The sequence below is a fragment of the Gavia stellata genome, chromosome Z (assembly GCF_030936135.1).
Source record: "Gavia stellata isolate bGavSte3 chromosome Z, bGavSte3.hap2, whole genome shotgun sequence".
Classification (NCBI taxonomy): domain Eukaryota; kingdom Metazoa; phylum Chordata; class Aves; order Gaviiformes; family Gaviidae; genus Gavia; species Gavia stellata.
In genome coordinates, this window is record NC_082637.1 from 53082848 (window position 1) to 53153024 (window position 70177).

A 70177-nucleotide genomic window follows, 5' to 3' on the forward strand; every position below is an offset into this window, starting at 1 on the left:
AGAATGGTAAGGGGTTTGAAACCTTCTCCTTCTTCCCTGTATCTATCTGATTGGCTTAATCACCTCCAATTCCCTAAATTCTAGTGGCTAACTTGGGATATACCGTATTTACTGCCAATTTGCAGTTTCTTTAACAACTTTATTTTTAAAAATGTAGGAAGGTTATCAACAGTTTGCACCATGAAATGCACCTAATGGAGATATTTGAGAGGTGTCTTTTTCAGCTACACACATGGTGTTCATTTAATTAGAACCACAATAGAATTATCATCTAGAAGTATTGTATTTCATTGTAATGTTAGTGAAGTGGAAAGCAATCTACAGTTCCTGCATGCTGTTTTTTAGAAGCTGGCAGTCATAAATACCTTTTAATTTTAAAGCTCTACTTTGACATTTGAATGAATGACATCATTATCTTTTTATGCATCCAGTAAAGATGATAGGGTAGTTTTCCTTGATAAAAAAGTTAAATGTCAGAAGACAATTTTGATGTTCATGTCAGTTTTGCTGTCTATGAATATTCTTAACTTACTGAGAAGTCTTGTCATTCAAATGTAACTGAAATACTTATCTGAGAGGGCTCTTATTTACTAACACAAATGTGTATGTATGTGTAGCATCCTGTTCCTACACACCTTTAGGACAAGAAGATGGTAGAATGAGCTCAGGCATTCCTCTCCAGAGATCTATGTTCAAATTCATGCTTTTACAATACCAGTAAAAATGAATCCTCATACATGAGAGCACAGTTTGGCACAAATTAATCCTTCTTCACAGTTTGCTCATGGGCTAGGACTGGTATAGCACAGGTGTTTCCACCTGAGCTGGAAAGGCTGTGTAGAAAAGCATGTCCACTGAAAAAAAAAAAAAAAGCCGCAGTGTAGATCAAGTCTTTTACTATTAAAGTGCAGTCCACTCAGTGGAGAAAACTATCAGCATATAACACAGGTGTGTTAATACATCGTTAGAAAAGTACTGCAGGGTGCCCAGCAGCAATGACTTTGGAAAAAAAAATTTTTTGGAAATACCTGGGTAGCTAGGCAAATGTTTAATTCTCATAGCTACCTATATTTTATTTAATTATGTTGACAATCAATACTGTTTTTTAAAATTAGTGTGGTTATGTCCTGCGTTTGGAGAAGAATTTAAGTAATTCACCAGATTTTCAAAGGCAGCTACCTGGTAAAGTCTGCGTGTTTGATTTCTGTGCTTTCAGTGAGGCCATGAACCTAACTAGTCCAACTTTTTTTAAAAAAACCTTGAGTACATTCTCACATATCTAGTATAAAAATGTGTCCAGATTACTAAAGTCAGTACTCATTATTGCATCCAACAGAATTCCCATGTAACATGACCAGTTTCAGCATTAGTATGTTCTGTTCCTAACTTGCTATTACCAATTTTTAAAAAAATTAAGAGTGCAAGTATATTTTGTTATTAGCAAGGAGAAAAGAATGAATGAGAAAGGAAGAATAAAAAGAAAATTGAATGGAAATTGTGCTAATCACTACAACAGGTTTTTCTTGAATCACAAGTAACACTCTGGTTAGCATTACTCACAAAGTCATCAGTTAGTTTCTCTGCCACCCATCATCCCATACAGGCATCTTTTGCTCTTTACATTTGTATTTGTTGAGGTTGAGTAACTTTAATGAGAAAATATTATCTTAATGCCCATGAACACTTTCATTTTTAAAACTGTATATATCTGCACCTGTATATAATCATCTGATTAATTATTGTTAACATAAATAGTGTCAATGCCAGAGTTTTCCAATTACAGATACCTTCCACGTAAACTAGATTAAATAAGCTGCTCTGATTTGGAAACCAGTGAGTATATTTTGGCCACGTATAGTTAACAAAGATGCACAAATACCTGGCAAAAACAGAGGAGTAATGAATTTTACCAGACAAATATCTGTATACCAAAATAAGTTGTCTGGTTCTGGATCAAATCTGCTTTTTAGACAGTATTTTAAAACCAAAGATATGTCCTTCCATACAATAAGCACGGTAAAAGACTAACAGTTCTGTTTATCTGTACTCAGCAGGTTGCACTGAATGAGCAGGACTCTTTTCATATTAGAATTCCCATCAAGGCATTCACTTGTTTCTTGCAAAATATGCTTCAAATAGTTGAGTACTCAGTACTCAATTTGTTATAACGTTCTTATTTTGTTTGTTTGTTCATTTTTTTTAAGTGAACTGAGCCATTTATTTGAATTCTAAACCCAGAACCACCAGAAAGAGCAACTTACCAGGCTTGGCCAGTCCTATACTGGTAAGATTGTCCATACATAACTTGCAAGAACTATTAGTTTTGTCAGCAGAGCAGTATCAGTTACTTGAAGAAAAGGAGACGACAACAACAACAACAACAACAACAACAACAACAACAACAACAACAACAAGTGTTTTTTTGCTAGTCCAAGTGCCCTTTTTATAAATAAGAATTATTCCTGTATATGGTACAGCTGCCATAATGCAAATGTCCCCACTTCTAATGCAGGACTATGTAATAAAGGGAACTATGCAAACCTCACGGTGCCAGGAACAGCTCCAGATAGAAATAGGTCAGTGTATCTCCTGCTGTAAGGCAGGAATGAAGACTACTTTGTTATATTGCAAAAGCAATTCCTGACTCCTTGATTTGAACTGTGTCTGGTGCAGTCTGTGGAGAAACTGAATGAAGACTATTTTGGTAAAAGATTCTCAGACTGCGGAGAACTTGTGGATTTGTTACTGATACAGGAATTTCATTTCACTCTGATAATGACCTAGTTTATTTAAAACTAGCATTGCCATCTACATCATGTAATCTATTTGTCTAATTAAGGGTATAATGTGTAAGGTATTATGTCCTGAATACCAGGACACAATCTGATGATCTTCTGATGTTACCCTTATGGCAAAATTCATTATCAGACTACACTGTCAGTTGTAAACAGTACTGCTAATAATATACGTCACTAAATTTATTCCTAAAGTTACAACTATTCATGTGCAACTTTCTTTGGCTGTCTGCTGAATCTTTGCATCTAATTTTACTGTAAATAGCATTTTTCGATGTAGCAAATTTTAAACAGAAGGACATTATTTGCTTGGAATTAATTTTGACTTAATGAGTAAGTTTCATACGTGCTGCTACGTGTCTTATAATTTCTGCTCTGTGTAAGAATGCACATCAGATTACTAGTTGCATTGTTAGCTGGGAACAGGCTACTGAAAATGAATCATCACTTTTTTTTTAAGTAGAGTGTCTTTTTTGTCTTTCCTCCCATAGCCATCCAGTATCTTTTGATTTTAAAAATGCAAACAAAATGTCTCCTCCTTTTACCTCCTTTTTCATCCACAAAAAAAAAAAAAGTAAAACCAACAGTAGAAGATGTTTTCTGTATGTCATCTGCAGGGAATTTGTAGGTCAATTGAAATACATTCTTAATGGTGGCTGTTACAGGTATGGGAATGCTGGTGGGAGTGTGAAGGACAGTTTATGTGCTTCATCTCTTGAAAAGCTGCATCTACCTGGCTTGGGTGAGGAGGCTAAAATTCAGGCCATGATTTGCTGAGAAACTTTGTATTTTTTTATTGTTTCCTGGGGATCCTGAGAAAGATTTATGAAAACTAATCCAGACTATAACTGTAATTAACTGTACCAGATTCAGTAGCACAAGACAGTGGATATGTGTTTACCCTCACAGAATTTTACCTTTCCTAAATGATAATTCCAATCTCATTTCTTTAAAATAAACATTTCTTTCATCATTGATCATCCCCAGTTGCAGAGGAAAACTTCAAGATATATACGCTAAAGCTCAAAAATAATTACCTTTATTTATTTCAATCTCTCTCTCTCTCCTTTTTTTAATATGTGAGGTTAGCAGTGCGTCTCTCCATCCACACCGCAGCAACCCTCAGCTGCTTCTTTATCCCTACTACTTGAAATGAAACTTGCCAGGCAAATGCTGGGGCATGATTTTGCAGCAACACTCAAGCCCTCAGCCCTCTGCCATTGCACATGTTGATCTGCATATAAGGGTAGGAAATGAATAGGTTGGTCCAAATATTTTCTCATTCTGAAAGGAAGGGCCTTCCTGGTGTTTGATATGAACATCATTATTATTCAGCCTAACTTCAGTGCCAGCTCAACAATTTACATATCCATAGGAAATGCGACATTTTGCTGCAACATGCTTCAGTGCATCTGCTAGCACCTAGCCTACTGGGTAAAAGAAAGAAAACTACTGGACTGAAAATAATATACTGTTTTCCCCTTAGGAAATACAGAGCCAATGGCTCTATAGATTTTCCCTTTATTATTTTCTTGATGTCATAAGCATCCTGACTCTTGAGATAGTGCATGAGACAGGATTCTTTAACTCGCCTTTGAAAACAGGCAGGTTGCCCAGGCTGTCTTGGTTACACTAAGGAATCAGGGGATAGCTGGAATTCTGTATTTCTCTAGTGGTCACAGCTGGGAAAAAAAAACTTGTGAGGTGCTCAAGCCAGCTAAGTTAGAAGAGTCCTGCTGCTGTGGAAATATACTGCAGAGCTCAGAAACACCGACTGGCTGCCCTAGTAGTGGACAGAGCATGAAAGTTTGCACACATACAATTTTCTTCCTCTAATGCTGTCTCTGCCCTAACCACTCCACACAGAAACAATCTTCTTTATCTTAAATACTTTACAAAATAAGCTATGAAATGGTGACACTCACAAACAGGTTTTTGTTTCCTTTTTTTTTTTTTTAAATGGAAAGGTATTTACTTGTTTCCTTAACATTTTTTTCATGGTTTTTTTCCCTCTCATTTCTGTTGCATCTAAGTGGTAGAACCTTTTCACTAGTCATAAATAGTATCAAATACTGTAAAGCAAAATAAATCCAAAAAGTGGTAAATCTGATACCAAAGCTAAGCATTTAATTTCATTATATTAATTTATATTCTATTACAAGATTAAACATGCTACTGTGGATCTTAGGGTACAGATTTTTTTAAAATTATTTTTAAAATGTATTATTTGCCATAGGAACTGCATTATTTTTACTGTTGTAATAAAAGAAAAGGGATCCTGATGTATATTCAGCACACACTTATGGTAAGATGGGCATAAGAGATAAAACAGTTTTGATTTCAACAACCAATCTTTTGCTCAAAATTATAACCTAACTTGCAAAGTTGGGTTTAACTTCATGGTAAATACTTGATTCTTAAATTTGCAGTTGTTGACTAGGAAAATGCAACTATCTGCAGAACAGGGCAATGGTACTTCCATCTATCTCAATAAGCGGCAACCCCACCCCCCCAGCTTTCTGTCACAGAGATCCATTTTGGGAACTACATAAAGAAATAGATACAAAAAGTGGGACTAGTCAGGAAGTGCTAGACCACAGTGACCCCTTCCATCCTTACAGAGCAGTCCTCTCCTTTCCCCATTATGTACTTAAAAACTACATTAACATCTACCATAAAGCATGATGGTGTAAGTACTGTGTGGTCTTGCTGCTTTGTATGTTGCAAAACTGCAAACTTGCCTATTTATACAGGCAATCCCATAAAGAATATGGTATTCATAAATATAAGCAAGCTGTGAGTCTTCGTATATTTTTTTACTGCATCTTTGGTTCGGGTTTTTAAGGGAAATCAGTGATAGTGGAAAGTTGACCCAAGTTCTAACATCTTGTTAGATGAAGAAAGTAGAAAGAAACAAGAAAAGATAGCTGTTTTTTTAAGTATGTTACATCCTACTTTTTTATGAGAGCCTGGTTTCATACCACAGTTATGACAGAAGAGAGACTTGTGATCCCCAACACTGAAGAGAGCCACTCTTTCAGTATTCTATGATACTGCTTCTTGCTGATCAAAGATGGCATCACGATCCATTAGAGGAGGACACTGTGCAGGTACTGTATCAAAACAGGCTACAAAACAGCCTTTACATAATCAGACTTCAATCAAACTGAGACAGTATGGAATTTGGTTTAAATAATCTTACACTTTATTTTAAAACTTTTAAAAATCATTGCATTAGAACATATGATTTAGCATTTTAAATTTTCTGCTGTATTTTATACTCATAAAATAATAATCTCTGGCAGTCATTAATAAGAGTAAGGAAGCTATTTGTTAGTCAATATGCATGACATAAAGTGCTATAATAATTCTTTTTATGCTATATAAGACATTTTCCCCATTAAGTGTGCAGATTTTCTCTGCCTATTGTTGATCTGCTGATAAACATTTCACAAAAGTTTGCTCTGTCTTCAGAATTTGAGACTCCAAACAGCCAGTCTAACAAATGAAAGAGCATGAAATATGACAAAAAAATCTCAACAGTGATGTTAGTATAAACCTCTTAGTTTTTGGTTTGTTTGGAGGGCTTTCCTCTGCTTCACTTTCTTTCATCTTACGTTCCATCAGAAAAGCCCTCTGCAGAAGAGCTGTTTTTTCTTCCAACCACTGTCAAGTCTTTATTTCTTAAAATATATAATCAGAAATATATATGAAAAGTAAACTACATTAAAAACAAGATGCTACTGGCATATTTTCTCCCTCTAGGAACAACAACTTGTGTCACAATATCTTTATATGCTGAATCTTTTTTTAATGTTTCATACCACATATCATTCATGTTCATTTAGTACTAAGAAAAACTATCAGACTCAGCATTTATATTCCAAAATTAAGATAAAATAGATTTCAGTCATGTTTTACAGGTCATTTACTTAGAAATTGGTCTCAAGAGGTAAAAAATGATTAGTGAACAATAATGATCAAGTAAGGAAAGATACAAGACATACCTGAATGTAAATATCAAGTATATAAAATATTATTCTGGATAACTATGTATTAATACTGGTAATTAATGTTACTGTTTTCTCATACAGTAGCTTTATAGACTGTCCCTTTATAGCCTAATATTAGGTTAATTAAAGTTTCATTTTCCCCGATAAGATCATCTCATGTACTTCTTTGGTTAACAAGACATATGCTTTCTTAGAATTATCTAAAAAATAAAGGGGATCAGTAATTGTAGATGGATTAAAACCTTCATCCACCAGTCGAAATTTTTGTTGTTTGAATGTTCCAGTCATTTCCATTTTTTCCTATAGAAGAGAGAAGTACGTATTATTCAATAGAAGAGCTTCTTTCGTTTTGCTCACATTCACGTCGGTTTTTGAAAATCTTACTTGGTATAAGGTTAATACTGTTTATTCTTATTACGCTGGAAAACTACAACTTTTGTGCTTCTATGGACCAACACCCGGGGACATGGTGGAAAAACAGTTACAGCACATTGCTTTCTGCATCACTATGCAGTGTCTCATTACAGCGTTTCATTTGGTATAGCCCCAGCCTGCCCGAGACAATCTAGCTTCTTCATTTGTGCGCATTACAAAACTACACATCATAAAGAATCTGAGAGTAAAAGCTGTCATTATCAAGAACTTCTTTAATAAAACTCAGGAAATTCTCTATATCTATAATTATCGTCTCCTTAAATAAAGGGTTCAAAGAATCACATAGTAGATCTCCCATACTCATACTCAGCCAGGTCCAGATAAAGGCGGATCTTTACCATACATTTTATGTTTTCAAGCTTCTTTTCAGTGCCACCGTGTCCCTTGGAAAAAGTAGTGGGAGCCATCTCTAGTGAGACTCTTTTCTCTATCCTCCCTACCTTTTCTCAGCCCCACTTTATGACCTCTCTTCATTATCTTCTCTTCTGTCTTTACATTTTTATATACATACAAAAAATCTCCGACAATGAAAAATTAAGTATTATGTCCAACAACTCAGAGAGCTATTGTATTTACTCCAGATCTACCTCCAGATTGTATCTACCTGCTTTGGTTGGTCTAAGAAACATTCTGACATCTTCGAAAGTATGATTACATGTCAGATCAAGCTCAACAGGTTTTTAATTTTCTCCTTTGAAGTTCCACTCACTACCTTCTTTCTTGGTTAATAACAGCAGTACCCACAGCAATTCATCTGTAATGCAGGCATTTAAATTCTAATCAAAGTTCCAGATACTTGATATCCAGGCTACATCCAAGGTTCAGATTCCTTCTGCTCAGCATAAAGGCTTTTTTGTACATCTGTATCGCAATAAATCTAGACTAGGTTCACATCATTTCGTAAACTGACTACTGCACCATTCTCAAGTGTAATCTTGCTTGCTTGTATCAGAATGCTGCTGCAAAAGGTATCTTCCTGCACTTACGAGACAGATATATATACATATACATATATTTCAATTTCAAGGTCCTTCATAGCCTTTTCCTTTTTCCCCCTTTATTCTGAATCAGTATTCAATCTCTGATTGGCCCAGGGAACCAACTTCCCTAACTTATCTTCTCTTTTCAAACAAGGATTATTTTTTTCATCATCTCCTCAGACTTAGAAGCCTTACTTCATAAACATCTTCAAAAACATTTTTCTGTTTGCCTTTGTCAAGATGTTTTCAAAACACTTACCAGAAATAAAGATGCTTATCAGACTTCACTTACTGTGATGATCAGTATTGTATGTTTTTTATACTCTCCCATGTTTTTCTAGCGATATGTAGTCCATTGCATTACGTTTACATTTTTAACTCTTTGGGGAAGGGACTATTTTTTCCAAACTGGACAGTTACTACAGCAAAGTACTAGTACACAAATAGGGAAGACTTTGGTGATTATGGTGGTGACAAGAATAATACTGTACATTTTTAATTCATCTTTTCAATTTACCTAGTACCTTTTCAAATGCTTTAACTTTTGTCATTATATTACACAGCAAATAACATTTCATTTATTGTGCACAGTGTCTCCTGCTTTAGTTCTACTCATCTCTTCTCTCATTTCCACTGAATAAAATGGACTTTAGATTATTTTCCCCAGATGCAATTGTTCACATTTTACTAATCTGAATCTTTTTATTTTCCCATGTTCATGCTTCTAATCTCCCTAAATCCTTTTGTATGATCTCTATCCTTACTCATTTGTACAATTCCTCCTGTTTTAACATAATCTGCAAATTTTGTTGACTGTATAATTCCTTTCCCAGGACTCCATTAATGAAGACAACAAACAGGACCAGTTCTAAAAGTGACCAAGTGACATATGAACAAGCACTTTCTGTTATTCATTTAGCCATCCCTCTGTGCTAATGATGTAGATATTTGTATGCACTGTGCAATAATGCAGCTTACCTGGACTCTTAAAAAAAGAGGACAAGCATAACTCGGTAGATTGGTCACTACTTGCTTATACATTTGCTCCAAGTTTAATGATGTATCCTGCTTTAAAATAAGAGAGGCCATTCCTGCTTTCCCTTCATGATCTGGGGGAAAGGATTTGAAATGAGAGTTTTGAAACATGAATGAAGTTGACATTTTAGAGATGAACCCTACAAAAAAGAACTGTAGTGCATTAATACACTGTCAGTCATGTATCATCTTGTGAGTTTCAGTAAAGCTGGAAGATTACATTCATATTTTATAGGACATTACCTATATTTGGAGATCACTCAAGTGATCAGTTAAGCAATAATGCTGTAAATGAGTTTGGCAGGTAAGAGCAAATGGAGTCCCATGCTCAATACTAATCAATAAATGTGTATAAACATAAACAACATTCCTCTCTCAAAAACAAGAGTGCTGAGCGTCTTCCCCAGATTAGCCAATTATGACTTCTCTTCAGTTTTAGCCTTTCTCTCTTGCCAGTATCTTCTTCCAAAACTGTGGATCTGAATGTTATTAACAGAGAGAGAGATTAAAAATTTTTACTGGTTTGTCTGGAAAAAGAGAGCACTGCGGGTCTATGGGAAAGACCAAAATGGGTAAAATATAAAAGCAGTGACCTTCGGCAGTCAAAAATAACTGCACACTTTAACCATCAGCTAGTAATAACAGCAGAGACATTCTGCCAACCTTATCTTTTTTCACCTTTACTTTTTTTTCTAATGCTACAAAATTTGTAAAGAACTTGATTTGTTTATGTTTAAGCGCAATTATCAAGACAGTCACATAAACTGGGTAGGAATCTGCAGGTAAATGTTGTATAGGAAATGAGAAGCTCTTATATTTTTGAGCCTGATTTTCAGTCTTCTTTATTATGATCTTTCTTGTTGTGTGGCTTCAAACCAGAGGTAAGTGACACCTTTTTCACATTTTAAGCTCTTTATCATTTTGTGGTGGGTTCACTGTGGCCAAGAACCAAACATCCAGCCAGCTTCTCACTCACTCCCTTCTACCATGGGATGGAAAGGGAATAGATGGAAAGCAAGAAGACTCATGTATCAAGATAATGGCAGTTTAACAGGAAAAGCAAAAGCTGCATGCGCAAGCAAAGCAAAACCAGGACTTCATTCACTGTTTGTTCAGTGATAGCCAAGCGTTGGTAAGTTACAAACACTGTTTTAGTCACCAATGCAAAGCACAGCACCATACGGACTCCTATAAAGAAACTTATCTCTATCCCAGCCACACCTAGTACACATTTTAGAAAAAGATTTAGCATGAATGGGAATCAAACCCAGATGATCTAATGAAAATTAAAAAGAAATTAATGTATTTTCTTTCTTAATAATTAATTTATTTTTCCTCTTCGTTTTCTTTTTCACCTTCTCCTTGGTTTTGTAATATATCTGTTTACAGATGTTTTATGAGGCTAAGTGAAAAGTGAAATAAGACAGAAGAATGTCTTCATACACTTTCCTTTAGAGTTACTTTAATTCTTACCTTGTTGACATTTTATTTTGACACACGGATGTGTGGATTTTCCATGGATGTGAATTTAATAAATCTTTAAACTTTAATTTAGATTATGTAGCTATCACAAATTAATGAAAGATAACTTTTCAAAAATACACATCACTGCATACACATAAAAATGCATGATTCACTGGCTCATTCACAATCTGCTGGTATTTTCATTATTTACATCTACATTTTAGCTAACTATTAAACAGATGGGTCAATCGGAAGTGATTCATAGGTTTAAAACATTAAATAAAAGAGTTATGAGGGTTAACAACTAACCTAGGGGAACAAAAAGATACAGTTAAAGCTTCTTTTACCTGGCACAGATACACCATACACATTTGCTTCTTGTATGAAGTCCAACATTACAATGACATCGGAAACTTCTGTAGTTGCAACATTCTCCCCTTTCCATCTAAAACATGTGAAAAAATAATTTAATCCCATGGAAACATATGGACACCTTCTCTTTAAAAAACATTAACTTTAGTAGGAACTCCATTCATTTCAAACTAACAACACCTCAAATTTGTTCCCACTTGTCACGTTGGTATATTGATCTGATCACCAGAAGACAACGCTTGCAATTCAAATGGTACTGGATATTAACTGTCACTATAAAGTACAATCAAAGCTTATCACAATCTGATATAATGGCTTTCAAAATTTCAACATGCATCTAAATGTATCAAATGTGACCAGTCTTTACTACTGGATACATTTTTCTCCACTTCACTATCCAACTTCCTTGCTCGCAGCAAAACCATCACTAGTTACTATGCTTATTGGAAGGAGTGTTCAAACAGCTGTAATTCCTACAAAACATCCTGGAAATGACCTATCCAGCTCCATGGGAACACTTTTTACAAAGTTAAGCCCCTACCATCCACTTCAAGATCCTTATAAGCTACATCACAATAGTAATAAACTGAACACTTCCGGTTGAAAACAAATAGAACAGTATTATTGTATTCTGCATGTCCATGTTTTTTAACAAAGAAATGTGAAAAGGAACAATGATTATACCTGAAGGTATCTCCAATCCGGTCCCAAAAATAAAGAAAATTTTCATGGTCTTGAACCATTAGATCTCCAGTATTAAAATAAAGATCTCCCTTCTTAAATACCTCACATAGTAATTTCTTTTCTGTGTGTGTCTTATTGCCAGCATAACCAAAGAAGGGGTTCTTTGCATTGACTTTGGAAATGAGAAGACCAGCCTCACCTATACAGAGAAGTTGAAAGAATGTAAACCTAAGGTATCATTGCACATTTCCTGTACTATACATTAATACTGATTTGGTACATGTGATTTTACAAGACCAGGAACCAAGTTTGTTAGGGTTGAGTACATAAGACCCAATAAGAAAAACTTACCTGTTTCTAATGCGCTACAATTCCTGTGGTCACCTCTACGTGCAAAATGACCGTAAAGACACAGTACAATATTGTCCACTCAAATTCCCAGTCTTTTGTATTTCTTCCTGATGACTCGTCAAACAGTTTTCTCCCAGAACCGTCATCTATCAATTGTGAATTCACTAGTAGGTTTACTATCCTCTCAAAGTGCACGCTTCAAGTGAATATTATGTCCCACTCCCCACACCTTACTGAATTTCCAGTGATGAGTTTCAACTCCATCAGCTTCCTATTGAAAAACTAGTGTTAATAAAAAGCAGGTGTTCAACCTAAGAATTAAATCCTTACTTAGTCTGCTTTGAGAAGTTCTGAGAACATTTCTTAAGAATTTTCATTAATAGAATACAGTGTCATTGCTTTCTTTTTGGAGTAAAATATAAAAGTTTCAATATAATTTTTTTCTCAATAAATAGGGAGAGATGGGAATAGGATCATCCTGCTATGCATGTAGAGTATCAGGGTGTTAGTTTGCTGAAAGTGGAATAGTTGTTTGAACTCCTAACCTTTTTGGAAGCACATTGAGGATAATAAAGCTTAAGAGTTACATTACTTTGTATCAGAGACAAGAATTATAAATATGAAAATATGTAAAAATAAAGACGTGTCCAAAGGTATGCACAATTTTTAATTTAAGACTGCCTCCTCATAAAAGAACTGTGCCTTTCTTCCATAAATTGGTAGTGTTTAAGGTGAAAGCATTTAGTTCACTGGTAGTGTCACTGCAGCCATGATGCTCTGAAGATATAGGGCATGGGTAAGACAAAGACTATAGATAGAGATAATACTTTTTATTAGACTGACCGGTATAACTGGAAAAAAATTAGACCACAGGTATCTAATTAGAGCATGTGTTCCCTTCACAGGTCAGTCTGACATCCCTATGGATAATTTCCTATAAAATTTAACGTTTTGGGGACCATATTTTCCTGGAAGTGCCCATCTTTGATTAAGACCTATTACAGAATCTCCTAACTACTTTGAAAAATCTGCTTCAGCTCCCTGTTAAAGCTGTCTGCCTGACCTTTAAGAAGAGTTTTTCTTGCTTCAGCTTCCAGGCATTCATTACAGCTGTTACCTTTCTACAGTACAACAGAGATGCTTTAGTATCTGCTAAACACTTTGAAAATAGGTATAATCAAGAGATACCAGATATTTGATAAGTATTTTGAAGATAGCTTTAATCAAACAGCCTCTTTAAAAAAAAAAAATTATAAGCTTAATCAACTCACTTAGTCAGGAACACTTAATCTCTCACCAAAAAGCATTTGCTCTAGAGCACCAGTCTTTCTTGTAGATCTCTTAGGCAACCATCTCACTGGGTTAACCTCCTTTAAAAAACACAGATGTCATTATCTACATATTCAGAGATAATATCACATCATCACTTTTGAATATTGCTCTTCTGTGAATATATCCAAGGATCTCCTAAGTTCTTCTGGTGTCAGTACTGGTATGTTTAATAATGTTCTGTCTTAGATCAAAAATCATATTGCTTTTGTGACAGCAAAGAGTAATAGTTGATGTTGGTATAGTACAGTAACACAATAGCAAGGCTCCTTAAAAAAATTCTTTGGAGTATTTATATTACAATCAAAAGGCCGTTATATCCTATTAAAATACATACTTACCCTTCTTAACTTTTTCACACCAACCATGCTTATTTCTAATTGGTTCGTCTTTTTGGAAATCATACTTGATTAAATCAAATGGGAAAAAAAGCTGAAAAAGGGAAAAAGGGTCATCAGTTATTCATCTACACAGTGACATCTGGTGGCAGCAAATATAAGCAAGAAAACCTTTACTCCAGTCTTGCTCATCTAAAAGTAGAACGTAGTTTTATTTAAAACTGAAAAGGTATGTAAACTTACACCATTTCCTGGAGGTAAGCAACATCAAAACATTTTTATAATCCTATAACTTCTAAAAATACTTGGTGAAGACACAGAACCATAATTTTGTTAATTTTCTTACAAATAAGTTAATGGGGTCCATGTATCAGTGCAAAGGCCTACATGAGTCAGGATAATAGAAGCATATCTGGAATTTAACCAACATCTAATGGTGGTGGCTGATATGAAAAGTGTCCTTGGGGTCTTCTGGCACCTAAAACAACTTCCCTTACAAAGGGAAACCTGATTCCTGTTGGGCTTTACTCTTGCTTAACTAGCCTCTGTTCTTCCCTCAAGCTTTCTCAGGCTGGTGTAAGGTGGAAAGCCTTATCATGAGCACCAGCAGAAGCATATGTACTCCCATGTCGTTTGACATGGTTATGGAGCTGTGCATGTTCCACAGTTATGTCAGGGTTAGTTCTGCATTTTTCTGAATACTGTGAACCCTTGAGTCCTGCCACTGCTGACCTAACTGACCTCCTAGTTATGTTCTACAACTAACCTTCCTCTTGTATAAGGATCACCAAGAATGTGGCTCTGAGTAAGCTGAAGGAAAGGGCAAGATATTCTTATCAACACTAGAAATTGCAATACTTCTTTTCTCCAATATACAGCGTCTGACTTATTTTGCTTCATTTTTCTACTGTGATATAAATCCAAATTAGACCTTTGAGAGACATTGACAGAAATCATATGCCTGATACTATATGGACCACTGTGTTTGCAGTTATTACCCTAAGGCTTCAGTTTGCCCACGTTGGGATTCCAATTTCCCTTTCATAAAGTATATTGGCAATATATTTAACAGCTACTCAAACCAAGGATATACAATTATCTTCTCACGAAGAAATCTTGGCAAGCAGGGAAAAGAATTTAAAAAATATATGAAAATACACTTGCGCTCTTCACAATAAAGAAATGCAATATAATATAAGATTGGTGTTGTGAAAGTGACTGAAGTAAAGGGTAGGATGCTAAAACATAAACCCCTTTGCTTTTCTGCAACTAATTTGGATGAAGAGTTGCATAATTATTTTATCCTAATTTGAAATGTTGCAGTAGCTGTATCACATCATTTTGTTTTCAAGGAATTCTGAATAAATAGACACTTGAATCAAACATCAGGCACACAATTTCAGCCTCATAGGGACAAACTTGTTTCACTGAGTCTTTTCAATGGTCACCACTGTGTTTTCCTTCTACCCCAAGTCTGAAACAAAAAGATATTTTTAACAGTTGATCAAAGGAACAAGGTCGTAGCGTGCAAAATCAAGTCATGATCCAAGAATTGGAGACTTTTTGAATAAAGTGAGGTGTATTTTTTTTAATAACTAGAGACTATAGCATTTACCAAAGTCAAGAATTTGAGAGCCAAAACGTTCACCTTAATTAGAAAATAGTTGTATTATTCTTGAACAGAATGGGAGGTATTCATAATAAACACAAGTAATTTTTTCTTAGAGTCTTTTCTTTTGGCTCTCTCCATTTAATTGCTGTTCTTTCTCACTTTCTTTTTTTACCCTGATATTTAGTACTTTAATAGGTTTCATATGACAGACCAAATGCAATGAATAATATAAATAATAAGACTGAAATGGTATAAAATGAAATGTTATTCTGATATTTTTGTGTTTGATTAGAACTGCAGTGTGCCCGGTTCAGTTTGATTTTTATCTGTTCATGCCTCCAGAGCTCAATAGCTGTATCCTGTCAACGTATTAGTCCGTATGATGCATTATTTTAAGTAGTTATAAATAATCAGAAACTTTAATTTAGTATCTGAGATAATCTAAAAACTGTTGAGACTTTTACTATTTATGTTGCTGCATACATCTTTTAGTGCCTGCAAATTTAGAGTATTAACTATGTCTATTCCAGTCACCTTTTTGAAATAATAGTCATGCAAATACGTAATTAAAAGGAGAAAACACCACATATTGCATAAGACATGCGTCATGAAACTATGCCAATACACATTCTGTGCAAACAGCTTTCTTTTTGTATTAAATACTAGAAAATGAAAGCTCCAGAGCAAAGCATTTAGTCTGGGTACAGGCTTACATTTGTTTTACCTCATTATTTAAAATTTATTGGAAAAGAAGGCCTGAGCTATTGAAACATTACCATATTATTACCATACTCAGAACAAAGAGTGCTGCATGCAGTATTCATCATTTTAATCTACATTTTACTCCCTAAAGCACCACATAAATGTACCAAACAAAAAGCATAATTTATCTAGATGAAACTTAGAATGAGTTAAACTGCAACATTATTGTCTGTTACTATGCTGCCTGGATGTTACTTAATAACAGCATCCCACCCCACCCCCCTTTTTTTTTTTGATTGACTGGAAATATATGAGTTTAAATATTGTTTTGAAAATAGTTTTGAAATTCCTGAAGTTTCAACTTACAGTGAATGCTCACAGAACCTTCATCAGAGAACAAAGATCACAAGCTATTGCTTTTTGTTAATTATTTGTTTTAGAGATGAGATATTGTTGAATTCTTTAGGAGGATATCTGTTTATAAAACAAAGCATTACATTTACTAGATTTAGTTCCAAGCATCTTAAAAAAGTGAAATGTAAGAAAAAAATTCTGGAGCATAGTATCATCATATCTTATAAATGTTTAAAAAATACACTTGTAATGCCTTATTTATGCTGTAAAAAGCAGATGTATAGGTCCTCTGCATAGTTTTGTTAGCCAAAGAAAACAAAACCAAGAAAGAAAACCTTTTAAAGCTATGCTTGATATTAACTGAATCACCACATACTATAATAAAATACCTTGGAATACACTCGAAGTACCTTAGATTATTTTACCTCAAAACTAGTCAAAAGAGCAGAAACAGCACTAATTTTCATTGGCCAATGAATTTAAGAGCTTCCATTGCTTGGATTAACACATGCCAATGTTCTTCCTATTAATCCAGTTTTCCAGGGTCTTAAGATTCGCTTAAACCTAACTTTGTTTACTTTTAAACTAAGAAGTATCTCTTCTGACACGTAAGTTCTATGAGTGTATGAAAGAAGTGTATGAAAGAAGTGTATGAAACAATACTAATTCTGCATTGCTGTGTGAAAGACAAAGTATTTTATATGTTGAAATGATTTATGATTTGTGGTAAGATTTAAATGTTTCTCAGCTCAAAGCTCATTTTGATCCATACAGTTTTGAGTAAGGGAGTTTTAGATTCCTGTAAGAGTTGGAATACTTATTCTTAAAATAATGAAAAAATACATTTATAAATAAAGTTTGGAATATTTTTTTACATGCTGCTTTTTCAGGTGTACTTGCCATGAGCTATTTTTAGCCCTTCTTACAAGCTTTCTTGGATCTCATTAGTCCCACTCTCCCATTGCATGTTCTCTGCCATCACTCAGAACTAATTTCAGTGTAAGAAAGAGATTTATATATATATTTGATAGATATGACTGAGAGTCTTACAGATTTTTCCGATGTCACATTTATATAAACACACACATAATGTATTAATATATAATAAAATTAATCATTAATATTAACTACGTAGATATGTATGCCAGATATAAATATTAAACAGTAATTTATTGTATTACTATGTTAATCTATACACTATCTTCTTCGTAAAACATTTTAAGTCTTACCATCTAAAAAGCTATTCAGAGGCTTCTACTTTTCCATGCATTGACTCTGTATGAACATACTTATTGAAGCATTAATTCATATACCACAGTGATGCTTTCAAGCACATGAATAAATCCCTCTTATATAAAGAGTATAGTGTGAAAATAAACAAGTGCAAACAAGAGCACTGCTTTGAGTAGCAGCTGCGGGAACTGGGGCTGTTCAGTCTGGAGAAGAGGAGGCTGAGGGGAGACCTTATTGCTCTCTACAATTACCTCAAAGGGGGTTGCAGAGAGGTGGCTGTTGGTCTCTTCTCCCAAGTGACTAGTGACAGGACAAGAGGAAATGGCCTCAAGTTGCACCAGGGGAGGTTTAGACTCCATATTAGGAAAAATTTCTTTACTGAGAGAGTGGTGAGACACTGGAATAAACTGCCCAGGGAAGTGGTGGAGTCACCATCACTGGAGGTGTTCAAGGAATGTGTGGACATGGCATTGCGGGACATGGTTTGGTGGGCATGGGGGTGTTGGGTTGATGGTTGGACTTGATGATCTTACAGGTCTTTTCCAATCTTAGTGATTCTGTGATTCTGCGATCTCACACACAGTGGCTTCTGGGATGTCTGGCAACTGCTATAGCATTCATCTATTTCTTCCTATCAATTTGTGTCTTACAAATTATTTATGAAAATAGATGTGTTATGTAGAACCTTAATATTTACACAAGTGTTTGCCCCCAACCCTTGGCAGTTACTGTCAGAAAAGTTACTTTGCTCATTCTGAGAGCTCAATTTGTCTGTTAAAGCTGTAACTTTTGTCTGCATTTCACCTTTAGAAACCTTGCCTACGACAGAAATGCCTTCCTATTTATTTTCATTTTCCCCCGCTACTTTGAACCCACCTGCTATTATTCCCAATATCTATATATGGGTTTTTATACTGCATTTACTTCATTCTGACTGTGCAATTATGCCAGTAGAAAGAGAGTAAGTTTCTTGCTTCTCCTTTACTGTACCACACATATGAACACACAAGCCTCTTTTCCCCTTTCTCAGTTCTCTTTCTTTCTATTCCCAGCTTAAGAAATAGGTGTTTAGGAAATCCCTAGAGAGTATGTCTAAAGTTATCTGCTCATATCATCCCATGTGTGAAGAGAATAATGTTTCAAAAGTTGATGTAGCATTTCTTTGAAGAAACAAAAAAAAAAAATAGGAATTGGATGGCTGGGCCTTGTCTGTGCTATTCTCTGCTTTCCAGCAGGAGACTGTCTCCAACTTCAGATGATTCATGGGTCAGCAAATCAGAAATAAAGCAGCTCTCCTTTACATATTGCTAGACGTCCAGCTAATCAGTCATTCAGACTGAAGCAAAACAAACATAACAGCTACACTTCAAAATGCCTTGTTTAATAATCTATAACCTGTAAAATGTATTTAAAAAACCCTATAACAAATGCCTGAAATAAGTAAAAATGAACTTATCTATGGCATTAAAATACATAGTTTGTGTCACAATACTCACAGATTGCGGAGTAATAAAAAACATGTATAAAGAGTCCCCAAACTTAAGTATCTGTTTAAATATGTACTTAAAAAAAAAAAATCACTAAAACGTACACCACATGATATTTTCAACATTCTTTCTCTCTCTTAACCTTTTCTAGACTTTTCTGAAACTGCACTATATCTAAGCCTTTGTTCATGTCAACACTACTCTGCTTCAGCATACAAGGGGGCTAGCTGCTCCTGCAAACAAGCATCATGAAGCAGACTGAAGGAACTGCCAGCCAGAGGAACTGCACCGATGACAGAAGCAGAGCCCCAGTAGTTAACAGATTGCAGAACTGTTAATTTGAGACATGTAATTATTGTAATACTATTAATATGCCACGTTGTTCCACTGACACAAATTCTTTCAGAGAGATCAAAACAAAGCTCCTCATGGAGCTTTTGAGTCGTTTCTGAAACCTCCTTGATTTGGAAGAGATTTGGGGCAGTTCTATTTCCACATAAAATGGGTCATATAATCCATCCACTGACCTGGCTAGACATACCATGCTCATGTAACCAAGGCGAGGTGGTTTGTCTGCACTGAATCTGGTTTTCAGTGACAACCTTCATTCTTCCCTCAAACTCTACAGTCAGAGAATGCCAAATGTGTATATGCTGGGGGAAGGGCTGGGAGTCAGTACACCTCAGGCCCCCTGGAGAATGGTAGTAGCTAAATATTGAGCCTGCTCACAAATAATGTGCTTCTGCTACTTTCCTTATGCCAGAAACTACAGAAATAACTGAAGACTTACTGTAGATTATTTCTAGGGAAAAGGGAGTACTGAAAAAGAGAGAATAAAATTGATTTCAAGCCAAACCAAATGGAATGAATGGCTTTTTCCGGTTCATGGAATACCTTATGGTCTTTCCATATTCATACTGAGTAAGCAAGGGGACAATCCATAACTATCTTAGCAGACTATACTGATGTTTCCACAGACTATAACAGTTCCAACTTGGAATAGTATATAAATTATAGAAAAGATGCCTAGTGAGATCGAGTATTCAGTTGCAACAGCATTTATCTTTTAATTGGAGTTTGCGTGAGCTATTTTTGCTTCTAATCTGCAGTGACTAACTCAAATCGTAAGTCCAATCATTAAAGAGGAAAAAGTAGCATGTTTCATGTGCAAAAACCCCCAAAATACTAATCTTCCTTTTGGAAACAGAAACAGTATATGTTACTGACATATGAAGTGCCACTATTAACACATGCAAAACCCCCATACTACTTAATTAAAAATACAGATAATTAAATCAATAAATAGGTAATTTCAAGTCTAATCCTTTATCCGCTGTAGCCTTTACATGGTATTTCCAAAAGGTTAATGACACGACAAAACTCTGTCAAAAGTTCTGAAATACTGAAAACAAGTTTACTTGGGTTTGGAACAAATGTAAAATTTCATAACATTTAAAAAAAAAGTTTTAAAATAATTAAAGCATGTGGCTTAGAAAAGTCTGAAAGAAAAATTAACATCAGCTCTAAGGTTCCTGGTTCACCTCCTACCCCTTAAATTCCAGATTCCTGATTTCCTGTAGTGGATCCATACCCTTCTAGAGACATCCATCAGCACCAGATGTCCACCATGCATACTACAGAGCATCAGTCATGTAGAACAGAGAGTCAGCAGAGTAGGCCTGCTTAAATTCCTGAGCTCTCAACAGTTTCTGAAAAACACACTAGTTCTTGTGGTGTTTTTGAGTTGTTTCCAGGTTCCTCCCTGCAGTCTGGGTTCCTATCCCAAAAGTGAAGAATTTCTCTGGCTCCGAGTTGTAAAGTAGTCTGCAGTGATCGTAATGTGGTGATGCTGTATTGAGGTTGTGGACCCTGGAACATATGCTGCCTAGAAACCTATTTGCATGTCATCAGAAGATACCTCTGATGTACTTCCAAACAATATTTTTACGTCATTCTCTGAAAAAAAGTTTTGTCATGACATTTTACTCTCAGTTCTCCTCAGGAGAACAAATGACACTTAAGTCAGCAGGAGTTGTATATATAGATAGGTATGCTCAGTACAGATAGGTATCTGAGTTAATTTGCAAATTCTAGGCAATATGTGTAGTCCTATTTCTTTCAAGAAGAGTAAAAATTGGTGTAAATAACAACATAATGTTAAATATCTAGTCTCCTTGCTAGAAAGCCTCTTTCATGTTATTAGCTAAAGCTTGGGACACATGTTACTTACTGACTTCTCAAACAATTTAAGAGATGGTATTAACAGGTCCCAAAGGGAAAAATCTATCTGCGAATTTCAAGCTGAAATAAATTCTTCATTTACTCAGAAGGATGAAGGAAAAGCCACCACGTGTGATATAAGTAAAATATATTCCTCTTCCCCAAGACACGTAACTTCCATTGTCAAAGCTGATGAAACACAAAACAGACTATCAAATAAGCAGTGAAAAAAAGGTATGTTTCTTCTAGTTTAGTAACCTAGAACAAACCAAATAAAGATAGCAGTCTTGGCACATAAAGGGGCATAGAATTTTTAAATTAATACCCTTGGCAATTGGTCTGTCACAATTACTCAACAGTGATTATATTTGTATTGTGTTATCTTTAAAATTTCTGATATGATACATACTAGATGTAGAGTAGTTTAATTGAGTTACTTATGTTTAATTGCGTCTACGTATAAAATATGTCTTGAAGTTATAGCTGCCTACATATTAGTTTATTTTCATTTTTATTAATTCCCATTTATGCCAAATGTTTACATAGTAATATGCAATACATATACACTCTTTGAAAACAGCTCTAAGTATAATCCGTAGAACACTAAGTCAAAACAGGACACTTCTACGTTTATTTCACAGACGGTGAGTTCTTAGATATTAAAACAAATCCAACTTCCTCTTTTATCTTTTAATATAGCAGAGATTTGAAACTCGGAACCCACTCAAAACTGTCAGAAGAGAGGCAAGGCCTTTTTGACTCTTGTGAACTTTAAGAAAAATCTAAGTGTTACTGCTGAAAGTGTAACTGGGTTGCGTGCTAAGCACTATCTGCAATACTATGGCAGCCAAGATTTTACAGAAGGTCAATTAAACTTGCAGTAACCAAGTCAGAAAATTTACCTTGGACTTATGACTGCAGCCGCATGTCCTGTGGTCAAACTGAGAAACGCATTTACCTTCAGCACTCCCTTTTACAAAGTACAATGTAAATAAATAGTCACCTTATAAAAGAAATTGGTGCGTCCAACAGATCCAACTTTGCCTGTGTGATTCATGAAACAAATGTTTCCTTCAGTAGCACCATAAAACTCACAGATCTTAACAGCACCAAATCTGTCTAAAAATTCTCTCCATACATCATTTCTCACTCCATTTCCAACTGCTAATCGGACTTTGTGATTTTTTTCTCCTTCCTTCTGTTAAAAAAAGAAAAAAGTGATTTAAAATACAATATACTGATAACTGCATTTGATTGTTGCATATATTGTGGGGAAATTGTACCTTCTTTAAATGCATCAAGTATAACAACAACAACAACAAAAAGAAAAACAACAATTAAGTTAAAGAAAGCTGGCATAGCTCGCCTACAGCTACAATGTAGCAAACTGCAATCAAAAACCTACTATCTTGTTGAACAAGCAAATTATTTCCTGAATAACGGCTGCATTAATTTATAAAAATGCTTCCATATTTTAAAAGTTGTATCATCTCAGTCTGTTTCCACTCAGAGGAATTAGAAAACTGGGAAGAACAGAGAAAGACAGGAGTTATTTCTGTCAAGGGATTTAAGTCAACAGAGAGTAATAGTTACTTTCTTGTGTCTTCAGACTGATTATAAGAAACAATCAGATTTCACACACTTGTAATATCTGTTCCTTCCCACACATTGCGTATGAGTCATCTTCTGTATTTCTTTCAATATTAAGACTTGCAAGGTTTTGTTCAATGTTACTTGGAATACATTACTACTTGGTGATCTTGAGTCATTACTGTTGTCAACTCCCATGTTTTGTTACAAGAAACACAATAGTATGTGTTCATCCAGTTCAGTGAGACTCTCTAATTTTATGAATACATTCCCAAACCTTGTGATTGCATGGAGCACCTTTAAAATACAATCAGATTTAAGTTGAAGTATCAGAAGGCAAAAGATCTAAAATATTGGTTTGGTTTTTTTTAAATTTAATCTATTTAAAAATAAGACTCCCTTTTTCATCATTGCAGGTGGCAATATAGAATGCCCTAGAAGTAAGACAGCACAAAATAACAGTAACAGTTTGTTACCACATACCTTTAGAACTGCATAGCACTCTGGTACTGCAACACTGTCTGTATATACCTCTATATATACACTTATACAAATGTATACAAACACCTCTCTCTATATATGCACATATATGCACATATTCACACTCTTTATATATATATGTGTGTGTGTGTGTATGTACACATTCACATACATATACTAAACAAAGCTGATAGTCCCTATTTTCTGTTCTTCTATTCCCAACTGTAATCCAGTATAAATTAGGTATGTCTTTATAGTGAAAATCCATTCTAGCACCTTTAATCTAGCATAAAAGCACAACAAATAATTGTTCTGAAGAAATCTGGTCAGCTGACTGAAACAGGAATCTTTAAATATTTTGGATGTTAAAAACAGCGAAGCTTCTACTGAGTACATAGAGAGGAATGTTCCTCAAAGGCTTATGTCTTGGCCAAATTCAATTTTTCTTGAGGATTGTGAATTCCCACTTCTGTAATAAAAACTGCAAGCACAGTGAAATTTTAAGTTACTCCTCTGAATCACAAAGACCAACCAGGTTTTTTCTTCCCTCTTCAAAACTAGTAACTCATAGAAAAATAAAAAATTCCTCTACTGAGCTTCAGAGCCTTTCTTCTGGAAATTAAGTCCTTTTGCTGAAGGATTCAGCAAGGAACTCACCTATTTCACTAGATGCAGATAGCTCATGGCAGATTACAATCTGAGGCATTATTCTACTATTTTACTTCAAACCTACATCACTCATCAGCCTCCCTCATCACTAACCATTCTGTTTTTACAACAACTCAATTCTTCCATTTTCCCTTCTCCTCTCCTATCTTACTTTACATGCAAAAGTCATTTCTAAACACAGAAGCACATACTTCACTGACTTCATGCTAAATCATAATTAACAAATGCTGCATTACATAGTACAGTGAAACTGACCATGGACATAGCCTGGAACAAGGTGTCTAAAAATTGCCTATAGATGTAATTTTTGGAGTGGCTTGTTTTTTCAACTTCAGATGCAATATCCCAATGCCAAAGTGTAGATTTTCATATATATGAAATAATGTCTGTTATATTACACATTAAAAATCATTTACTGTCAATGAACAACAAAAGTATTCCTTTTTTTTAAGAGAAAGTGCTTCAGTGCTACTTTGAACTTTATCAGGAAAGCTCTTATTCTTTTTATCCCCAAGAAAATTGTCCACCATCTTTAGAATATTCCAGTCAGCTCAACTTAAAACTTTTCAAAGTGGCTTATTTTCCTTACAGTTTCATTGCTAAACTGAAATTTAACGTGGCAGTAACTGAACTGCAGTTACCCTTTGCTGATGCCACTGAATTATTCAAATGTACTGCCTCTGCTAAGATACGAAAAATAGCTCAAGAGATTCTTTCACAGAAATCCTTTGTTCCACAATGAACAGAAGAAACAAATATGTGCGTATATATAAACACACTAATTAAGTGGGTCATTCATCAGGCTAGGAACATTCAAAATCTCTACAGACCAAGTTAATAAGCAGGTGAGTTTGCTTCTATTATTTATACTTCAAGAAAAATAAAAGCATTGATGACTGTTTGCTGAAAAGACACAAACTAGGATGAACTAGAAAACAATGGCCTACATGCATTATATTTTTTTTCCAAAATGACAAATACAGCATCATTTATAAGTGCAGTTACTTCAATACCTTCAATTCCTTATGTTATTTTGGCTGGTTTATATTACTACAACACAAATTGTGTCTCTAGTGGAAAAGATGCAGAGTAAACCTGACAAGTCAGCATTCTACTGTGCTGTTAATGCCTATCAACAATACAACATATGACTATCTCACTTTAGGAAGCATTGTCTTAAGGTGTTCAGCCCTTTTGCAAAAACACAAAGAAGGTGTATGATGTCAACAAAATCTGATAGCAGAAAGCAGATTTTCTTAAAAGAATTTTCTTCACAACTAAGGTAAATTTTCTATTAGACTGCATTGCTGCAGCTGCCATATTTGTGATTTAGTCAGCTCCATTGCAGTTTTACCCGTCTGTTGATACAAGACTCCCTGAAGAGTACTGCAGGGCTTTCTGGGGAAAAGGCATTAAAACTGTCATGCATTTAGTGGACTTTCAACTGTAAGAATGGAAACTATATGTAATTTAATCTCCCTGCAGAATATAATGAGGGAAACTTTAAACTTTAAACTTTAATTTAATCTCCCCGCAGATTTAATAAGTATGAAGAGAATGAATATAATGAGGGAAACTTTAAACAGTGGTAATTCACATTAGTTTTACACGAGAGTAAATTCATACAGCTATTTTTTACATATTTTTACCTAAAGTTTTGTATAACTAATATATGACATTAATTCTTTCAGTGGAAAGTGAACCACAGTAAATAAAATGGAGTTAGCCATTTTAACATCTTTTTCATGACTCCATCTATATATTCATCATCTGTATTATTGTTCACATCTCTAGGGCAGGCACGTTGGTATCCATGGGCACTGTGGCCAAAAACTTATGCAGTAAATAAAATGCAATGAATAAGAGAAGGGAAAGTAAAGGGATGATAATTCCAACAAATTCTAGAAACATGGTTGAGTGATGCACACCTAGGATGTCCTACTGCATGAAAATCGAAATAAATGAAACATGCAGAAACTTAGGCTTTAAACAGACTAGGGCACCAAACAGTCATACTTTGAATTTCTGCCATATTCAGATGGCATTTCATCAACAAGCTTCCCTTCAGTACAGTAGATAGAATTATAGGAGTAGGAGGGATTCCAAGGAGTCGCCTAGTACACATCTCTTCCAGGAGATAAGCTCTGCTATCCCTGTGCCATTACTGACACCTGAACAAGCTGTGGCACATCAGCCAGTTACCGTGCCACAGTTGGTATGCAGCAATTGTCTGCATGCATATTCTTAGCCTGCTGCCACAGCGTAGTACCTAGTTAACACTTCCTTCACCAAAAGCTGTATTTCCTCACAGTATCTCATTTACAAAGGACTCCGTGTCTTGCCCTGGTCAACTATCACAAATAAGTACAAATAATGTATGTTCTGTGATAATTTGCTCATGCTTTGTGTTTCTGAATGTGATTAATAGTTCTCCACAGATAATTAGGAAAACAGATTTTAGAATAACAGAATGTTGGAACATCTTTCCAAGGTTTTTAAAAATGTCTATTTACTTATTTTCCTGTACTGTGATTTTCTTTTCTTACACAGTGATTCTGAAATAAAATGGGGATTCAGTCTATATCCACTTATTTCTAACAGTAAAGGTGAAACATTTTTTTCAATGCCTTTTTGAAGCATTAATAAGCAAGAACTGTTCTTACCTTACACCTGGACTTTTCTTCAGTTCATTCTGCCAAGATCTTTGAACTGTAAACCAAATACCTGCATATATCATAAATCAGTTTCTGACACACTATTTCTCCATTTTGAGTGCTTGTTTCATTTGTATAGTAATTAACTGACAAGTCAAGATCTGCCTTATTACACTAAATACCACATACCTGGAATTTTTCATCTGCCAGTCTTTCCTCCTTAAGTGTTCTTTGTAAACTATGTGGACTATCTACATGATTAAGTTGTTGATAAAAGAAATGCCTTTTAAAGTGCCATCAACAGTATATTAATTGGTGCAGGAAGGCTTCATGAGTACAGCCATATAAAAATGTTCTTAGCAGTCACTTTAAAATAATACAAGAAAACAGGTTCATTGTCCTACTTTTACAATTTCTGCAGCAGGAAAAGCCAAACGGAGAGAAGCAAAGGAAACTTCAAGCAAAGGAGGCATGAAATGTTGCCTATATTATGTCCTTGATGAAACTAAAAGCAATCTCAGGGCCCAAGAAATGCAAACAACCAATATAAAATACAATGGACAGACCACACAGGATTTACATTCATGTTATTTACAAGGAATGCATGTAACAACACATTCACCAGTTGTCTATTGACACATTAGCCCTGAAAAAAGGGGCATCAGGTAGTTAGTAGAGAGACTATAAGATGGGAGATATCCTACTGCTATTATGATGACAGATGTAATAAATTCTTTAGGATGCATGCCTACATTCACTTTTCAGTAATGCCTAATTATAAATTGCAACTAGATTTTTTTAAGCAAAATACATATCCAAATTTAAAAATACAAGTAAAAGAGAACAGGAAGGGTACTGAAGAGATGCACCACAAGAAAGGAACAGGAATTCTAGGAAGAGGACACATGCTTCCAGTTCAGGAACTGGTTGTTTGCTATTTAGTGTAGCACACAGTCTCCACACTTTCATTAATCAATCTCCTGATTATCTAATAGGACTGGATTCTAACAGGAGTTTTCTTCCTTTAGCTCTTCTAATAGGAAATGTTTTCTTTAGCTGTACTTCTATTTCATCAGAAAATATCTACGAACAAAAAAAAGTCACTTTTGTCTGTGTTCCACCCAATAATATGAAGTAGATCATTGTATTACTGGTGATTGCCCCAGGAGCCCACAAGTCAAAACAAATTACACAAAACTTTCCAAAGGTCAACTCAGAGAATTAAAGCATGCACAGATTATTTCTTGCACTTCATACTGCACACAGTATTCTGTGAGGAATATTAAGCTTCCCGTTGTAAAAGTATGATTGTGATTTCCAGGCTTCACTATCAGGACATTTTCTGCATGACTCCACTAGCTTAACCCAAGAGATGAGTATCTAGGAAAAGAAGCTGGAAGGAAGGAAATTGGTCGAGTTATATGACCTCTTAAAGACTCAGAAAAGTTTTGAGCCATCTTGCTAGAACCAGTGGCTGGTTCGCAGCTATCTTTCAGTGATGTTTTGGGTATGGAAAACCAATGCTTCCTAAGGCCAAAGGAACTCTATGAACATTACAGAAGACACTTTCAGAAAGAAAACCTGAAAACCTTTACCATTACTAGTGGGAAGTATGAGAAAACAGACACAGAATCATCGTGTGGACGGAGTCGAAGAGAGGTATGCCAGTACATTTAAATATCAGAAAGCAGTAGCCAAAATGGATGGGATTATAATCTGCTTTTACACCCATTTTTCAAAAATAATACTGTTGCTGTAGTCATGGCAGTTTAAAGCACAGACAAAGTTTGTTGTGATATACAGTACATTTTTTATTAGATCAACTGATACAGTCTGGAGGGAAAAAATACAAGCTTCCAAATCTCAGGTCCATTTCTAAGCTTCATTTCAGATGTGCTGAATACGTTCTTAGTCTAAAAATACTATTTTCTCTAACTGCATGTACAAACTGTTCAAGTCTCCTTTTAGGCATTGTTAATACTGTAGTGAATCAGTAACAACTTGGATTAAGAATGATGTCTGCTGACGACATATGCAAATCATCACAGATTTTTTTTAAAAGAATACAGGTTACTAGAAGAATAAATAAATTGCAAAATCCCCCCCCAGTAAATAAAATTGTGATGACATATAGAGATTATTCAGAGACTTCAGATGGAAAGTACAGACATGGTTGTCTGTAACTGTGACACATTACTAGTTTGGGGTATTTAATAAAATGTTTATGCTGCAAATGTGCAAGGGGCTTGACAAATTTCCACTCCACATTTTAATGATAAGAGAATGAACAATTTCCAGTACTGAACATAAATTGAGCTAAATTTTAACGGGGACTAAAATGTGATGTCAAGTAAAACCTGCATTGTAGACAAGTGCCTGCTGATGATTTTTCCTTCCTTACCTGACTACCAAATTCCCTTCCTTCAAAGAAACCTGTTTCTAGGTGGGAGACAGTGCTATCCAACATTTATAAACCCCATTCTTACACCCCTTCCCACAACACTTGAGTCAACAGCAGGGAAGTAAATATTCATTCTGTTTGTTTACCCCAGCAGCATTGACTTCCTTGCTTTCTCCTAAATTACTATTGTTCTAACACAGAAGAGTTTTAATAAAATAGAAAAGATGCTTAAGCATTTAAAGTCACTTCAGAGAGCTTAATCCCATCCAAACAAACCTTGGCCAAACTGGATCTAGTAGAGCGATTGGCTTGCTTTGGCTTAACAAAATAAAGACTGAAAGCTGATATACATGGTCTTATACACCTGCGGTAACCCCAAGCAAATAGGAAAAGTTACTGATGTCAAAGGATAACATTGGCTCAGTACCAAATGGACATAAAGCAGGACAGATACTGAAAGAAAATTTCTAAGCAATGATATAATTAATTGTGAAACACTTCAAATACAAGTAGACGTGAACTCTGGTTTTAATAGAGAGCTTACCAAGTTCATGTAAGGTATCATAAATCATACAATTAAAGTCATAATGTATGACACCTGTGCTGGTTTTGGCTGGGATAGAGTTAATTTTCTTCATAGTAGCTAGTATGGGGCCATGTTTTGGATTTGTGCTGAAAACAGTGTTGATCCTCAGGGATGTTTTAGTTACTGCTGAGCAGTGCTCACACAGCACCAAGGCCTTTTCTGCTTCTCACACCACCCCACCGGCGAGCAGGCTGGGGGTGCACAAGAAGTTGGGAGGGGACACAGCCGGGACAGCTGACCCCGACTGACCACAGGGATATTCCCTACCATGTCATGCTCAGCATATAAACTCGGGGGAAAGCTGGCCGGGGGACTGCTGCTTGGGCTGGGCATCGCTCGGAGGGTGGGGAGCAATTGTTTTCATTTGCATCACTTGCCTTTGTTGTTGTTGTTATTTTCCTTTTCATTACAATTTTTATTATTATTATCATTATTATTTTATTTCATTTCACTTATTAAACTGCTCTTATCTCAACCCACGAGCTTTCTCGCTTTTACTTTTCCTGTTCTCTCCCGGATCCCGCTGGGGCAGGGGAGGAGTGAGCGAGCAGCTGTGTGGTGCTTAGTTGCCCGCTGGGCTTAAACCACAACAACAGCTTATGAGTAGAAGACAGGACATAATGATCAAGAAAACTGATTTCTAGCTTCTGTTTGTAATCCACTTCAGGATTCAGGTCTCCTTTACAGAAAACCATTCATATCTTTCCAAAAGCTTCAGGATGCAATGTATTATTTAAATACCTCATTACTTCAAATTTGAAATAAATCTGCAAGTACATTAGGAAGATTTTGTATACACTTTAAATGTTATATTTTAAATGTGTTGCAACCCTCTAAGGAAAATATATCCACAGATTAGTAGAGAAGTATTTCCAAGGCCTTTCCTTATAGAGGAAATAGGGAGCTATGCTATGCCATACTTCTGAAATTTCATAGATCGCTGTTAATAGAGGCTTTGAGCAATGTCAGCCAGGAAGACCAAGTTACTAATCTGCTGAATATTCTCTTTCACTGGAGTAGTCATGCTAATATCTTAGAGCAGGATTCATTTTGTAGCTACTGATGGCTACTAGCCATCAACGCTGGCTCTTGTACTTTCACTACGATCAAAAGACTGCAGAAAAAGAGCTTGGAAGAGGGCAGGCATGAGGATTACTCACCTATTCAGGGGCCCAGCAAAATCTACGAATGTCACATAATGCAAGGTCTTTGTACTCGTACTTACGGAAAAAAGACAACTTTTCTAAAAAATGTTCTTTCCAGACAACAGGTTGCTAAACCAAACTGGATGCAGAACAAATTTCAGAAAAATTCTGCTGCAAAAGAGCCTTCCAGAGCTGTTGCAGATGCGAGTGGGAGGCAGAAAGATCAAACAAGACAAAACTAATAAGGAAAGCTAAGCCAAGAGTTTATATGCTACCACAGAGACTTGCCAAAAATTCTGTTCAAAATCTATGAAGTAAGAGGACAAACTGTGGCCTCCAACTATTAGAAATATACCATTTATTTCAAGTGTAGTGTTAAAGAAACAAATGAAGCACTTAAGATAATTGCTATGGTTTCAATCTACGTTCATTAGAAGGGCTTTCTAGTACTCTAACTTTGAGAACACTGCCCACATAATATCTTCACAGAGCTTTAAACTTGTATTAGCCATGTCTTTCTCATGCTGCCAGTATATACAGAACTTCTAAGTTAATGAAACTCAGAGAGAGATAACAACTTGGCAAATTATTTCACCTACTTGAAAAATAATAATGGATTGCATAACATATTTAAAATCCTTCCATTTATTTGTGTGAACATGTTTCTCTTCCAGTTTCAGCATGACAAGTACTTACTATTTTTCTTCAAGTACTAGCTGTCAAACTGTTTCATTTTATAATTTTAATTTTTCTTGATAAGGTACATTAGGTTTCTCTTTAGCCAGCTAGCAAAAAAAGACAAAATAAAAAAACCCCATAGCTTCACAGACAACAGAATTTAGACATGCCAGCTCCTAGAAAGCATGCACATAAATTAATAAATAGAATAGTTATATAGTTAATGAATAGTTAATGATGGTATAAATATAGTATATAAATAGTTAATGATGGTATAAATAACTTTATTTGCAAAATTTAAAACTCCTTTAACTTTACGATGGCTTGGTAAGGATTTAAAAATGAAAGAGTTTGGTTTAGAAAATGAAGTACATCATTAATCTATCATTTTTGCTTTAAGATACTGAACAGGATTAAATGGGTAAAACAAAATACCATGCTCTAACTGTACAGTTAAAGGACAGGAAAAGGGGGAAGAATTAATATCTGAGGTGGCAAACACAGCAAAAGTTGGGAAGTGTTGGAGAGAAGGGAGATGACTTTGGGGAAATCATGTTAGCCTACAATGAAGAAAAATCACAATTCGTAAAAGCTAGGCCCTTCACATGTTTTGATTTTCCTTATGGTCTTTAACTTGATTTTTGGGTATCCTGTAACTTTTTCTTTATTTTATTATAAAGTTCAAAACCAAACAAATAAAATCTTAAAAAAACACCAAAAAAAAGAAAGAGAGGGAGAAAGGTGTCACCATTCTGGTTTCACATCACAGCCAGTGGTGGTCCCTGGGACATCAGCCATGCCCTCTTTTATTCAAGAACATTCTCTTTGCTGAGGCATGCATGGATAGTGCTGCAGGATCTATGACCCACTGCTACGTTAGTTAAAAAGACTTCTGAAAATTTTCAAGAGAAAAAAACCCCCAATGTCTTATGAACATCGACTTTTTCCATTTTTTGGTCAGCAACTTGAGATATTAATGCAAATTGTTGTTCTGCTGGAAAACAAGACTGATTTGCATTCTCTTTGAATTATTAGACTACTGCTTAAGGAGGAGGTTATTCTGGAAAATCGTAAAATGAAGACTTGGATTAGGAAAGAATTTTCAAACTAATTAATTTGAATTATTCATACCATTTCCTAAGAGATTAATCATTTCAATACAATTCACTGTAAAGGAAATAAACCACTGATTATTTTTTTGAAATCACAAAATGAAATTATGATAGAGGCAAAGGGAGAATGTTCAAAGAGATAACAGTTGCATTGCATTCAACTTCTGTACATTTTCGCAAATTTCTTTGTGTTCTCCTAAAGACATCATTAAATTAAAAGAGTGTACAGTTCTTTTTGCTTAATGTTATACAGGTACTTGGAAGCTGTTATTTATTTTTATTTAGTATTCAAAATAAAAGCTGTTTGTGATGATAAGTAACTGTGTAAAGTCATTTATTAAAATGCTTAACCAGGTAAGATAATGCATGATGTAACACTCAGGAATTATTATTGAAACACAATAGGACAAACTGCAGCTCATAAATGGATGGAAGTTGCCAGCATTAGTAAGATGAATTTTAGTTTATATTGGACTATGAATGTTTGTTTAATATTCATTTTGACACATTTAGCACAAGCATTTGAGGATAGAAAGTCAGTTTGGTTTGCTCTGCAACGTGCTATATCCGTTCCGTCTATATTATTCTATATATCTTGAATTAATTTCAACGGATTTTAGGCATTTAGCTTAGGTTAAACATCTTGGGCTCTCTCCATCATCAATGGGTAGATACAGAAACATACCAGAAAATAGCCAGATCAAGAGTTAATTCAGTTAACCTGAGTCAGCTATCTTGGTAATTACAACAGGTTCAGCATACTTCTTGATACCACGTAGATAGACCATCACACCACTGACTGCCAAGGGAAAAGTATTTTCAAGTTAGGGCTAACACAGTTTCACAGAGGAACGTCACTTTAAGAAAACTAGCTTTGCTGTCTAGAATAGCTTTCTATTTGGAACAAAAGGCATTCTTCCTTTGAGCTGCTAACCTAGACCAAATCCCTTCCAAACTTTAAAATACAGTTTAGATGGTCTCAACACAAGCACATTCCACAAGACAAAACAGTGCTAAAACATGACCTACAAAATATGAGACCTCTGATACAGTTATGTGCCAAGAAACAAAGTTTTGAAAATTCTGAGAAGTCATTGAACAGTAATCCTGGTTTTCTAAACTTACATTGTGAAACTGTGTGAAATAATATTTTTTCACCAAATTATACTGAATCAGTTTTTAAGTCTCAAAATATTTTCTTTTAATACATTAACATCTTCCTGATTCAAGCATTTGTTTTTTTTTATAGTCTACAGATGACCAGATATTTGAAGAACCTCACATAAAAAGAAGGGCAGAGGGACAGATTCAGCACAGTTTTATTTCCCTTCTAACAAAACCATATTAAGAACTATAAATGCACATATCACTTACAGATGAATAGCCATCATTTTGATTCCACTTACCACTGGCTGGCTGCAAAGGTAACGGCAAAGTTCTCCAATGTACTGGATGACAGTCACATTGTACCTTTTGCAGTCACTCCAAAACTGACTAGCTGAGAACTTCTTTTTTAACACACAGGTTGCACCTTTATGGAAACAGCAGAAAAGAAAATGAAGCATTTTCTCTGTATGGCAGCTTAGCCAGCTATGTTCACTATTTCTACAAAATAGAACATAAGAGGGACTAAAAGCAGCCTCGTTCAGAGAACTATATGGTATTTAAGCTGTTTATTAGATGATGTGTGTTCAACCCTAGTAGACAAAGAAGGGAGATGAAACCAATCTCCTCCTTGGTGATCAGTAAACCGATAGACAAGAGGTTAAAAGCAAGAAGGCAGCTTCTCTTTGTTGGTGTTGCAACATTACTCAAAAGAGTTTAACTGAAAATATCCAGAAAAGTCAGCCTGAATTAGCAAATCATTTGGGTGTCACTGAAACCTCATTTTTCAACAAAGAAAGTATTCATCAATGCAAATTCAGACAGAATTAATCCATAATCCAATGATCTTTCCCATGCTCTGACTTGTCCTTGATGCTTCAGGAAACAGGAAATGTTTGCCATCAAGTTCCAAATAAATCTTTTATAAGACAGCCATTTAGGACACCTACATTGTCTCAGTAAAATATGTATTTTATTGTCTGTGCCAAAATAGTACACAAATTAAATGGAAAAAAAGTTATATATCATCTAATGATATATGACAAAGCTGAATGTTCACTATAAATGTGTCAGTCTTTTTAAGTTCACCAAAATACATTTTAGTTCTATTCCACCATACAATGCTTAGTCTGTACATATACTAATGCACTATACACACTGCCAAAATATAACATATGTTCTTAAATTCCTTTTTACCTAAATATAAAAGAAAGTAAAAACATTTGTGACACAAATGTCTGTAACTAATTCTTCTCCAATACCACAAAGAAAGCTTGTAAGAGATCCTTCGCTATTACAACACCCCCCCATCCCCAAAATACAGAAAAATAAAGCTATTCCAAAAAGGCTATTCATCTAATTTCAGCAAAGCATTAGTTTCCGTAATGGCAGTGAACATAAGTGTGTTTTATACATTTTTGTAATAATTAATTCTCTATTAACTACACAGTTAAATGAAACAAGCCCTACCCAATTCAATGCATCCACCGATGCCAAGAAGAGATGCTGCACTGTGATAAAGAGGCAGAGTAATATAAATTATGTCTTCTGCAGTAGCACCAAAAGCCCACAGTCCAGCAGCTCCTTTAAGAACCTGCATGTGACTGATGACTGCAGCCTTTGGAAGACCTGTAATGAAAACACAAAACCATTCATAAAGCTTCTCTTAAAGAGAACTCAATTTTTTTTTTCCTGTGTAAGGTCTTTAGAATCATAAAAGAATCAATTCTTTTTCCATAACCAAATTTGCAAACATCTGTTTAGATGGCCGTTAGTAGACAACTGGCTGTTTAATACAGTATTGCATGTTTATTCTGTAGACACACAGATACTTAAGTCGGTTTGTAACTTTGTCTGTTAGTTATTTAATCTGATGCCAAGTCAATTCAAATAGGTGGAAACATGAAGAAACTCCAAGGTTAGCATGCTACCAAATTATATAGAGCCAACAAAGGGCCAAAAGCATTTACTGTACATATGGACTTCCTTTAACATAAAGGGACATCACGCTAGATCTCTTTCAGGCAAGAGTCATAGTGACTGTAACGTAATTAAGAAAGGTATGGGATCTACACAAAGTAGATCATACAGTGGATGCTTATCTAAGATGTGTACATCGAAGTCTACCTATTTGTTTTAGAATGCTATGAAGACTATGTAGAATTTGAAAAAAAAAATCCAGCAGAAAAGTCCACTCCAGTTAGGTTCTTCTTAATGAGTTTCTTCAGGTTCAGCAGAGAATGTCTGTTCAGCAACACACAGGCTCACATGCAAGAGCTTCTTGGGCTACTACTCTGGTATGCGTTATTTTGAGTAGCGGATGTATTCTTGCTTCATATATGTTTTCACATATGCACACAAATTTCAGGCTGAGTCCTGATGATGAACAGTGAGAACTGTTAAAAATTTCAAAAAATTTATGGTTCAGAAAGTTTTCTCACCTATTCTAGCAAAGCTACTGTTCATTTGAAGACTTAACAAGAGCTGTTAAATGGAAGTGTAATCTACGGAAATTCTAGCTACATTTCAAAGCTATTCCAAAAGCCATCACACTAAAGAGAAAAGGCAATAAGCCTATGTTGCCAATGAACCACGTATAGCAAGAAGTGCTCTACAGAGTCTTGAGTTTTTTCCTTCTGCCTTTACAGACAGCTGACTACAAACTGTGCAAGATACTTCTTTGTTTTAACTAAGTTTACCAGACATTGATTTTAGGACAAACACTATGCTCTTGCTTTATCAAAAAGTGTGAAAATGCTCAGTTTCTTTAGATTAGAATTAGTTATTCCATACTCGTCAGACTAAACAAACCTTATTCTTTTAGTTACATGGTACATAAAAGAAATCCAATATAAATTAATGTAATGCATACAAGCATTCAAAAATATTTTAAATTCTACATTGCTAAAATTTGAGACTTCACACAGATATTCTGAATACAGTTATAAGAACAATATCCTCCTACCTGGAGAATTCTAGAATATTTTTAAGCTAAAACTCCTTACTTTTAATCAGCAAGCTCAACCGTATTTATATTAGTAGTATTACAAACATACCTGAACTCTTGACAATATTTACACCTTCCCAATTTTTTTATTCGAGATTGGTATTTTTGTTTCCTTATTTTTCCCCAGAACCCAAAGCAAAGAAATTAAATAATTATTTGTATGAGGGAACAAAGCCATAAAATACATCTTCATTTTAAATCTTCTTGTGACTAAAACTGTTGTGTTCCACTGAACGAGAATGCCAATCTGCTTATCTTAACAACATCATGCTGGTTTTCATGCCAGTGATCAGTTTTTCTGAAGTCTTAGCTTCTTAGCTGCTGAAGCACTGGTAGTAAATTCAGCCATCTGTTTCTAAACTAAAAGGCTAGTAACTTAATCCTATTTTCTGGCTCTACAGTGACCTGCATAGAACACGACTAATGAACAAAAACCAAATGTCTATTTGCTTGTTTGCAGATTGTTTTTTAAAGTTCTAGATACAATGTTAGCTATATGAGCTAGGCAGTAGTATGTGATCACAAAATAGTATTTATCATCACTGTAAACCCACCAAAAAAGCAAGATGTTTTATAAACACCTTAGCTGTGAAGTAATAAGAAGTAAAGCTTCTCATAGTATTTGCACAATGTGGCAGGAAAAAAAAAGAGAAGCCCATAAACCACTGAATATAAACAGTCACTGACAAGAAACACGCTTATTTGCTACCATAATGCTTCTAGGTAAGAAATATGGTAAGATGAACCAAAAGATTAGAGTTTCGGAAAATCAAGTTTCTAGATGAAAGCTGAAGGAAAATACAGACTCTTTAGCAGACCTGTACCTGTGGTTCCTGAAGTAAATATATATAAAACAGATGACTTGAGGTTGTTGGCAGAGCGTCGATTAACTGGAACAGGGTCTTCAGATGCAGCCTCTATTTTGTCTAAAAGGGTATGCACACTTGGAAAACTGGAGTCTTTGGTCATTATCCAAACACTAACATCTTTTTGGAGGTTAGGAAGAATTTCTTCTAGTGTCCCAAGCAAATCTTAAAAATTAACATAAAATAATGTTACTTACATTATGTCTTCACAAAACTAGCAAATGAAGTATTTTTCCTCTGAAAGTTTTACTTTTTATGATAGAAAGAGGAATGAACATTGCCTCCATGGATGTAAATAAATTCAATGAAGTAATGAAGTAGAATGAAAATTCACTGAAAACAGGATATAATGTGGTAAAAATACTGCTGACCCCACAGGGTCTAATTGCCAACTAGCCCTCAAGGCAAAATGGTGAGCCCTGATTACTAGGCCTGCTTCCCACCTCATTTTGGATAACCCTTGGTCCTTGCTAAGACCAGAATGAAGCACAGTTAGGCTTCAACTTCAAATAAATCATGAAGACATATGTTGAAGATGTAAGGCAAATATATACATAGCTGGTAATCACGGCGCAGGTTTTCCTGGATGACCTTAACAGCAATCTCTCATCGAGCAGTATTTTTTCCTAAGCACAGAATGACTAATTTAAAACAAACGCAAACAAAAAATTGTATCGTGTATGTAGTACCTGAATTTCACAGAATAGAAATATGATACAGGCCTGTGGCTTATTCAGGCACTGCCAAAGAACCATGTGGCTATTTATGTAGTGCTTTGAGTGTTTTAGATACCTTAACAAATCTGATTTTAGGTACATCAGGTGATTTTATTTTCTTATAGTCACATGTTCGTTCACTGAAAGTCATTCCTTCTATTGGGCTTTTACCTGAATATAAATACAAACTCACCGTTATAAAATAAAAACAGCAGCATAACTAAGATCTATTTTGTTGGCTTATCAGGAAAGAAACCATAAGAGAGAGAGTCCCAGATTAGACAAAAAGAAAAAACATAAATAGAGGCCAACCTGTAAGTAATACATTTGGTATTTATGTTTATATTTCTAAGCTTTTTTATAATCTGTCACTTTCTCAGAACACTGCACAGGCATTACAGTACTAATCCAGGAAAATTCTCAAGAATAGGAATAATATTGCTTTCAATAGAACTATTCATATACTTAAAGACTTATTTACACTTAAGTGCTTTGCTGGATCTCAGTTTATGTAATTAATCTTGCAAATATCCCTGTGGGTATAAATTTATGTTATTATCTCAGTTTTTATAGATGAATAAACAAACAAAGTTGACATGACTCACCCAGAACTTCATAATGAGGCATTGCCAAAGCCAGCATTTGAAATCCTGATGTCAACTCTAAGTTCATTTTGCAAATATTAAATATGGATACCATTAATAGAACCCCTTTGCATAAATTTTACACCAAAATAACTGAAGATTTTTAATCTTTCAGAAAACTACTTTTCTAATGACAGACTGATGTATATATTTTAATGAATAACATACTAATCTCTATTACTATAACAGAGATATAGCCTACTGTCACCAACTAAACATATGTCTTACAAACCTAAAGCTTACAGAGTACAAGTTCTATATATTTTATGAATGTTTAGCAAATAGATCTGATGGACTGTGACATTAAAATTTTTGTGTTCTAACTTCCTTGCACTGCAGAATGAGTTCAGGAATGAATCACCCAAATAATTATGAAAATCTAAAAGATAGATAGCCTCCTGTTTGAATCACTGGAGTACAGTCCCTTTCCATTATATGTAGCAATAGAATGAAAAAGTCTGAATAAAAAATGTTAAGGACAATAGTGTTAACTGCAGTAAACCCGATGCACTGGAAGTCAAGGTTCATTGGCATATTAATTCTGTTTTGCTGTCGTATTATAAAATTAGGGTATATTTCACGTAACAAATACCAACATACAACAGTATTATTTCTAATGAAAAACAGCTATTAATAAACCAAGTGAGACAGAATAACTATATACTTATTACCTTCTAATACTGATTTTTATCTTCCTATTATGCATATTATACATATATGACCCCTAAATAGACTAATGATGGTTTGTGTACATACAAGTTAGGCTGAGAACCTAGCAAAAGAAACACAGGTGTTAGAAGTGGCTGGAGCCCCATTTCTGTTCTCAAAAACAGTAAAAGCATATAGTATTCTCTGTCATTCTTTATTGGTGCATTGGCTCCAACCACAGTGCCAGTAAAGATGTTAAGGACTGTCAATTGTTAAGGATTGTTAAGAAATTCTTGGCTACTCCAGCTTCCAGTAATCATTTAAACCAGACTCAGCTGTCCATCCTGTGTAGCGTCCTTACCAGATAACAAGCGTGATGTACAAATATTAAGAAAAACTGCCCAATAAAAGTCATCATGTAAAATTATCCTGTGTAACTGAAGTGTAATTGTAAATGAAATTTCACCTATTGTTTAATTGAAAACTATCCTCTTGTGGAAGGCCTGGCAAAGAAAATCTCAGTGAGTTTGACCTTTTTTAAGTACTGCAGATACCAAAGGCATCATTGTGGCATTTCTTTATTTTCCATAGATAAATTCCTTCCTTCTTGCATTTCCTTAAATTGTTTTGCTTTTTACATTTTTGAAAGTGATGAAGATGAAGCTGTATTACCTACCAAGTCTTAACTTCTCTCCAGAAAACATCTTTGTTTAGGACTGCACAACATGAAGAAATTCACAATTATTTCTAATTTTTTAGTATTCAGAAGTTCTAGATAAGATATGCACCAAGTTCTTTGTGTATTTGAGTAACATGAAGTGCAAGTCTGTCAAAAAGAAGAGGTCTTAGCTCTTTTTCTTTTTCCCTCTTTCCTTCCTTCAAAGGAAGAAAGATGGCAACTACTAATTTCAACTCCACATACACAGTCATTTAAGATTCAAGAATGACAGAAGGGCATAGCTCCCTTTTAGTAGACTGAAACATATTTACTCTAAATAATTAAGATCAATCTTCAAATTAAACATACACACTGTTTATTATTTCTGTAAACACTCATAAAACTTGTGGGTTTTGTTGTTGCACAGAGGCTTGCTTGGTTTTTTAACTACTATTGAACTATGAATCAATTATACAACAGAATTTTTGTTCTGTGCTCAAGAATCTAGTATTTGGAACACTATGTGAACAGCTTGTAATTACACACTATCTTGAAAGAAATTTCTAGTTAGGTAGCAGAGAACAGCAGAAACAATAAGTGATTTCCTGAATAAGAAAGGGTAATTTAAAACAGCTGTATTCAGAGTGCCAGCAACTGAAAATCACTTCTGGAACACACAGGAGCATGGAGTGTTTGAAGATAACTCTCAGTTGTACTAACATATTTCCAAAGAATAATTCTGATGATAGACAACTAATGTTTTGTTCCATGAACAAAGAACTTCTGTGGCAGACGTTGTGTAGGGCTCCTTGGTCTTTACATACCATCCCTGTGTCAGGAAAAACCAGCCCTCTTGGAGGAACTATAGTTTGATTATTTCTAGAGGTACCATACAGGAACCAATTATAGTAAAGCAATTTAGGTATTTAAGCTTGTGGTTTCTCTCAAGAACTTGTTTGCTTTTTACACTATTAAAGTATATTCAGGTTTTAATTTATTTGTTTTGGAAGAAATGACTGCTTAACTAAAGTTTGGCAATGTAGTCAGCTGTTCTGTGTGTATTGTTTACATAGTTTGTATATGAATACTCACCATTTGCTAACTATTTGGATTCTACTGGGAAAAAAAGATCTGTAATTGGTCAAGAAGAATATGCTTCTCCACTTTTTCTGCTTTTTTTCCCCTCTTGCTTTTAAAGCATTTTACTATTCAACAAAAATTCTGTGAAACTCTTATATTAAATTCACATGAATACATAACTCAGTTACATCTTTTGAGAAAGCAAGGAAAATATGTTTTGGTTTTAAACTACTGTCCCAGGTTTCAAGTTGCACAAAAGGCTTTTTATGTTATTTTCTAGCAAGGAAACAATGCAGCCTGTTGGCAAGGACACAGTCCTACACTGATGAAAGGAATACATCAGATTATGAGATCAACTTGTACTGAACAGAAAGTCACTCAGAAGGAAAACTGTATGAAATGGTTCTTACATAACTTTGATGTGTACCCTGGCTGATACGCTCAGTAAGCTATAGCAACTCCAAACTCTTCCCCACACTGTCTGGCCTCAGAAAATAATTGTTACTTATACTTGATCCCCCAAGTGACTCCTTACAGTGAGCACTTATTCTCACTAAGTAATAATAAGAGAAATTACAAGTCAGTGGTGGCTCAGGATCAGTGTTGCTATCTTGAAATGCCACTGAAGGCAGTAAAGGTAGTAAAACAGAAACTGGCTTGGGAATCACAGCTGGCACCATTTTCCACTCAAAGGCTACCTGGGACAGAGACACAGACTAAGTAAAAGCAAGTGATCAAAGAGGTATGGTGCCTAACAGAACAGGTAAGAGTGTCTTCTGCAGGTCTTCTATGGTTTCCTTGTCCCAAATGTTTAGGTCTAAATAGCTTTTTATTTCAAATTGTTAAGAAAAGATGGCTTTGATAAAATCCATTATTTTTTTCACTCAGTGACTAAAATAAGAGAGATGATACTGCTACTTGTGTACAATACCATATGACCTTAATTCACAAATACTAAAAAAGACTTTGTTCACTTTCTTTCTCCAGGATGTAGACACACTTCTGTCTGAACTTTATTCCTTCCAGCATAAATCCTGGTTCTGAGCTCAGCTGGCAAGAAGTTCAGAATATACTCAGCAGCAGCAAAAAGCACTGCTGGTGCCTCAAGAGTAAAGACTCCCAACCAGGAGTCTTGAACACAGGGAGATGTAATTCTGTACAGAACTGCAGAATCACAGAATGGCTGTGGCTGGAAGGGACCCCTGGAGGTCATCCTGGTCCAACGCCCCTGCTCAAGCAGGCCCACGTAGAACAGGCTGCCCACAGGTGTCCATGTGGCACGTACACTCCCTGAATAGCCTTTGCTATCAGGACCGATACAAACCAGTCTTACGGAGTTTAGTAATGCGATCCTTTCACAGTTGAATCCTTGCATTAGAAGTCATGATGGCAATCTGGGATGTCCTACTAAAAGCTGAACTCTTCCGAGTAGCAACACACTATAAATGCACTGGCAAATTCCATTTGTACCTTTCTGGTGGGTCATTAGATTTTAAGTGTGGTTTAATAGTATTGCTGTTACACAGGTACTGTCCAAAAGAGAAAATTTAATCCCTTGTTCAAGCAAGACTCCAATGAATAGAAATATTCCCTAGAAAGGACACAGTGCCTTGAAAGGTGCCTTCATTTTAAGCAGTACCTCACTTCTCTGTTTAACCAGTAGTTTTCAAACAAATAAGGGTGGCATAATCTGGTAACAAATGCAGTAAGGACAAATACCTTTTAAACAGGTCAGATTGCTGTTAGAGTAAGCTAATGCTGTCAGTCTCAGACAGAGAACGGCATACAGCTTCTTTTTTTCTCCTTTACAAGTTCCTCATTTACTTACAGGTTAGTTAGCTGCTGTTTTATTAAAAATGCAGTTTTAAACTCCAACTTCTGAATCTCTGTCAACAAACATTCCCCAGAATGGGAGTGGTGGTAGACAGTGTTTCTGGGAATGGAAGTGTGAGAATGTTACATAACAAATTAAAGCAAGAGCTAAATGCTCTGGGAACACAGCAGACAAATGAAAGCCAAAGCGAAAACTCTTTCGCTGCCACAAAGGCAATTGGAAATACTGGAAAGGAACACAAAGTCTAAATATTGGCAGATCAGAGAATCTATATTTACCTTACAGCCTGCAGTTGGATGAGAAGGAAAAAAACAAGTTACTAGATTGTGCTAAATGAATTAAAAGAACATTGCTGTCATAGAAAAAGATAAACCTTTTAGAGATACCCATTTCATGTAAGAAACTGACAAGAGGGAGAAATTTTGAAGCTTTTATAATATCTGAGGCTTAAGAATAAAATATTCAATTGCAGAGAGTTCATAGAATATGTAAGTCAAAACCAACCCCCCAAAACTTAAGTACTATTGGAAGACTCCCATCTAAAGTTAGAAAAAGCAATCAAAATATCAGAGAATTGTCAGACCAGAAGAAAGTCGGACTGCAAGTGCTGAAGGAAAGACGATACTAATTGGACCGGGTTACCAAACCACAACCTCTCAGAAGTATGCAGACACAAAACAGGACTGAAGAGTACAAATCCCACAAATGAGAGTGATCTCACAAGAGGCAGCATGAAAGACTGAACAAGGCATGGAAGAAAATGCAACCATAAATACTATCCAGTCTACCTTGTAAAAAGTAAAAAGCATTTTGGAAAAATGACAAGATGTACCAAAGGAAGCTGCAAGATGCAATCATTTCATGCAGAGGAAGGCTACATCACCATTCTGAGCAGGGAAGATTTAGCAATAAACAATTACGTGTGGGAACTGTTCCAGATACCAGCAGAAGGTGGAAGGTTCCCTTCAGCACAAATGAAACCTTAATATTAAATGGATTTGAATACAGGTTCCTGATTTAATGTACCATTACAGACAAGAATTTCAACAGCAAATTTAGTCTTGCTAAGCACAAGCAGATAATGGTCAAATTGTTAAGGGGATGATTTCTGCTGTGCTGCAGTTTATGAACAAGATTGAAGGTCATCCAAAATATTGAGAAGATAGTTTTGTAACTGTTACAGAAAATCAAGCCTATATTTGTTTGTGGAGGGCGAAAAACCTATGTATTTTTTAAAATTACAATTTCCACTATCCAGAAATAATATCATTACATCCTAATCGCTGATTAAAAACACAATCCTAGTTGCCAAACATGATGCCTGTCTATGACAATGATACATATTGGACCACAGGTTGATTGTTTTCAGTGTAAATATTTTGAAAAAAAATATACTATGTTCAAGCTATGCACAATCCTGTGGAAAATGGTGCCATAAGAGCAAAACACAGAAGAAAGTTCAAGTCATGCCTACTGATATGGAAGAATCCCTTGAAACACACACTAACACCGCACAAAAAGATGTTTATCAGACCTCTGAGAATTATCTAATTGACTGCGTAACCTCGGTGTTAAATACTGCTCTGCAATTTTTATAAATATTAGGGGGAAATTATTATGTACCATAATTATGAATGGTATGTTTTTGTTTCAAGAGTGGTATGAGTTAGTCCTCACAGTCATTGAATGGTATATGAACCTTCAGTTGCGAAACCTGGACTCCTTTGGAGAGGCTCCTTTTCCACATGACGTGGCCAGTAAACAAGGACATAACAGAACTTCAACTTCTTTCACAGGTACACATACAAAAGGGCCTCTAAGTCCCAAAGAATACTGTGAAGCCTTGCAGGCTCAAGGGACTGACAAAATTAATGCAGAGACTAAAACCCATAAATAAAGTAAGAAGATCAACACATAAAAGACCAGCTCAGAGACTAATTTGTTGGTCTCTGTTGTATTATGTCTGCACATAGCTCTTAATTTGTGTGCAAAGGCAGACTCCTAGAACAAGTTAGTTCAACATAGTCGCTCTTACTATCAGCTGCTGGTAACAACTTAAGAGTGGAGAAACACAGACCCCATTCCTGCTTTGCAAAACCCTTTTTCATTAACTAGTCAACCTCTCATTTTAATAAAGACTACTCTTATATAAAAGTTTTGATCCAAAGTTCTCCTTCACCACAGTCAATGAGCAAGAATTTCCTGAACATTAATTCCATTCCTCAATCCATACACTCAAAAGCACATATTCATGAGAGGGTGTTAAATGAGATTTTTTTTTTTTATTAAGTAAGTAAGAAAGCAAAATTTAGAACTGTCAGTTCAGAAGCATTGTTGTCATGTGTTTTGGGATTATGTTTAAATTGGCTTTTGTTTTAATAGCTTGTTTTAACTACCAAGCATTCTTAAACCTGCATACCATACAGAATCAGAATGAAAAAGTTTATAATTAAAAAATATGCAAGGCAAAAATCTTAAATACATTTTTGAAAGTACAAATTTGCAGCAGCAGAGAAGAGGTGGAAGGAAATTCTACCATTTAGGTGTCATGGATGCAAAAGCCCACAACCTGTGTAATAGGAATAAGGCAAGAGGTTTTGAAATAGAAATAAGGCAGAGTAGACTTGAAATAATAATTTTAGAGAGGCAGGACAACATTAATATTTAATATTTTGAAATATCGTCCTCCAACCAAATGTCAAGGTTCTGTGCGATCTTTTAGCATTGCAGGTTCCCTTGCACTTGATCATAAATGCTGAGGCAAGTTTAGGTTTTGGATCTGTCTTCAGTTTATACATCTCTATAATTGAAGCCCAATTTGAATATACAATGTACAGTATGGCTACATCAAGATTTAAAATTCTTTTGGAGCACTTAATAAAAAAGTCATACTTCGGAAACTTACACAACACAATTATCTCCTATTCAAACACAGCAATTTCTTCCACAATTCAACACCAATACTAAGTTGGTTATTACAAATCAACCTCCTATGTGCTACACCGTTAAAAACACCTCTTAGTTTTAGTCCCTGGAAAACTATCGTACCTCTGCAAACAGTTGTACAGCAGAGGTTGTCTAAGCTTAGACCTTCTAGTTTGCAAGGGTTTTGATCACTAGAAAGATGGGGAGATAGTACAGGAGAAGAAAGTACATGACGTAAATAAGATTAAAATTGACTATTTAAAAAGGAATGGGAAATTATTCTTAATAGATCATTTTAATCTGTTCTGAGACACGTTAAGCAACCACTGAAGCGATCAAATGCTTGGAACAGGCTGTACTTGGATGTTGCAAACTTTCCTGCAATGCACATCTTTCAAGAAAAGGTTAAATGGCTGTTCCAAAGCATGGATATACTTGATTCTGCCTGACAGGCTTAAGCTTTATGATCTCTTGAAGCCCCTTCTAGCCCTAGGTTTCTTTCATTCTGTGAACATCTGAAAATGAGATTTTCAATAAAGGTGCTGGAGAGACATACACCAGGGAGATGTGACATTAAAAGCTTTGGATATACAAATCAGGCGTATACTCTACCTGCTCCCACAACCAGTATCTTGGGCTCACAGCTACTGACACAGTGCAGGAGAGATCTGGAGCGGACATTGAAGTTGAGGAAAGCCACCACACAGCCCAGCTTGGCCAGTCCAAACCACACGTGGATGAAGTCTGGCTCATTGCCCATCAGCAAGGCCACTGTGTCACCCTTCTTCAGAGCCCCGTGGTGTAGGAAGACCTGCGCTATCCTGTTACTCCTCCTGTCCACATCCCGGTAGGTGTGCACCTTCCCTTCGTAGATGAGGAACGGCTTGTGGGGCTGCTTCTCAGCCAGCTTCACAAACTTGTCCAGGACAGTGACAATCCTCCCTTGCAGCCGGTACATCTCCACTCTCAGCCCATACACCAATACTTTCAGCAGGTATCTCAGGTCAGCCCAGAAGTAGGGGAAGAGGAGCTTCTGGATGAGGTGCAAGGAGACAATCCCGGTGGCAGCACCCGGTACCCAGGAGGGCAGCATTAGGAGTGGATAAAGGTCGTCCCAGCCACTCATTTCCCCACAGCCAGGCGGCTTGACACACGGAGTCGGGAGGCAGGGAGCAGCCAGGCAGGCTGTGGAGTCTGAGGAGAAAGCCGGTAAGGGCTGAGGCTTTTTTCGTCCTCTCTTCCTCCAGAGAGGTGTGCCGCCTCCCTGTGAAGCCCGCACCGAGTCCCGCTCAGGCAGCAGCAGGGCAGGGGGAGCCGAGCTGCCGACGGCGACCGCCGGCTGCACACCTCGGCCCCGCCGCCGACCTCAGCCCCGGCACGGCCGCCGCCCGGAGCCGCCCGCCCACCTAAGCCTTCCCCGGCCGGCGGGCCCCGCACCTGCGGGACAGCACGCCCCGGCGGGAGAGGCGAGGGCACGCAGGGCGGGAGCTCCTGCCCGCACCGTGCACGGCTGAGGCGAGAACCACTACCCCCGCCGCCGGGACTCACGGACGGCACCGAGCTGCTGGCGGGCCGGCGGCGGCTGCTCCCTAAGCCGCTTGCGTAAGGCGCGATCTGCTGCTTCACCCTACCTCCGGCGGCGGGAGCGCGAGAAGTTGGCTACTGGGTAAGGCGGCGGCCGAGCGCCGGAAGCCTCGCCCCGGGATGGCCCTTGCCGCGGCGGGCGGCGGCAGAGCGAGGGCCGGGGCCCCGGTCCCTGGGAGGGCGGTGGGACGCGCCGGGGCGGGCAGGTGCCCCCAGCCGGGCTGTTCCCTCGTTACGTGTAGTGTTTCCGCCCTGGGAAGTCAGGTATTACTGCTGGTCCCTGGGGCTCGGCTCCGTGCTGAGGCACAGAGCAGGGCTCGGCAGCCAGGCCCTGTCACCACAGGGGCCCAAGCCAGCCCCCTGCCCGCACTCACGCACCACCTGGGCCTCAGGAGCAGTTTTAGACCGAGGAGCCCAGCATTGCAACTAGCTCACGCCTGGGAAATACCTTCAGGAGAGGTTCAGTCCACCTGGAAACTGGGGGCTGGGCCAAGGCCGTGGGTCAGTGTACCATGCGAATGTCTTCTTCGTGTTGGAGGTACGCCGCTGGCAAGAAGCTGTCACACCTGGGCACAGTGCTGATCCCACTGCTGCTGAGGTCTGTCACCCCAAGCACTTCAATGCACTGATGGCTCCCTGCCATGCAAAGGCATCCAGTGCCGTTGCCCTTGGTGAGGTGTGTAACGTGGTGTTCATGTGTTTCAGTGCAGCCAAGTGTGGAGTTACATGGGCTATGAAAAGTTGATGTCATTTTATGAGTGACACATTTTCTGCCCTTGTGTTGGCCACAAAGAATTTGAATTCATGACTCTAGTGCATCGTGACAAAAAATCAGAAAGTATTTAATTATTTTAAAACTATAGCCTGTGGTAAGTGCATTTTTTTTACAGGATATGAATGTGCTTTTGAATAATTCTCCATTTTCTAAAGTTGTAAGACTGTAAGTACTGGTAGTTTACAGTACAAACTGCTCTGTCTGCCTGTTGCCAGTATCACACCAGAATAATCTAGTCTCTTGTCATGTTCCACACCCCATTTTATTGTTTGCCTCATGTAAAGGGCTAGTGCTCCAGAGTATTTTCTTGACTAGTGCTCCAGAGTGTTATCGCAATATCTGTAAGAATATACTTCTGATCCATCCAATTGGCACTTGATATTCAAATCTTTTTCCTCCTCAAAATGGTATATCTTAATTGTGAGATCTGAAAGCTGTCAGCGTAGCCCTTGTTTCCATTGTCTTCTTCAGATACCAAGCCAGCCTGCTGTGTCAGTTGTGCAATTTGGAGTCAGTGAGGGATGTCTTCGTCCTCTGGACAAAGAAGAAATTTATATACCAGAGGATACTTCTTCCAGACTCATCTTGAATTTTATGAATAGCGTGAAGAGAATCCCATATCTGAAACGATATGCTAACTTTCTTCTTGAGAAGGTCTAGCACAAGTGTTAGTAGAAACCCTGAATGGAGTAGTAAAGCCTGAACAGTAAAAGCAACTCGTCACTCAGTTCTTTCAAGAATCCTCCCTTACTACATCCAGACAACATATCACAATTTCTGCTCTGCAGGTCTTCCGGCCACTGCTCATGCTTCAACGCTCAGGGCATAACAGGCCTGACAGACCTTTGCTTCTCTAAAACACTTGTCTGATATCCTATTCATCCAGCCTACATCTAGCCCATTGACCCTGTCTCCTGTTCTGCTAAACCCTCAGCTGTTCTCCAGCTTCTTCTCTTTTTTTTTTTTTAATTGCTTTTTTCCCCTTCTTTTCTCTCCCTCTCTGAATATCAGTCACTCTTTCAGCCTGTAAACGATCCTATACAATACAGCTTTTCTTTCTAGGGCAGAGGCAGTTTGCATATGGCAATTTAAAATGTTTACTGGAAACACATGTGACAGTTATGGTTTAAACATTTCATACATTAAGCATATGGCCTAAATTTGTCCAGAGTCCTCCTTACAAAACTTGTAACTTATTTTGAACCATGGCATTTTTCCTGCAAAGCTTGCTTTGTCTAACTCTGGTAGGTTTCTTAGCTAACCCAGGACACCTCAGCAAAGAAACTCCTGTCAGCTTCTTTCCCTCTTTTGCCTAAGTCTTCCTCTTTATGTCTAAGGATCTCTAGCTTCTTTTAGAGCCTTGTGACAAAAGCAAGAAAATTAGTATCAATAAAATGTGAATGGAAATGTTTATGGGTGAGGAAGCAACAGCTGCAAAAGAGCTGAAAGGATGATCTGTACTGATAATGAAGAACACAGTTTCCAGGCAATGAAATTGAGGAATGTATTGTTTCTGGCAATCCCAGGAGGCCCGCACTGATTAAACCACAGCACAAATGACTCATTAAAGGACAAACCTGCCCTCTCACCAGAGAAGGATGACAACAAGGTTGCAGCATATCACATATGCCATTGCTCTCCTGTTACCCAATAGGTAGTAGGAAAATAAGGAACTAGTAACTCAAGAGATGTAATTCAAATACTGCAAATAGATTCCTCAAATGATCACGTTATTACAAGAACACTTTGCCCTCCGCAGTAAATGTGATCCAGATTTCTGTTCTACAAACTCAAAAACTTACAAATCACTCAATCACAGTTCACACTGCCTTCTTCAATGTTTTAAAAAATTACTACAGAAGGATAATAACGGAAACAACAGATCATCGATTTCTCAGGCTCTTTGGCATATGTTTCACATCATGCAGTTGGAGAATTGGTACTTTATTGCCCAGAGAAAAGACTTGATTCAGCCAGAGCTTTTGAAGGTAGATTTTGTACCAATCCCCCACTAATCTTAACAGGAAAAGTTCAGTTTGTTCTGTTTTTTTCTGTCCTTAAAACTGAGGAACACAAGAAATTTAATTCTGGACATTTGACTCAAGCCAAAGCTCAGCTTCATGCTCATTTCTTCATGTCATTTGAAGAAAACTTTTTAGCTCTTGCCTTAAAACCCTGGGAATCATATGAACTGCCTTTCCTGTGGTCCCGTATGCACTGAGAATTGAATGAGAGTATCAGGGAAAAAGGTGGGCTGAGGCAGCAACAAACATGTTGGGAAGTGGCAGGCAACAGCTTCTTACATCGCTTTTCAATACTAAGAATGCTCCTTACCACTGGAACATCTCTCCTTTAGGTTGTTCCGTAGTCAAACTATGTTAAACCGTGGGTGGTCTTTGTCAGGTCCAACAGCAGAGAATCAGTTTCGCTTGAAACTCTATGGTTTTGACCAATTTTTATCATAAAGTTTTTAATCTAGTCTAGCTCATTTGGCTTTGCCCCAAAGGAATGGAGAACAGACACTTGAAGAGATGAGTTGTGTTCTCAGCTGGCTCTAGTACTGTTATTGTCTGTTTTACCACTAAGACCAAGGCCTGATTAGATTAAGACTATGCAGTCACAGCTTTGTTATATGAGTCCTGTCTGGACATCCATTGAAAACAAATTCAAGCAAATAAAATAGTGCAAAACTAGATTACAAATAGATTTCATAGCTCTTTAAAGGTGATATTGTCAGTAGGCTGATAGTTTTTTATTGATATGGTAGTGTTCTTTACTTGTAAGGTGCAGTGAAGGTATCTGTATATGTTGTATCCTGTATAGGTGTACATTTACAGGAAGACAGCAGTATTTAGTTTTTCAGCTGGTGAGCATCACTTCTTCCAGAAAGACATTTTGTGAGGAGATAGAACTTTAGCTTGCTTTTCTTAGGTGAAGGTAACTTAATGGGCCAGGGTTTTGATTTTCTAAAAAATGAATAATAAGCAAATTAAATGCTACAGTAACCTGTGCTTAAAGTAATGTAAAAAAACCACTGTACACTTATTTTGTTGGCTAGAGTTTGGCATTGTTCACTACTACGTAAACGTGTATAAATAATGAATAAAGTGAAAGACTGTGAGCTTTAAGGAAAATGTATACTTACATGTTGATTTGAAAGAAGATAGAGGGAGGTTGAAAGATACTCTTGTTTGCAAGGATTACTTTGAAGAAGGCAGAAAGAAAGGAGAACGGGAGGCATTCTGCTGTGTAGTGCAGATGTGACAAGAAACGAGAACAAAAACACTCCAAGAGTCAGATCTATGAAAAGCTCTGGATATACTGATGAGAGCGAAAGGAAAAGCAATAGGTTATAGGTAATTGGGAGAGCACAAAAGGAAGATAAATACAGAATGGCCTGTGGATGAGAGAGATGTGTTTTAAATGTACTGTGTTGTGAGCTGAAAAACAGACAGGCGGGTGAGCAGGAGATTGCATTTACTAAGGTGACTAATGACTAACACATCACCAAAGACATTAGTCATGAGAACACAGAGGAAGAATTTTGTGCTTTGGATGTTGTCAGTGTTGCTAATCCCAAAGAACAAAAATGATGAGCAAGATCCTAACATAAGACTCTGATACTCTGAAATACTTAGTTTCAGAGGAAAATTGTGGGTTTGTGATGTCTGAATTGTCCCTGTTCCTCTCAACTGTGCACAGAAATTCTATCAATCCTCTGGACTCATTATCCAAGTTTCTTTTATAAAGTTAACACTAATTTACTTCTTGTTGTCCTCCCCAAAGGAGGAAGGAAATTTCTATAGTGTATGAGTTGTTTTTCAGTAATTTTCTCATTTGTTATAAAAATGAGTAAGCTGAGGCAAGAAATTTCTGTAGACAATGAAAGAGTCACAGAATTCAGGTGAAGCAATACTGGAATTGGATTTGATCCATGCCTGTGCCGGAGTTCCTGTGTGATACTGGATTAGTCGCTTATGCCCTTCCCAAATTGGGTGATTTAGCCAAGCTATATGCCTAACCTTAGACTTTTAGACCCTCTTAGACTCTTGATTTGGTGGTTACTGAAACAACTATAGATTAAGACATGGGGACTTCCTGACAAAGTCTCAACTTAACCGTAACAGCTGTGTAAGAATGCAGCTTATACACCAGCATTGTCTATACCTTGGGCTTGAATCAGTTGCCCACGATTAAGAATCCAGTGCTATTCTAGACTCCTTGGCAATAAATGCCTGACCTTTAGGTGCCTGTGCAGAAGGTGCTGAGGTTTTGAGTCAGAGTTGCCAGTCTCATGCATGCCTCGGTTTAGGTAGCTGGTCTAGCCCCTGAAGTTAGGAGAGCTAAATTCACCTTCAGTATTTTTGCTCTCTACAGTTTCAATTTTTTATCCAATGGAGATGTGTGCACATTTATTAACATTTTTAAAGTAAATAGCATAGGAATTGAAAAGCTCACAAAGAAATTAGTAATTTTATTTCATGTTAACTAGTTAGTATCAACAGTGAAGATAACATTTTCTGCATGCATGGGTCAATGAGTGTAACACAAACTACTGAACTTTTAAGTAAATATGAGCTGCCGTGTGCATTGAATAAAGCCATAGTTGTCTGGGAAAAAATGTATGTTATTATGAGATTAAAATTACTAACATAACACATACTTCCAAGTGGTAATTTCATATTGTGAAGAAACCTTAATTAAGATTATTCCGAAGGTTAACTCTAAAAAAATTCTAAAAACTCATATTTAATATGTATTGATATTTATTTTTAAGTAAACAAACCCCGGAAACTATAGCAAGAAATTTACCTGTTAATCGGCTTCTTGTTACATGTCATGAGCTGGAATCTGTTTTACTCTTGATGTTATGTAGAACTCATAAACTCATACCACAGACAAGCCACTGAGCCCTGAATTAGTTAGTACACTGTAATTATTTTGCTCAATTTCCCTTCAACAGAAAACATTTTGATGCCTGAGAGTATGGTATGACCAGATAATGAAATATAAAGGAGTTTAATCTTCTTCTGGTGGAACTCAGATAAAAGAAAAATTTCTTTTTGAAAACTGGGATTAGATAAAACTAAAACATTTCCCTGTGACGTCTCAATGTAGCAAGAAAATATACACAAATTACTAAAATGCTTCTGTAGTGTAAATAACATGCAGTTTCAATATTATCATTTTGACACATTATGCCTTTTAATATCCAGATAACACAATGTAGTGCTGCATGTGTATTTGCATTAACTCTGAACCTGGCTAATATGCCTAAGGGAATTAGCATGTGCTATTTTGGTAGCATAGGTGTCAAAAAAGTGAAATAATTCAATTTTGGGGGAAAAAAAAGTTTTTTTTAAATAAGGTATTTTATATGTATGAAGTTTTTTTCCCAGGGAAATTAATAGCATAAATTTTGAAGTGTCAGCTATTTATTTCAATTTTTTATTAAAGTAATTTTAAAGTAGTGACTCTTCTTCTGGAATAGAAGTTTTGAATTTTACAGCAGAAAAAGGTGAAATAGAAATTCCTGGAAGAAAAGAGTGTCTATGACTTAAAAATAGACAGCTAGCTTTACAGATTGTCAGAGAATTCTGTAATATGGAAAAGGAAGAAAACAGCTTCACAGTTTGAAGATTATCTTGCAGATTGTCCTCCACTATTGAATTCTTCCTTACTATCTGTTGAATCCTTTTCTATACTTCAAAAAATAGAAACATAGCATCTAGAAAATTTATATAAAAATAAACATACCTTGAAAATGCAATTCCCAGCTCTTCACATCTCACTATTCAGCTACATCCCCATTAAAGTAAAATAATTACAATTGTGTCTATTAATTTCCACAGTTTATCTGTGAAACTTATGTCTGTCAAAGTCTAAAATGTTAAATCTAAACACTAGAGTTATTGCAGGTTCCTGAGGACGTAAAGACTAAAGTTGTTGTGGTGGCAGGGGCAGGATATTATGGAAGTTTTTGATCACTGAAAAGCATTTAGGACTCAAATCCATAGGAAATGAAAAATATATTTTATAATATTTTAGAATGCTTCTTTATTCTGTAGTTCTGTGACAACATTCATTTAAAATACTTAGATTACATGAAGTGACTTGTCTCAAGTCATTCATTATAGCATGTCAACACTACAGACTTGTGTCAGCCTTTCAAGGATGTAGAGAAATATCATCTCTGGTAGATGTAATTTTATTAGCAGAAAGCTTTACTATTAGTGTAGTAGACCACTAAAAAACCCCCAAACAACACTTTATTGTTGTCTGTTAATTTGCTTTGAATAGCTTTATGGGTAAATCTCTAGTTTTGCCTGAATTCATGAAGCTGTTCATACTAGGAGCCATTTGCCTATGTATCATGCCAATGTACTAGTACTCCAGTAAAATTTAGCTGTAACCTCCCAGAGAAGCAAATTGAAATATTCAGATTTTCTCACTCCTTGAACAACTTTGTTGACTGCTGATAGAATAAGCTCACAACAGTGAGTTTTTTGGATCCTGCAAAGATAGAGTTGGGGTTCAGTCTCACTGTCATCCAGAAGTGATCTGAATTAAGAAACAATAGCAATCTGCAAATATAACCCCCCCTTTTTTATTTTTTCTTTTTTTTTTTAATTTATTTAGTTGCCGGTTTATACATCTGAGATGAAATATGATAATGATATGGAAGAGTTTCACATTTTACTCTGGTAGACTCAAGCCAATGTTTTTGATTTTACTCCTTACACAGCTCCTGCCTTGCTAATCAAGTATAGGAAATGGCACTGACCTGTCAAAGGAATGCTTACTTTACTTGACTCTTGAGGATAGATAGTCATTTGTAGAGAAAGATCCAAAGCACCTCTTGAATAAGAGTCAGATGAAGATTTGAATCTGAATATAAATCCTTTAGAAAGGATATTCTGGTGCAGTCTCAGGTGTAAGGTATGCAAGAAGACTAAGTCTTTAAAGCATGGGGGAAATCCAGACAGGACGTGAACTGAATGGAGAAGGAAACAGACTTCTTAGTATGAAATGCCATCGTCTTCAAATCTTTTAAATAGGTATTTTATTGACTGCTAGTTTCATTTGACTTAAGTTATGGGTGATTTGAAAGTACCTAACATACAGGGATTCCATGCCTTAATTTTTGGTTATTCTTATAATTGTTTTTCTAGACTACTAATGCAGAGCATAGTATCCCAATTCATTTTTTAAGAGACGTCAAATAATAAAAACATACTTCTATGTAATCTTACCTTGTCTTGGAATAGGATAACATAGCAGCCTAGCAGAAAGTCTTCCAGTGATTGCCAGGGAAATTTTCTGGCACGTTGTCCTGTGTCAAAACAGCACAGAGCACATCTGAGGCATGAAGATACTGAGTAAAACTGCAATAATGAGTAAATATGGCAAAGTGGTTCTAAGAAATCATCTCTGCGCTAAATGCCCGCTATTTCCTTTCTCTTTGCTTCTGCTTTGTGGGTATGTGCTAGGGAGGCCAAAGTTAATTTAAAAGAAAATTTAATAAAACATCTTTGTAATCGGGTGTTTTGAAGAGCTACCAGTTGGAAGTGTTCAGTCTTTTTATTATCCTGTTGAATTTCTAGGTGAAAGGGCTGCCAGAATCATCCTTCAAAGGATTAGAACAGGGTGTTTGCCTTCTGTGCCTTCAGGCATGCCTAAGATAGTTTTCAACTTGCCTCTGTTTTCTGAGCTTTCATGTTCCCATCACATGGTTAAACAGTATGCCAGAGAACATCTGTCCCTTGTTTGTGCTTTCATTATTTTGTACTTTGATTGCATTAAAAATTTTACCTGATGACTCTGAAAATAGTATTATCAATGTTAGCTGATACAACAGTTCATTACTGTGGCCTCTTCTTGCTATCAGTACTTCCCTGTACTTGTACTGCCATTTCTGAATATGTCCCTGTGTTTTAAAAAATTGTGTCTTCTATATGGAACACCACTTTCAGAAATAATTCATCATCTGGTATAACTGGGGTATATTTTAAAATACTGATTTCTTTAAATTCAGTAGAAAAAACTTTTGCTCATTTTATTAGTTTTCTCCTCACATGCTCCTTTTCTGTTGTATGGGAATGAAGAGGGGAAACAACTTTCTGGGAAACCCAAGAACCAACTTACAACGGGCAAGGGAGAAAAGAATTTTAGGTGCTTAGGAGTTACAGGTACTTGTACTTCTCCACACATGTTTGGGCCATTTCTTCTGAATCCTGAAACCACAGCCACTTTGTGGTTCAAGAGACTCATTCCTCAAGTACCTTCTACCTAGATCCTGGTAAATGCGATTGTAAAGCAAATTGTTCTTGTATTAAGTCTCCTGTATTGAGTTGGTGTGGTTTTTTACAGCTAATAGCAGTTTCTGGCACACATGAATTTCAGGCTTGCTTGAAGCAATGTTTGATGTGCTCTTTGTGCTCCCCTTTTTTCTGGTATCCTCCTTTCCCTCTTCACAAGACAGCTTACTCTGAGAGATGACTGAAGAGAAAACTCCCACTCCATATTACTGTGGCTCTATTTCACATAGTCAGTGTCACCAAGCAGCAACAGCAGGGCTACTCAACAAGCTGGGGGACAAAACAGGTGCTGAGGGTGCCCACAACGCAGGCAGTAGTACCCTCCCTGACCAGAGGGCAGTCCTGCTTCATCTGAACACGCCAGGGTCTGGGGTACTTCAACACAGGTGCTGTCAGCAGTTCCAGACAAGGCACGGGGATGAATCAGGTCCAGGGTCCATCTAGTGAGTCCAGACAGGAGATGAGGCCAGAAGTAGGACTAGAGACAAGGATACAGCAAGGTCTATCCACAGGATAGGACAACATAGTTCAGGTAGGAGCAGCTGCCCAGGCCTGAGCTTAATTAGAGCTCTTGGGGCCTTTGGGTGGAGGGGAGGAGATCCCAGGTGACTGTTGGTCAGGGCCATTAAGGCCAATTAGTGACACTTGCCCATTGTGGCACTGCTTGGGACTTGATTCTCACAGGTTCTAAGAAGCTGCAATGCCCTCTGACTGCAGCTGGAGCCTCATGTCTTTAGCGGCTTTCTGAAAAGTGTTTCTGAAAAAAAAAACCCCTTTATGTTCATTGGGTAACTTGTCATATGAAATGTGGATGACATCTGTCATATTCAACCACCTTGACTGATAAACCTCATGAAGTTAATGCAGAACAAATAAGATGACTCAATCGGATATTTTAATGTCATTAACTTCGCATTTATTTGATACAGTCAGTACTACATACACAGAAAATATTTTTTGTATGTGTCATTTTATGGTGTTTCTAAGCTGTAAGCCATGAACATTTCAGACAAATTGGCCATTTTCTTAGTTGCTAACTGCCTGGGGTGTGTCCATGTTATTAAGTGGTTATCTTAAAAATGAGGAGGTAAATATGTAGGTATCTTCAAATGCTAGCCTGGTAGTAAAAGAAAAAGTGGTAACAACAAGGCAAGTATAGACACTTACAAAAAGTCAGCATTATGTGAGCAAATAACTATGCTTTTGCTTCTGAAAGGGATTTTCTTGCCAAAAACTTCATCTGGATGCAGTTTAATAACTTTTTGTATCTGTATGAATGATCTTGTTGCAAAATGTAACTTTCATGCCAGGGTGTTGAAAAAGTATTTTTCAAGGATATGTCTGTGTGCAGTGGCCAATTTTTTTTTTTAAAGGACTTACTGTAATGAACATTAGTAACCTATATTGTACACTAGTCCATTAACCACTTAATAAGTGGCCTATTGGCTAATCGCAGCTTCATAGTCCTGTCTCAACAGTGTTAACAATCCCCTTACAGCATGAGTGTTTAGTGGTCAGTGAAGTACTAATATATACTGCGGTAATCCCATTTTGTATTGTCTCGGCTAGCACACTGTCTACTCAGATGCCACTGTGTCGACAGCACTGAGAATTGCCTTAACATGAGATAGTCAGCTCCGCTTACGACTGAAAGCAAAAGGAATTCTGGAAGCTTTCAGGTGGTCAGCTGACCAAGCAAAGATGTACAAAGATGGCCAGCCAACATGGTCTGGCTGGAGTAATTTGTGGTTAGTATGTCTTCCTACATTTCCATCTGTCTGTAAACCATGATAGCTGAAAAATAACAGCTTGGGGAAATGAGCTTAAGAGTTGCTTTTGCAATTGCTACAGAATGCCAAGGCAGGAAAGTTTGTGACTGATTAGCTTGTGGAATAAGCAAAGCAGAGAACTGCCTAGCTAGAGAAATTAAAAACACAGACTGTAGAAGAGTTTAACATTGTGACAGCAGTGACGGCAGCAGTCTGCCTAGACAGCACAGGCTCAGGCATGGCAATATCACTTTTCTCATGCACTCTCTTTTTTAGGTAGAAGATCTCTCACCCAGTAAAACAGCACGGGTTGGGGGTTTTTTGCCTTAGACGACTTCTGACAATGGGGGCAAGAAAGGATGAAGACGGACATGGGGGAAGGGGCAGTAGGAAGGACAGAGAGGCCAGTGACATGCTGCAGTCCTTATCTTGACCCCTTCCTGTCCCCTGACCCTCAGCACTACATTGCCTTCCAAAGGTTGGATGTATGCTCTTTGCATTGTCAGAGGTCAAGGAAATGCAGTGGTGGTAAGGAGGGAAGCAACATGCCATAATTATGTGTCATGAGACCTGATAGTTATTCTGACTTGCAGTACAGATTATTTATTTTTCTGAAGTTAAAGTTCAGAAAACTTTGCTATGCCTGTATATTTCAGAAATACAATCTTTGTTCATATCAGTTTTTCTGAAGGATTTTAGAGCCTTATTACTCATTTGGGGCTCTTACCTTCGAAAGTGATAAAGGTTCCATCTGAAAGTTGCTAAAAAACCTTTTCTGAATGAGATTAGGTACTCCGTATTATTTGTGTTTATTTAATAACAAAATTATTTAATCTGCATGCTTTGCAAATGTCATATTCAGAAATTACTTGTTATTGAAGTATTTTGAGAAAGGCTGCCATAGTTGCTTTTTAGTAAAAATTCAAGAATCATCTCCTTGAAGTTTCAAAAACAGATCAGAAAAAGTATATGAGAGGTATTGCTGAATATAATGTAGATAAAAAACCAACCATTTAATAGACTTCTCTATTAAGGGTTCCACAGTTAGGAGTTATGTTACTTTTAAACTGTTTTCCAACATAGAACATAGCAATTTTTGAAAGTATTGTCAGTCAAAATTGCTAAATACTGCGGTATGTGTAGAAAAGACGTTTGACAGGGCTGGCAGAAAATAATTAATATGAAGGCCTGTTGCTACACAATACCTTTTTCCATTCCTCCTTTCAACAGGCAGACGCCAAATGTTCATTTACTGTCTCTAACATTCAGAAGCATACTATCCCACTTACCATCATCCCTTTCAGCTCCCTCACAAACCCCACTATAAGGCTGCGTAAGTATCTCTTGTCTCCGAAAGTCCCTAATACCTTTGCCACATTGTTGTTGCTCGTCTTTCTGCAAAAAAGGCCTAGGCCTCAAGGCATGCTACAGAATGTTTAGGGTTTCTTACAAGAGAAGTGGGACTTGTGTTAAGATTATCTAACTGTTCATTTTTGCTGTGTCCTTGTCAATACCATATATTTCTAATTTTTGGGGAAGGTGGCTGAGACTCCTCATTTATTGATACTGACATTTTTCCTCCTTATTATTTTCTTATTTTCCTGATTTTCTTATTGAGGTAAGTAGATCAATCCTATGGCTTTAACTTTTTTTTTCTTTATGCCCTGAAGTAAAAGTGCAGAGAATTTTGGATAAGGATTCTCTACATTGTAATTCACATAAAATGTATATGTATTGTTAGTATTTATGTGGCAGTGTAGATGTCCACTTAACAGAAAGAAAAATAGGCATACGTACAGAGTGAGAATAGGTGAAAGTTTTATATCATCTACTTTGTGCAAGTAAGTAGCAGTGGTTTTTTTTAATGTAGGGAGTTTTGGACTGCTAATTCTTGCAATTCCATTTATTATTTAAAGTTCAGTTGTGGACTGAAGCATATTATGTGTCTTGGAACAAGAAGCAGCCTACACTGGAGATTATTTTAGAACATAATCTAGATTTCTTCAGTGCCTTTACTTCAGGAGCTACAACTGTCACCATATGCAGGAATGCATGAGCTCTAAGATGCAGGCAATATAAAAGACAGTATGAGTGTCTGTTATTAAATGGGCCCATACCTTCATACGGCAATTGTTATTATGATAATGGTCAAGAGAAAAACTGAAATTTATTTAGTTATTTTGGAAGAATTTCTTAACTTGGCACCAGTGTTGCTTTCAGAAAGTCACTGTTCTGGGGAAATTCTGTAATTCCTATGTGAAGGATAAATGCATATATCAATACACCTGTGTAGTAAAAAGTAATAGGACCTATGTTGTTATCAGATTTCCGTTATTAAAAAGGCTATGAATTACTTTATAAACACTTTGCTTCACTCATTGCTCCAAATTCCAGGGTGATCTAGTTTAAAGACTACTGTTTATGTGGTTATTTACAGTACAGCATGCCAACATTGTTTAATTTAGATACATTCCTTCAAAGCTTTAGAAAGAAATCTTTGATAGGTTATATTGAATTTGATAAAACTCAAGCAAATATGTGCATGTTAAAACAAACACTAAAACAAGCATTATCCAATAGTAAGCACATATTTAAAATATGATGTGATATTTAAAATACTGTCAAGTTTTGTTTTTTTTTTGAGAGATATGTTATTTAAGTCCAGATTCCAAGAAACATGGAACAGTTTAAAACTCACACTTAGTCTTTTTTGTAAGCACCTTCCTTTCTCCTCAACTTGAGGCTTCTATGAATTTTGGTCTGTCTGTAGGATCTCTGAAGATAGTATAAATACGATTATTGAATAGAAGTCATAGTAAAATAAAGCAATATCAAACACTTTACTTGGAAAGATTTTTCTTTATGTCCATTTGGGATTAGCCTATCTTTCCTGCAATAAAGGAAAGATGGTCCCTCATCTTAGAACTTTTATTTCTCTCTTTTGTCCAATTTCATTATGTTTAAGTACCAAACTCTGGTCTTTATATTGCTTTATTGCATGAAGACTCATCAACAGCTCAGAATACTGGGACTGAAATTTGCTCACCCCTGTTCCTCTCTGCTGTATGTGAAGGATATTAGCATATTTTCAGCAGCTGTGGCTTTCCTGTGGTGTTGGCTGTCAAAGTTTAGTCATGATGTGTGTGGTAAAATGTGCCTTATTTGTGTATTTCAAAACAGCAGTTACAAATTTTTTTGAACAAGACACAAAGGAACCTCTTAGGTTTTTTTTCTCAATACAAATATATTTTTCTGCTAAAATTTATTTAAATAAGATGCAAAGGAAGTTTTTTAGATTTTCTTCTCAATACAAATACATTTTTCTGCTAATGAGATTTATGTTTTCTTTTAAGCATGTAAAATGATCTGTATTTGTGTTGCTGTTTACTTAAAACAGGGTATTTTGTGTAATGCGCCAACAGCTACACAATTCTCTCATTTGATTTCTGTGTTCTTTTAATTAAAACCCCTATTTGTAGAAAATCTTGGAAGATGTCAAACTTGTTTGACATGTGTAAAAATTTTATAGTTAATCTAGTCCTATAAAAGAAAACAGACAAACAAATGGGTTTAAGCCTAAAAGAACACCAGCAATGCCAGATAAAATTAGCAATGCCATGTAATACCATTGGGATATTTTAAAATCAGCATGTAGAACATAAATTAGAATGCCATGCAACACTTCAGTTGCCCCTGAACTTTTAATAACATTAGCCTAATTTCTGGCAGTTTGTTTACCTTCCTGCCTGAGGCGTGGAGCTCCTGCATTGCCTAATATCTGCACAGGGTAAAAACTTCCCGGGTTTCTGGACCAATGAGTTTTCCAGGTTCCTGTGCTTCTTAGATGTCCAGACTCCAAAGCTTTGTGGCTGGATATTAAGAAACTTCTACTTTTATTTCTCCCAAAAGAGGCAGTGGGAGGGTTGGTTTTTCTTTTTAATGCCTTCCCCCCCTTGTGTATTCTGTCCTTGAGCTGGTCTCCCAGGGAATATTTTGAATATTTCACTTGCTTTTCAACTCAAAAAACCAGATTTATTCATAGGTAGGAATGGTTCTTGTGCAAGTTATATCATGTACAGGAACAGCAGAATGATGAATTTGTGGTGATGCACATCAGGCCAGATAGAAACTTTCTCTGGAGGCTGCAGGATTCTTATGTACATGACCTTGACATGGGCAGGAGACTTGATGGTAGGAAATGTATTCAGCTGCTGTGTGGAACAGACTGCAGAATCAGATCAGCACTCAAGTGTTATATTGTAAAAAATAATCAGGGACAATAACAATCTCTAAATCTCAGAAGTATAAATCTCAAAACTTTCTTGACAAAAATGACAAGAGGCATGTCTTTACCAAATAGTTTACTTACATATAAATCATAGATCTCTCTTTCTGTCCTTTTTACTGATACATAAGCTTAACACAAGGTAGCGTTAAGCCTATACAAACTTAATCACTTCTCGTATGTATGTACACTTCTGTGTAAATACAGCTGTAGCACATATATTCATATAGAAACACATTTTCTTCTGAACTTCTTTCCAGAGGCGATTTCTTTCTGCATGGCAAAAGCGTGTAAGTATCGCCTACTTTCTTCAGATCTTAAGAAAAGGCAGCATTATCAACAAATAAAACTCCTGCTATCCTTGCAGCTAAAAGGATTCCAGGTTTTGAGTAAAGAAATTAGAGCCTTCTGTATTTATTGTTAAAATTGTTAATGTGTTAAGGATTTGTTTGTCTTTTATAGCACTTTTTTCTTATTGCCAGAAACATTTTACTCTGCATATGAAATATTCAGTCCCTCAATTTCTTTAAGGGTCTTCTTATTCTATAGGTCACTGTTGTTTCACGCTCATCTGTGACATAATTTAATAAATTATATATTTTAAAGCTTTTCTGTACTAAAAATTCTTATAATATTTTTTATTAATTTTTGTAATGGTGGTTTGACTCTGGTTTAAACACTAAGTTTCAGCTCTTGTAATTTGTTTCAGGTTCTTGTACGGTCCCTGGTGGAATTCTTTTACGAAAGTAAGTTCCTTAGGTAATACCATTTTCAAAATTGAATGCTTGTCTTCCTCCAAAACAAAAGCAAAGTCATCCATACAGGAATTTGAAATAACAAATGAAGAGGTGTTACTGATACTGTTTTGAACTGTTTGCTGATACGAGCAAGAAACAGTGCAACAAAATGGAGAAGATGCTGAAGTCTGATATGATCATAGAAAGTACCTAAGGAGAAACAACAAACATGAAAGAAGGGTTAACACTGGAAGAGATGACTAAAGGCTTTGAACTGTGAAGCAGATGAAAGTGTATGGACAAACACCTGACTCTGCCATCTCTTTCTCTTCTTATCACAATAACCTTACAGATCTTGAATTTTGGCAGGTCACCTAGACCTTATTGATGCATACAGAGGAGATTACTTTTAGTTCTGAGGTAAAACTCCTCCTGCTTTTGAATAAAAATTACAAAGCATAAGGTGGGGGGGGGGGGGGGGCAAGGAGTCATCTAGTACGTGTTCACTTTAAAAGAAATTCAGCTGTAAATAAAGTATTCCTGATCTTTATCTCATCAACAGATATGGCTTATGAGAACAACATACACGATCAATTGTTGTGTCCATATGAAGATATGTGATCTCCGGTGATTGCCCGTCATGACTGGATGGCTGCTTTTTTGAGTCACAGTATGGTGTTCTCAAGTAAGCCTGTAACAAGCTATTGGAAATACCCTGGCCAGAAGCTTAAGGCACATCTGAGCTAAATTTTTTTAAAAGCTTCCAACAAAATATATTTCATAACCTCCTCAGCAGTCTACCACTTTCTATTAGTATGTGAAAGTGTTTCATAACACCCAGCTGCCTTGTTGTCTTCTCTCACCTTGAAAGTAGTGTTTGGTTCAGTGTTCAAGCATTGAGAGCTCTTCACCCAGAGATGCCTTCTATGCTGCTGCTCTGCTGCTCCTGAAAGTATGTGCTCATACCCTGGCTTTGCAGGGCCAGGGGAGAATGAAGGGAGACCTATGTAAAAATGAAGTCTTTAAAGAGGACTTCTACTTAACTGTTCTATGGACATCTAATTTAGGTGCAACTCAAAGCACCCAGGTTTGAAAGCTTTATTGTTAGTAGTAAGAAATAAGCACTTTCAGAGGCAGCTTGCATGCTTAATTAGGGGGGTGATATGTGATATTACTGCTGGAGGTCATTAAGATTACCTTTTAGCATTTTTGCTTGTTTCTTCATGAATGAATGCAAACATAGGTGAATTCCTTCCTCTGTGCTCCGAGCTGTTCTGGAAGCAGTGTAACCATGTTAGCCTTGCAGAAAGAACAAGCTTTCAAGCAGGTCAAATTGTCTTGGCCACTGTGCTTTGTACCCAGGGTAACCTCAATGGTTTTGTGGTTGGAGATTGCTTTACATGGCCTGCTGGAAAATGAACAGCCTTGGTCTGCTTGTACCTACTTTGGAAGACATGTCCTTTGATTTGATCCCTCTAACCAATAAAACCTCCTCGTCAAAAAGTTGCTGATTAGTTATTTTCCTTTTTGTGTAGGTACAGTTCATTCCTTCTTGCATTTAGTTCTTTACATGTTCTGCATCTTATTGCTTCCCCAGTTTATCAAGACTATTTTGCAGTCCACTTGTACTGGTAGCTAAAAAAATTACTGGTAGCTCCCCCATTGATGGACAGAAATTTATTAGCCTATCTTTTGTTCCTTAAACCAGAAATTAAATTACAATTTTGAACTGGACTGGAAAGAAAAGAGATGCCATTTCTTTTCTAGGGCTTTTAGAAAACATTAAGGATAAACAATGTTAGAAGGAGTGAGGTGGGACATAATTTGCTACCTGTAAATGCGTACAAGTGAATAAGCTACTGACTTTTAAATGTGCAGCCAGGGATAGAATTGTTATCTTGTGCTCTTCATTATTTTAACTTTTTCTGAGGAATGAATGTTGGGAAGGAATTGAATGTAGAGAGGAAAAGGGTGAGGAAGAAATGAGGAAATAACAGGCAGACAGTGTTCTGTAATATATCTCCATAGTAAGAATAAAGCCAGATAGGTGACCAGACTTTGCTCTGAGCTTCTGGGAGCTCTCTTCTATTACACTTATTATTAGAAAATAATTATGTTAAAGCAGTTTTAAAAATTAACAGTGTCCTGGGCTGCATTAGGAGGAGTGTTGCCAGCAGGTCACGGGAGGTGCTTCTTCCCCTCTCCTCAGCACTGCAGTACTGTGTCCAGTTCTGGGCTCCCCAGTACAAGGAGACATGGAAATATGGGACAGAGTTCAGTACAACACAAAGATTATTATGGGACTGGAGCACCTCTCATACGAGGACAGGCTGAGTGAGATGGGACTGTTTAGCCTGGAGAAGAAAAGGCTCAAGGGGGATCTCATCACTGTGTACAATTACTTGAAGGCTTGGTGTAAAGAAGGTGGAGCCAGGCCATTTCCAGTGCTTACCAATGACAGGGCAAGAGGCAACAGGCACAAACTGAAACACAGGAGGTTCCTCCTGAACATCAGGAAAACGTTTTAACATCGGGAAGCAGTTTTTTACTGTGCGGGTGACCAAGCAGTGGTGCAGGTTGCCCAGAGAGGTGTGGAGTCTCCCTCCTTGGAGATATTAAAAAGCCATCTGGGAAGCTGGCTCTAGGTGGCCCTGCTTGAATGGTGGGGTTGGACCAGAAGACCTCCAGAGGTCCCTTCCAACCTCAACCATTCAGCCTGGAGAAGAGGAGGCTGAGGGGAGACCTCATCGCTCTCTACAATTACCTGAAAGGAGATTGCAGAGAGGTGGATGTTGGCCTCTTCTCCCAAGTGACGAGTGACAGGACAAGAGGAAGTGGCCCCAAGTTGCACCAGGGGAGGTTTAGACTCGATATTAGGAAAAATTTCTTTACCGAGAGAGTGCTGAGACACTGGAATAAACTGCCCAGGGAAGTGGTGGAGTCACCATCCCTGGAGGTGTTCAAGGAACGTGTGGACGAGGCATTGTGGGACATGGTTTAATGGGCATGGTGGTGTTTGTTGGTTGATGGTTGGACTTGATGATCTTACAGGTCTTTTCCAACCTTAGTGATTCTGTGATTCTGTGATTAAAAATCAGACTGCTGCTGTTTTGTAAAATTCTGTGCGTTGAAACACTAGAGAAGAAAGCAAGTACTAGTAACATTCAGAAATGCTACCACCTTGTGGTGCCTGAAATGACCAAATATACTGATAGCACTGTTAGAGTCAACTCTTTACCCACATAGTATATAATTACATGTAGTGTCTGCATGCCTGCTAAAACAAGCTTTCAAATTAGTTTTGTGATTACTTAGAACTATTGTAGTAATTTCTTCCAGTAGATTAGGTTGCTTTGGTTTTGAAATGAAATACCTTTTAATTACTTTGCAACAAATTATTATAAAAGATTATAAATTATCTATGGCTTAGTAGCATACAAAAGATTTATTTGTGAAACAGAAGGCTGTTTTGAAGGGTTCTACGACCCTCAAAAAGACCCTCAAAGCAGAATAAAAATATTCTTTGCTGTGGAGAGCTTACAACTGATGTGCTCCTTTTAAGGTTCTATGATAGTATGAATGTAGGGACTTGATAGCAGCTTATGTCTTTTGTAATGCTTTGTAAAGACTTTGTCCCCATTGGTTTTATGCTTCCACTGGCATGCCTTGATGTCATATGACATACAAACTTTTAAGTGTCACTCCCCCTGCACTAGATACTATGCCTTTATCTGTTTACATTATCATTCTCAGTTACTGGAGAGATTTTCTCTATTTCGTTAGAGAAGATACATTAAAAATATATTTTACAAGAAATGTACCTGGTTTGGGGTTCTTAATTACAATGTATAGAACATTAAGCCAAAAGCTTCTACTATTACAGCTAAATATTATTTAAAGTTAATATAAAATAATTGTGCTGGCAATTTGTTTCACTTTATATAATGTACAGCATAGCTTATTGAAAGCAATATGCTATATTAGGTGCAGTATTTAACATTTAAGTGCATTATTATATCTACAAAACTGTGTTATATTAGAAGCTTTTTCTATAGCTTTATAAACACAAAATGATGTCTACTTTCTAAAAATGACTGTTACCTGTAGACCTTGAAGTATTTTTCTTGAGATTTGTAAATGATTATAGAAAGTTTATATGAATAATGATAGCAAGTTTATATGAATAATATAACAAATATTATTGTTCTTTTAAAATCAGGTTACGAATAAGTTATAGGGCTCCAAGTGTCTCTCTGTGAAACACTTCTTTCATATATTGAGTGAATACTTCCAGTTATATTTTATGCTTATGTTCAGTTCTGTTACGTAAGTTTTTTCTGTTTGGCATATGTGCAAGAGAATAAGCTACTGACTTTTAATTGTGCAGCCAGGGATAGAATTGTTGTCTTGTGCTCTTCTTTATTTTAACTTCTTCTGAAGAACGAATGTTGGGGAGGAATTGAATGTAGAGAGTAAAAGGATGAGGGAGAAAGGAGGAAATAACAGACAGACAGACAGTGTTCTGTAGTACCTCTCCATAATAAAAATAAAGCCAGATAGGTGATCAGACTTTTGCCTGAGCTTTTGGGAGCTCTCTGAATGTTGCAAATTTAACTGAGTGTATTGGTATCAGCAGTTATATAGGGAGAGTCCTCATAAAGCTTAATGCTATACATATTTAGGGGGTGCATGTGTGTGTATTTATGTAAAACCTTAGATGGTAGGAAAAATACAAATATTTTGTTTACAGTACCCAGTTCAGAGATGTCTCAATACCATGTCATGATCTGAAATTTGTTGATGTTTTGGGAATAATATCTTAAAAGCTTATGTCAGCTTATAAGATGACCTCTAAGCGAGCCCTGTTATTTCGTGTGTTAGAAAACCACAGTAGAAGTAGTTGGAGGAACCACTACATTCAAGAGTCATGAGGAACTGATCCCTTCCTTTCTTGACACTAGGATGCCCAGAAATTGAGAACTTTTAGCAAGCCACAAGTTCATTGCCTCAGTCAAAGGAGATTTTTGGTTGATCTACAGTCACATGTTGAATTCAGACCACTGGAATTCCCTGGGCCCTCCTCAAACCCATGTTGCGCTCACTATTCTGCCTAGTCCACAAATGGCCAGTTCTTAAGAGTAAGAACTTTGGAGACTGTTTTTTTCATGGAGCTTTGCTTATCTTACTCCAAGCTCAGAAACCTTGTGTCTCATGGGAGATGTCAATGTGCCATGGGTGTATGTAGTATGCTGGATCTAGTATGCTGTCCAATTCTGTACACTTCTTTTGTTTACCAAATTGATCTCAAGCAGCCCATTTCCAGTGGCTGTGTTAGGTCTTTTCACAAACAGTTCTCGTAACCTGGAATGGCAGAGGCACCCTGATGGTTCTTGAGAGATACACTGTGTCATCAAGGGTTGCAGGCCTTTATGATCATAACCGAGTTTATTTGTTAGTCAGATTGTTTCTTATGTTAGATAACGAGCTTCTATGGGGTGCAGCCGGCTTCTATTCTGTGCTTCTATGATAGACCAGTAGTGTTATCAATGCAGTAGTATTATCAATTATCAGTATTATCAATACCAGTAGTATTATTCAATGCATTATGGCAGTAATGGCAGTATTAGCAGTGGTAGTAATACCACGTGCTGACAACCAAGACAAAATAAGTATCATATTTGGGAAGAAGCTAACCATGCAAGTCTGTAAAATGTGCTCCAAATGGGGCAACTATTAGCTTAAAACAATAGCTATTATTTTAGTCATCCAGACAAAAGGTCAAGTGAATTCAGGGAAGTATACCGTGAAGAGGTTTTCCTTCATAAGTGTGGACTTACTTGATTTTGGAATGTAATCAGATACGTACAGTCAAGGAAAGTACATCCAACAGGTGTGATAATATTCTGCTCTCTGATGTGCTTCTGCCTGCGAAACTTTATAGCACCTTTTAACAGGTTTTGGGTGTTCACTTCCAGCAAAAGCTGGAAGTTATAGTCACTTCTGCCCTGTTTTCATGAGAACTCTATTTCAGGAATATGACAATCGGCAAGTAAAGGAAGAGGTCATGTGTCAGCGGGGATGAATTTTTGCGGAGAGTTTAATCTGTGTTAGTTGTGGTGCAAGTTGTGAAAAATCACGACCACTAAATACTACAACTGTATTTTGACATAGAATGTTTATTTTCCATAAAAATCTGAAATTGAGCATCACATAAAATATTGCAATTAAATATTACATAATATAATTAACAGACATTGAACTGAAGTCTACCTGCAGTGCTTGCGCAGTATTTTGCTTCTGTTTCTGACTGCCCATTTTATATTTTATTATTGCCTATGACATTATTCATCTACTCATTTATGCGTTCTAAAAGCAGAATCAGTATGATGATCTAAAGGAGTGAAATATTCAGCTAAGGTAAAATACTGGTGGCTTAGGCAAAAATAATTTGAATCGGTGAGAAATGTAAAATAAAAATTTGCATGTGTGAGCACTGGAAGTAACATGA

General features: G+C 36.6%; 1 protein-coding gene across 1 annotated transcript; it reads right to left on the minus strand.

Annotated features, from left to right (window-relative positions):
* Positions 1 to 6931: 6931 nt before the first annotated feature.
* LOC104251142 (long-chain fatty acid transport protein 6) lies at positions 6932 to 47327 on the minus strand. Its single transcript, XM_059833895.1, has 10 exons — positions 46814 to 47327; positions 37655 to 37861; positions 35294 to 35452; positions 34126 to 34250; positions 22408 to 22602; positions 13800 to 13890; positions 11779 to 11977; positions 11070 to 11167; positions 9202 to 9332; positions 6932 to 7108 (listed from the first exon to the last, which is right to left on the minus strand). Exons 1-10 carry the CDS (start codon positions 47325 to 47327, stop codon positions 6932 to 6934), a joined length of 1896 nt encoding a protein of 631 aa, XP_059689878.1.
* Between the last annotated feature and the right edge of the window lie 22850 nt (positions 47328 to 70177).

Coding starts and splice junctions, on each gene's coding strand:
- LOC104251142 (XM_059833895.1), bottom strand. CDS start 47,327: ATGAGTGGCTGGGACGACCTTTATCCACTCCTAATGCTGCCCTCCTGG. Junction 34,251..35,293: donor CGGTGGATGCATTGAATTGG/GTAGGGCTTGTT, acceptor GTTTCCATAAAG/GTGCAACCTGTGTGTTAAAA. Junction 11,168..11,778: donor CGGATTGGAGATACCTTCAG/GTATAATCATTG, acceptor CACATGTTTTAG/ATGGAAAGGGGAGAATGTTG.